General features: G+C 38.9%; 1 protein-coding gene across 1 annotated transcript; it reads right to left on the bottom strand.

Annotated features, from left to right (window-relative positions):
- Positions 1-3,955: 3,955 nt before the first annotated feature.
- On the bottom strand, positions 3,956-57,825 carry LOC139715597 (PCI domain-containing protein 2-like). The gene is made up of 13 exons (XM_071627158.1): positions 57,790-57,825; positions 54,514-54,555; positions 49,034-49,155; positions 47,763-47,828; positions 46,467-46,508; positions 42,235-42,289; positions 40,965-41,068; positions 28,125-28,200; positions 19,182-19,323; positions 10,458-10,558; positions 7,603-7,802; positions 6,059-6,182; positions 3,956-4,045 (listed from the first exon to the last, which is right to left on the bottom strand). Exons 1-13 carry the CDS (start codon positions 57,823-57,825, stop codon positions 3,956-3,958), a joined length of 1,200 nt encoding a protein of 399 aa, XP_071483259.1.
- Positions 57,826-60,948: the final 3,123 nt, after the last annotated feature.

Below are 60,948 nucleotides of genomic sequence, written 5' to 3'. Positions count from 1 at the left end.
TTATCTAGGAATGTATATTTTCATGATCCAGTCCAGTGCAAATGCAATGGTCAATTACAAATTTTGTGAGACATCGCACAATATGGGTAGATATGGCTATGTTCGTGTGATGGGATACTTCCAAAAGATAAATATATTATAACTAATGAACAGGAATCCCAAGGATACTGGTGCTAATGAATGATCCTTTGATGATTGATAAGTTTTGAAAGAACAGTACACTTAGTACGGAAGATGTTCATCATCGTGGTATTTTCTAACAGTACACTTGCTAGCTATCATAATTAAGTATTGCCCATTTGTGGTGGGACTTACTGAGACAAAAACATAACACTGCTTTTCGAGAGAGTAAAAAACCATTATTACACCAACTACATATGTATCTTCAGACCAAAGCCAAAAACATTTATGTGATATTGTTTCCTACAAAATGAAGAAATGTGTAGTGGTTTCTAAAGTTACATCATGTTGTATTTCGGTGTGCAGTGTACATGTACTTGGGTTAGGACTAACCCAAACATCAGCAACGCAAACATCATTGCGACTAGTTGATAGATAGTGCATGTATAGTCTGGAATTTGGAATCGAGTTCTTGTACATAAATGTAAATCCAACTTTCCCCTTTGCACATCCCACTTTAAGGACCATAAACCTTTGTTCATTTGTGACTGTTTGTGTGTGTGTGTTTGTGTGTGTTCATATTCATTCAGAGAGAATCATCATCAGTCCCACATACCCATATTAGTGTGTGTTCATCTTGGTTATCAGTTGCCGAGCCATTCTCCTTCATTGAAGCAGTGAATCCAGTATTCCTCTCCATTTACACCATGAAGCTGATTGTTTTCCATGTGAATTTTCAGCTGAAACTGGTCATATATCCCTTTTGCAAATATCACAAAATTTGCAAGGTTGAAGAACAATGTGTGCCAACACGGTGTGCCATATCTTACGGTAATACGTCTCAGCTTTTTTTTTTTTAAGAAATGAAAAACTAACCCTATGTCACTTAAAAAATATGCTCCTTGTTTGTACCGAGAATAACAATTTTTTTCAGGGTCTGAATGAATTAACTGGAAATCTACATTGTTTTCCCTTCCATCATATAAAGAAGTTTTAAATTTTATCATTCTGAGGAAAGGTCAGAATTACCTACCTCTATAATATACCAGGTTATGAAAGGAATTCAATTTTCAGGGTTGCTAAAGGGACACACAAACTATAATGCTATGAGACAAGTTTGTACAACATTTTTTCAGGGTTATTGTGAACCAGAAGAGCACAGGGAACACCCCCATAACTCTGTCCCGCAATGAGGGGAAAGTTATCTCGACTTCAGGTTAACCAAGGGGTAAATGTCCGAGGAGGGAAAGATATGGTTGAAAATGATAAAGGAACAGTATTAACGTCTTGTGAATACAAGTGACAGTGTGTCAGATGGAAGAGAAATTATATATCTGGAATCAATTTTGTGCTGTACTCGAAGTACATAATTCTGAATAACATTTTTCTTCCCGTCAGTAGGGTTTTCGTTATAGATGTGTATGAGAGAATGGTAGTATCATGGCTACTTATATGGAAAATAGGTGAGAGATAAATCATGATTTTTGAATGTAATGTGAACAAGGTTTTTGCTTGAATGAGTGCATATTTATTTGTAAGTTATGAATCTTTTATCTCTGGCAGGCCAAGGATGAATGGAATACCACACTTTCCTCTAATTTGTTTTAGCAGCTGTGTTCATTAAGGAGTGTTTGATTCAAGAGACTGACACCGGATCCTGGTGAATTTTTGAGAGAATTTTGACCGTAGGTATAGTTTGCTACTAAAATATTGTGATTTCGTTGTCACAATATCTTGTTTTGACTGTACATTCTAACATGGAGATTTGAGTTTCAGCGATGAGCAAGGGAGACTTGCAAGACTTGGGGAAAATGCAGTCTTTACACAAAGTCATGTGATTGTGCTCACAGTGAAAAAAGCAACATTTGTATGTATTCATATCGATTGGTAGATAAAAGAATATGGTTTTTTTTTGGTGGATAGTGACTAAAGGTCACTAGGCTTTTTGCTTCATATTATCTAAAAAACCAAGAATTTCCAAACTTGTTTGCTTCTCTAGATGTTATTTAATTTGTCAGTACATGTATTCAGGTGTCTCAGTGATCCCTTTTTGCACAAAATGTCTCTGTGTTTTAGTCAAATATCAGCTATCTATTGTCAAATTATATTGTACTTGTACAGTGCTCAAAGCATTACTATTTATTGATCTATTGTCACAAACTATAATAAATGAAATATGAAATTATAAAAATGTGTTTGGATGCTTTATTTACAAATCTTAGCAGTCAATGGTACAATCACTGATAAAATACTTTATACATCTTTTGCATACAAGGTTGAACAGGCCCCCTCCAAAAAAAATCTCCCTTTTATTTGCAGGGGGGTGGGGGGGGGGGGGTGGGCTGAGCATTCTGTAGGATTTTCCATTCTAGGAATAATCAGACAATGCATATTTCTATTGGTTCTCAAAGTGCAATTCCATGCCGTGTTGAAGTTAACATTGATGAATAAGTAGAGTAAAATCAGACACAAGAAGTTGTACAAGGTTGAGCGATGCCTGACATAAAATAAGAAGCATTCAAAAGCTTCACACGTGTTCACAAAACACTGCATGTAAAACTTTATAATCCGTAGTATATTTTGTTATTATTATCATGCATCTGAGTAGTGCACAGAACAAAATGACAAAATGATTGTTTGGAGGTTTACAAATGGGCTTTAGTTTGTTACAGTAATTCCCAGCTTTTAGTTTCATGTTGCACAGTACGTCACTCTCTTTAAAAAAAAAAGTGTGACCCTGTAACCTGGGAAAATGAAATGTCAAAAAGACTTGGACCGAAAAAGTCTGTATGGTTTTTTTTTTCAATGAAAGATGACATTTTTATAAAGAAAGGTATTATTCTGTATAACAAATAAGTCCAGGAATGTGAAAGCATTTGATGGCTGGTCTACAACCAAGAAGTTCTAGACAGGCTGCTCGTGAGCATTGCCAAAAAAAAAAAGAAAAAAAAAGTGTCACAAACGTCAATTCAAAGCCTGGCACAAGGCAAATCCAACAAACATAAGGCTAGAATTGGATCTTCACCTTATGTTTTTCTTTTTTCTTTTTTGCCACATGTTACACACTTGCTAACACGGCAAGCATGAAAGTCTTGGCCCAAACCAGGGGTACAGCGTAGTACTTAACCCCTATCATTTCTTTGTAAGAAATGAATCAACAAAATAAAAACAACTACCGGTACCTGTGTATACCTGTACAAAATTCTGTTGTGAAAAGTTGTCCATTTGTGCTACAGAGCAAGAAATTAAAGGACTTCACATAGATTTTCAACCAGGGTAGCTCTCCGACATTCCTCTGTCTGTCTTTGAGACATGCAGATATAATTCAGAATCCAGAGATCTGCCAATACAAAAGTCGAGCAAGAAAGCTACTGCAGTCACTGGCGTCCTCACAGAGAGATACGGTGTATGGCAGACACACTATCATAAATTGCTCTTTGCATTATCAGTATGCCACACTCTAACTCTTGCTGCTCGTTGGGAGGGTACACGAGGATACAGTTCAGCCAACTGTATGGCAGGCCCCGAAAGGGTGGACGATACTACCATGACGCAGTCCCGCACACAACACCAACTTCTTGCAAATTCCCTGCGTTGAAACCACGATGGCCATTCATGTCACTGAACGCTTGACTAGAGCAGACCTCACAATGAAGACATCATGGGGCGGACTAGGGTGCATGGTTCAAATAGGAGGTTGCTGAGCAAGCCCCGCAGTGAAACGGTCATCCCTCCTACAGCTTGCAAGGACAGTCAGTGGAGGGGTCGCCATGGTTACCTGATGTTTGGTTTCCTGCCTCCACATCCACATAGTTGGGGGAAAATGGTGGACTACTCACAGAAAGGTAGAGAGAGGTGGGAACGGGTTTTGCTTGCTGACCACCAGTTTTTGGTGGGCATGGGACAGATAGCCCTTGATGTAGTTCTGATGGAGGGAGAAACAACAGACACATAATCATTACGTTCATCAGTTTAGGAATCCTTACAGACGTGCCAGGAGGCCTGAAAGATACACAATTACTGATAACTGGTAAGCTGATGAATGAATCCGCAAAAAACTTTGGTCACTCCCTACTACAGGCGACTCCCATTGTAACGAAGTTCCCAGGACCAGCAGTTTTCGTTTGTTATAACAAAATTTTGTTACAACCAAACAGTTGAGTATGTAAAGGAGATACAGATGATAATCTGGGGACCTGAATTCTTACTTCATTGTAACAAGAATTTGGTTATAACCATGTTTGTTATAACAGGAGTGCACTGCACAGACTCTGAATCACGTTACAGAATTTTATAAAATGGGTTCAAGAATGTAGCCAATTGGAAGTGCTGAAATGAGTCACGTGTGCGTGCATTAATTTCTTCAGGTATGCACTAAGAAGAGTCTCTCTTCCACCTCCCTGGCCTGACGTACGTCACAATGTTTTACACTAGCAGTGCGCACTCAATCAGTTGTTACAAGTGCGTCACGCGCTACTATACGCGCTGTCAATCCTGTAAACAACTTCTAGTTCGGTCCGCGGGCTGCCACAACAGCCGGCGGCCTTTCTTGTGCATAACAGTACGTGGCGTACGTATACTCTTATACGTACGTACAGTACTTATGTGCGGGATTTCCGAGTGCGACGTGCGTAAATGTTTGGGACGAACATCTTCGGACATCTTGACTTTTGAGCGAGTGCTACATGTAGCTGACTGGTATTGACCCACAAAGGTACGTGAATAATGCTGTTAGTTTTCGACCCATTTTATAAAACAAATGATGCACAGGATTATTTCGTGTTGCGCCTCGTGCATGTCGCACCATTGTCAATACTCTCGAGCGCGCCGCACCTTCACTAACACACTCTATCCTGTGCATCATTAGTATATCAAAGCATACATGTAGATCAAAATAGCAAGTCAACAAGATAGGGTCAAAGTCATTAGATTGTATCCACCACATCATTCTTTTTGGGAGTAATTTCTTGATGTTATCTGAAACTAGCTGCATACAAATTTGTATTTGGCAAAACGGAGAAATATGCTGGACATACCGAAAACAAGGAGAACATTTAAACAGTACATCAATAAAGTTATTAATGACAATTTTGTTAAAACAAGAATGATGTGGTAGTGGGTCCTTTCATTTTGTTTCTCTGGAGTTTACCCACTGGAAGTCAAAGGCCCCAATTGAACAAGCAAGTGACCTGCATCACAAAAACCACAAAAACTTAAATATCACAGTTATGGCTAAGGTCAGATTCTGACCGAGGAAATTCATAGCTTTTTAAAATGTCAAAATTTGGAGGTTTCTAAGCAATCCCATATGACTGAAAATCAAACAAGTCGGAATGCTATGTTTGACAAAAGGAATTTAAAGTTGAAGGGACTATTAAAGCGCACTAGGTCACCCTCTAGTGTACGACGAACAAAAGGGGATTTAAACCTCACGGCAACTGCAGTGAAGGGATTACCACATTGGCCTAAACTACACACATTATCACGAATATTCTAATCATGATTGTGTCAGAGTGTTAAAACTACTGTCGGCTGTTTTTATAGTTCATGTTCATATATTTCATCAGTGGAAAAAGGAGAACACTAGAAAAGTGGAAACAGAAGTAGAAGGGTCTATAGAATAAACTTTCAAAAGCACTATTTATACTACACTTATGTTTCTACTTATGCTTCAAACTTTGAAGGTACAATGTACATAAAAAGACTGAACTTTTTGTCAGAAAACCTTGGAAATCCCATATCAGCCACAGTGACCCAGCAAAAGTGCATGATTGTTTTCGGGCAGGCAGGGCGATCAACTTTCTGTGGGTTTTGCAACGCAAGGTCACATATTGAAATGATACTAAATGGCTTGATAACGAACAAACAAACAGACTATGGCCAGTAAAACTAGGGTGTGGAAAGAAAAAAAAACCTGCTGAGGTCATCGGTCACTTACCTTGTAGATGAGATTGGCCAGGATACATTCCACCTCCTCCTTGTCCACATCTTCCAGACCAGTGAACTTCAGTGCCGTCTCAAAGGCCTCGATCGGTACCTGGTGGACGTTCAGCATGAGTTGGCTGCATAATAAAAAGGTGGGGTGGGAGAAAGATATTACTGGTAGTGTAGTTGCCATGTACTCCAATGCTTGTACAAAGTTGTATATGCCTATAGGGTTCTCGGGCAACTACCCCCTGGACAATTACCCCAGACCCTTCCCCTGACCCTAACCCTAATCCTAATCCTGAACCTAATCCTAACCCTAACCCTAAACTTAACCCCAACCCTAATCTTTACTCTAACCTTGAAACCAGTATTAAGCCGGCGGGTAATTGTCCTCCGGAGGTAAATGTCCTAATACGGCCTGACATTCACAGGCTAGAGTTCACAAAAAGTGGTTAAAATTTAGCCCAAGGACTAGGTATGCAAATTTTGATCCTGCAACTGCCTGCCACACATGGCATTACACCAACAGACATGCAATAATGAATGCATGGCGACACATGCATGAGCAATGTACAGCATGCCTGTTGTGCAATTGCTTTGGTCTAAGGATTGCTAAAGCCCCTGTCACACTTTGCCGGATAGGCCCACTGTACACGAAACATGCGGTATTTTGCTCATCCGTTGTTCATATTGTCAATCCGGTGGACAAAGTGTATTAAAGTTTCCGTTTTAGAGGAGCGTACATGCACGGTGTAGGGGCCGAACAAAACGCACCTGGGGCGATTGTGTACAGGACAGTGGAACGTGCCCAAACGGATGAGAAATGAATATGAACCGCATGCCCACAGGACAAAATGCACGAGAAACAAATGGAAGACACATGAGACGTATATCGAATGTCAGAGAACTGTGCATATGCTTTTGATGTGCTGTGCATAGCCCTTCCATCCATTCCATCTCTTGCAGCAACGGACTTTACAGGAGGCCTAGCGGATCGAAACGCGTGGAAAACGACAAAGTACAGTACAGATACAGGAGAAAACGTACAACCATCAGACACGGGTCAGACTGCCCCATCCGTTTTTGGTGAGAAAAAACTTTGTGCATGCACAAAATTTTCTGGCCGCTCTGACGGAAATCACTGGAAGATACACGTCCATCCAAAGGATAAAAATGACATGAAACGCATTTTAAAGGATATCGACGGATGCCAAAAAACAATAATCGTTTCCCATGTGTTTGCCTTGTCCGGCAAAGTGTGACAGGGGTATTAGACCGTTTCTGTAATGTATTACAACTTATGATGTTTCTTTTCCTACAAACTAGTTACAAAGCATTTCATTCACCTGTTCCCTCCAATTAAGTTCCATAGGTAGGAATTCACTTAGTTGTTGCTAGGTTGGGCAAGACTTTGGCAAGCTTTGTGATTTTCACTTTTGTGAAGAAAGCATGCATAAAATCTGAATACATTAAAGAAATGGTATATTAAAACCACAGATTTGAATTTGGGCTGAGAGGTTGTGAATAAATAGATAAATGATGTGGCACCCTCACACTTTCTTGAAGAGGTTTCGGTACGTGATGGTCTGGAGTTTCTCAATGATGAGGTACACGCCACATTTGATGAAGAACGCCTCATGCGCATTCATGGCCCGAGAAAGGAGGCGTAGGTCTCCGCTTTTCGTTGCCTTGGCAACGTCGGCAAACTGCATCAAGTCGTACTTCTGCAGAAGACTGACCTTTGGCATTTGACCCTGGATGAAAGAAAAAAGAAAGAGATTACAAACAGAAATACAGTTTTAGAAGTCTGTCAGATCCCAATGCAGCTCCAGCAAAAGCTATACAGATACATGAATAGAGATAACTACTGGGGCCTGCTTCATAAAGATTGAGTGTACATTTGCAATTAATCGCAAACTGCGTTTCATAAACAACTTTGTGTGACTGATTGCAAGTAACGCTTGATCTACTGGAAGTTACGCTTGATTTTTCTTGAAATCAAGCGTAAGTGCCTTTATGAAACAAAATTTACGTTCAATATTGTGCATAAGATCAATCGCAACTCTTTATGAAACAGGCCCCTGGAGTTACATACAACTCTCATATAATCATTTTGTTCTTACAATCACTATGTCAGTCAAAGGATTGGTTATCCATAGAGATCTACATCAGACTGTGTCACAGAGCCAGAGAAAGAGACAGGTACTTGGAAAGAAACCCAAACCCTGGACTCTGACACCCTGGATGATGAGCACACTAATCAGCACGTGTGAAGCACGCAGCAATAACGAGCACGAGCATGTGGTGCGTCGTCGTCAGCTGTGTCGTGAATGCGTCCAATCAGAAGAACCTCCTCCTCCAATGATCCATGAAAAACTAACACCTCCGCAGCCTTGTCTGGGCACGTATTGTGATTTTTTTTTTTTTTTTTTTGCATGGAAAGAATTTCTACTCCTTACAGTCTACGCTAATCAATTCCCTTTCCACCCAAAGGTTAAAAAAAAAATGTATACCTCCTTGTAATGTTATTGATAAGTCAACCTAGAGTAGCAATGATATAGCTATGACTGACTGCTTTTACAAGGGGTGGTTATAGCTATTCAGGTATCAACAGATTCATTTTTATAATCATGAACAAATGAGCCAACTAGAAATATGAGAAACTTGTGAGGCCATGTCACAAGCTCATACAACTTTCAAATGTGCTTGTGTCCAATATCATTATACTTGTATATTTCATCATTTACATCAAACTTTCATGTGCCACATCTTCCTCTATTTCTGTCCAATAACAATGAAACCTTCACTGTTCTCTTCGTTAACACTCTACACACCTTCCATCTGGGACAACTTTTTAAATGAAGTTGAGATTCCATTCTTGTTAGCCCTGCAGCATACCACGACAGACCCTCTATCGGCTTTACCAGCACCTGGATGTGCCTGAACATGTGATCGACTGTAACAGAGAAGTTTTACGGCAGGCCTCACCCATTCTGATTGGACAATGGCCAAGATAAAACTTGCTATTTTTTTTTTTCGCCATCTCCCTGCAAGTTTTCTGGCAAGTGTCTTGTTGCAACAACTTCCTAGCTTCATACGTTGAGTATTCCCATCCATGGACAGATTAAAGGGGGCAATCTGTCCCTTCACTTGTATTCTGGCACGTATGTCGGTACCAGGGACAGCTAAAGTACACCACACTATTTCGGCCAGCCCTCCCATTCTTTGACTTTTAATACGACCTCCCCTGTTTACCCTGTCTCAGGTAAAGATAAACCATGTCTGGAAGAAAACAAATGAAGATAAAAACACAAACTATAAAAGAAAACATATAGCAGAGGCTCACAAAGATTAAACACAGACCCTGGGGCTAAATCACACAGATAATCCATTCCCAGAAGGGCTGACCTAGGATATTAGAATATTTAAAGAAAAGGAAGAAAATGAAAAAACAAATCCCTGAACAAGCAGCTTTATCTAGGAAGGAAGACATCAGCAAAATCCTGCTCTGGCCCAACTGAAGGGATTGATGCCTTCTTTGGCAGTTTCCAAGAAAATTTGACCGCTGGAGGCAAACAACATTGACACAGCATGTGTTAAAACATTACATCACAATGCTGTCCAGTTTAGCAAACTAGTAACCAGGAGGCATAAAACTTGTACCTTGACTTTTCTCTTTAAGTCTTCAGGATGCTTGTCGTTACCCGCCATTTAAACAGAGATCAAACAATCTTACACTACCCCCTCTCCCCAATATACACGGTATGTTCTGTAATGGACCACAAATATATCTAATCTATTATTCAATAAGTGCGGAGTATAATTTTCTTAGTACATGTGCAGTAAGCCTTTGTTTGAAGCTAACCTTCTGTGCTTTGCACACGAGAGTTACTTTGACTGGCAATCCAAAAAGTAATCCCATTAATACAAAAATCACCATGGCACATGACAAAAGCATGAACTAAATTAGACAAAAATACATGCAGTTTTGACACAGAAAAAGAACAGATATCGAAAGAAAAAACTCTAATTTTTCTACTAAAGTCATTTTTCTAGTCAGCATAACACAAATAATCATGAATTTAGGCCATGAATGCAGACACTCCTGTCTACATTTTGGGAACCTGTTACACCAGGTTCCTGTAAGGAACAGGTTAATGCAACAACAATAATGAAAATAAAGATGAGAAGAAGAGGAGGAGGAGGGGAGGAGGAGGAGGAGGAGGAGGAGGGGATGAGGGGGAGGAGGAGGAGGAGAAGAAGAAGAAGAAGAAGAAGAAGAAGAAGAAGAAGAAGAAGAAGAAGAAGAAGAAGAAGAAGAAGAAGAAGAAGAAGAAGACAAACATGAAGAACAGCAACAACAACAAAGTGACCTTTAAATGACCTTTGTCCCTGAACTTTGACATTACCAGAAGCATCTTGACTGGGAGGAGGTAGATGAGGATGAGGCGTTTGTTGTGTCTGCTTGACCGATGACATCTCCGGAATGCGAAGGACAGGTGATCTTCGGCTGGGAGGGAGATAACAAGCAAAGAACTGATACAATGGGGCAAGTGGTCATTGCAAGAGGATTTCAAATGCCATTTCCACATAATGTTCAAGTTCCTTGGCTAATTTGCTGCATACTTAATCGACTTGTCCTTCACTAAAATGGCAACTCTAAGGTTTAAGGTATATCCTATAGTGGAGAAATATAAGATGGAACAGGTTAACTCTAATAAATCTGCTCAAATGTGAGGAAAAAAAAAGAAGATTTACGAATTATAATTTTTAAGAACTTTGATTTTCTAAAATATGTTGCCAATTTTAGACCCAGTTAGGCAATTAAGGAACTTTTGAAAATTCTAAATCTGAAACAATTAATTACATGCATGAACACAAACATGAAATATTCTGTGTCATGATACATGTATCCTATCAACGACACATTAACACATCATGATTGAGAGGCAGCACATAGAAGTGCGGCCTTCATCCCTTTCGCTCCTTAAATTGATCACGTCCCAGCGCTAAAAGATGTCTGAATGGCATGACAGCAGTACCCCATGTGACATCTCACACTGTTCCATGGTTAAAGCCATTGACACTCTGTCATGAATCATGCATGCCAGCTAGTTGGATACTTAAAGGCACAATTACCATTTGCAGATGAAACAAAATCCCAGCATTAATGTTTCAAAATAGTTCTAAAATGTGAGTTAGGGATAGAAAGATCCAATGTAATAGTGTTGACCAATATAATCAATGTTAAGTATTGTTAAATATACAAAATGTGAACAATAGTGATAATAAAATTGTTTCTAGACTAAACCATCTATAGTTATGGTTTACTGAGAAAAATAGTGATATCTCCTTTAATATTTTAGGCTTCACTGCGAATTTTTTTATATGGTATAATGTTTTATGATACAGCTGACCTACCATGTGCATCAAATGTGATAACTCAAACATTTTTTAAATTACTGCTCCCAATGGTAAACAATACCTTTAAAGGGAAAACATAGTTCTCAGAAGGGCTCAAAATTCATCCTCCACCATTTGGAATGTGCTCGCAATACATTGAAAGTGTCTAACACAAAATTTGCCTGGCTGACGCAATTTGCCAGGATATTGAGTTGCTTTGCAGTATTTTGAGATTAACGTCGTAAAATAATTTTGATTGCAGTACACAACTTTTATTACCTCTGCCAAGGGGGGAGGTTATGTTTTCGTTACTCTTGGTTTGTTTGTTTGTTAGTTTGTCCGTGTGCAAAATAACTCAAAAAGTAGTTAAGGGATTGGGATGAAACTTGCAGGAAAGGTTGAGAATGACACAAGTACCAAACGATTAACTTTTGGTAGTGATCGAGAATTTTTTGGGAATTTATGAAGGATTTTTGATATTTTGGCAGGCAGGGTCAATGAACTTGGGAGTTCAGGCTGCGCGTATTTGAGGTTTGCATGTGCGCGCTAAAGTGTGTGCTCCAGTTTCTGCTGGGGCGAGGCACGCTGTGCAGCTGAGGGTTTATGACGTAACAAAGGCTTGGGAAATCGGGCGACTTTCAGCACACAATGCTATAAATACGTATGGGAGGAAATCACTGATATCTCTATGGAAGAACAAGATCAGTGGTGGAAATGAGCTGCATGCTTGGCGGAGGTCTGCGCTCTCAGAGTGCTTTTCTAGTTCTTAAAGTGCTCTCCTCATTCACTAGTAGGTAGGTAGAACGTTACACGATGATTGATCGTGCCCTGGCAGTCATATTTGCCAACAAGCTGCATGTGATTCACTCGAGCCCTGAAGATCTGTGGATTCCACTGCGGCCTATTTAGTTGATTATCAATCATCAATGATAAAAATTTACGTAGCAACCATGATCAGGTATGCTCTGAGATTAAAGATTTTCTGGTGAACCTTTTTCGGTAATATTTCTTATTTTCATCATTGCCAAATTGAAATTGAGCTATTTTTTCACTTACTCATCATACATATATGTGCATGTACATTTTAGAGCAAAAAAAACTTCACTTTGAAGGAGCACAGCTTACTACCACTTGACGCGTGAAGAAAATTTGTAGAACACATGACTAATCATGCCATCATGCAAAGAAAATAATTCCTTTTTTCTGACTCTACATACATTGTAGGCCTACAAACTTGAGTCAAGTTCTACTAATTATGTTTCTGAAATCACATTGGGCCTATAGACAAGTTCATAGATTCACTGTAGTGATGATTCTAATGGTACTGAATTTTAAAGCATCAAGACAAAACATTTGTACAGCTAGATATCACCCACTTGCAGTATCCAACTTACTTTCATGTTAACAAGCTCCTATGAATGTTTGGGAAATATTCTTTCACTGCAATGTGAAGACATTGTCTTCTGAAAGACCTACATGTACACTGGCTTCCGATTCGTAAACGAATATTGTTTAAGATTTTGTTGATTGTATATAAGTCACTCCTCGGTCAAGCCCCCAGTTAGATATCTGAATTATTACTGCTTAAATCTCATCGACATACTCATAATTTGCGCAGTTCCAAGGACACTCTTCTCTCACAAATTCCAACACGTAAAATAAAAGTAACATTGGAAGACAAAGCATTTGCCTGTGCAGCTCCCAAGCTCTGGAATGACCTACCATTAGAAGTCAGGAAAGCCTCAACTGTAGCAGTCTTTAAATCACGACTTAAAACACATCTTTTCATTGAACTGTTTATTATCATCAAGCACATTAGAAGCTTTTGCAGCACAGAAGAATATATGTCTATAGGTTTTGCGCTTTATAAATTGATATATTATATTATTATGATTATGTTCAGGTGCCGTCCATGATATTGCTCATTACTACTCTTGGGTCTCATTATGTTATTTTTCTCACATGACCTTTATCTGATAATGCGTAGAATGTAAACTCCGAAATGACTTATTGTGGTTAGTCGGTTTTTTTTCCATGAGAGTGTTGCTCAATCCTGGGTGTGCCTTTCGTAGTCTGAGGAAGTGGAGCCTTACTTAAACGTGTAGTGCATACCACAAGCTGTACACGTTGCAGTGTTTTCATTTTCGCAAATTTTGAGAGTCAACCACTACATCTATATTTAATATTCGGAATTAACAATTCACAGAAATATTGCCTCCCATGACACGAACGCATTGTATACTGTCTCCAGGGTGAGAAATCCATAAATCTTCTCTGAAGGGTGATTATACATCTCTCGCAGTCTGTCAAACGTGGTTCTCGGCTGCGAATTCAACCACTTATTAAATTGTCTATTAAGTCCCAATTTTGGATATATCATACTCCTGAATACATTGCATCTAGCATATCCAGTATTCACTTCCGCTGTAATGCCTGAATGTACCTACATACTCTTGCATTTAAGTGCCATTAAAAAAAAGTTTGTGGCGAGCTTGACTGACGGGCAACGGCGCTTGTAACACAGCGATTGTATGCACCCAATGTTTTGTGGTAGAAAGGAGAATCAGTTCTGTGTATGAACACCTTCAGAACCCTAAACATGTTACAAAATAATGTTTCAGAAATGTGATGATAAAAAACTTCATTGTTCTCTCAATATGAAGTGTAAGGGAAATCCTGTTTCATTTTGACAGCCATGCACTCTCCATGCAAAAACTGAACTGAAACCCCACTGCTCATTAACAGGAAGCACACAGAGGTGGAAGGACTTCTTTCTTTTCTCTGGTTACAAGAATACAAGATGTATGGTTCTTGCTATGTCTGTTAGCAGACTTCAAAATAATGGTTGACAGCTTTACACTAAAGATAGTCATTGCCAAGGTTACATTATAATTTCAGTTCATACCATGACCCTTTAACCCTTGACAATGAAACAGTGTATGATGCCTTTGAAGGCATAGCTGTTTGAGGCTAACTTTACCCCTTTACACACCACTGTAGGAAACTCCTATCCATATTGAGTGTGACTTTAAATATTAAGATGAGTGAAGATCAAACCAACAAAAGTTTCATCAGAATTTCTTAAGGTTCATTGGTCCCTTTTATAACTCTGAAAATTAGATTCTTTTTTAAAAGCTGGTAGGGCCTATATTTTAGACGTACTAGGTAATCTAGGCCTTTCATCATAATAATAAAACTGGAAGCTTCTCTATGATGGAAGGGGAAATAATGCTATGGATTTCCAGTGAATTTATTCGGACCTGGAAAATTCCAACTGTTATTCTTGGTACAAAAGGAGAGCATATTTTCTAGTGACACAGGGTCAGGTTTATAATTTCTTTCTTTTTTAAAATTCTGAGGTGTATTACCGTAACCCCGAAATTGGGAGACAATGTTCTTCAACCACGCAAGATTTTGTGACATTTGCAAAAGGTATATATGACCTTTAAACAAGGGAAACTCATTTGTAATGAGTGTGGCTTTCTCAAAGAGAGTAAACTAAAACAAGCGAAAGCGACATTTCCACAAGTGAAAGTTCCACTTCATAAGAAGTTCTCTAATGACCAATTTACCCCCCCCCCCTTTTTTTCCCCTCATCTCAAGTGTTTCCCAGCGTCTCCTTAGAGACAGGCAGGTATCAGGTGAAGAAATGCCACTTGGCACAATGCTGTACTTGAACTTAGGGAGTGGTTTCCGCTTGTGTCTCTTTAGCGTCGTTGTCTCTATGACCACTCAGCCAAAGCAGCGCCGGGTATCCATGACATTGACCTCTAGCATTCTTCCTCTTCCACATTTTGCCATCCCGTCTACTCTTCCTCGTTAAAGGTAATGTTCAGTCTTTGCTGCATAGAATTCCTACTTGTGACGGTTTCACATTTCGTCGAGTGAGAATGAGAAGGGCGTTACGTTGTTTCAAACACTATGGGTTTAGTGGCAACTTAACGCCCTTATCATTCTCACCCGATGATTTGGAAATATTGATGTGTGACAAGAAACTAAGACATAAAAGTACAGCTCCCGACACCATCTGAGGCAGGGGGCACAGCAAACAACATTTCAGCAAAACAAGAAAATATTGAGAAGCAAAAACAATGTCCTATAAAACTGTTGATGATGATGGCAATTTTCTTTTTGTTTTGTCTTGTCCACAATCACAGCAATGGATAGATTGTACAGTTCCATTATACAGCCACTGTATGAGCTATGGAGTGCAGGCCACGATGTTGTGAGGTTGTCGCTAGGTTGCACTTAGCATGCCGGTGGACTACGTGGTACTTTGTCCGGGACATAAATCCCAAGCTACTGATGAATACCCCTTCATGGTTTCAATTGATAGTCAAAGGCTTTTCATAACCACTTTGGCAAACGCCAGTGAATTTTCTTCCTTCAGTAAGATAAACTTTATCTAATGTATCGGTCATCAGGGCATTCAACGCTCACACACCTACTTCAGGTAGATATAATTGTGTGTCATATGTGTCGATAGGGGAAAATAATTCCCAAACCATGTGGCCTTTCATATCCTCTCACCAGGATATGAAGAGAATAAGGTTTTTTGGCGCCTCCTGCAGAATATAAAGGGAGAAGACAGCTTTGCAAAGTTTCTTACATTTGCATGAACATCTGTGGAAAAATATGTCCCACTCAACCAATGTCTCCATGTGTCCTGTTTAAACGGCAAAATATTTCATGGCTGGGAAATATTCTGTGATAATGTCCCATTCAAAGCACGATTCCACTTTACTAAAATCCTGGTTAAACAGTAGCGACTGTTTAGTGTATGTACTACATTGCAGCATCACAATACACTGACATCCAATCTCTATCACCTCAAGAAAACGGAGCAAAAAAACTGGGGTGCGTTGCCATTCTCCAATGTTACGCCATAGTCAATGTGGGTCAAGCTATAGCATGTGATCACGAGATGCAAACATGTGCCGAGAAGATACACCGATCACTTATCATCAGGCCCCTGCAGGTACTGTATTTGAATTCATGTGACTGTCGGTGCATGCATCTTTTTTTCTTCTTTTGTTTTTGCCTGGATATTCACATGACTAGAATGTCCTCGTAGCTTCATTTTGCACCAAATTGAATTCCGCAATTTGAAAATAATGCCTCGCTTCACCAAAATCCAGGACACACAGTATAAGATGATGTACTAGGTAAACTGGGTGGACAAACTGCATTCCCCTTCCCCTTCCCCTTCCACCCCCTCCCTCCTCCCCTCCCTCCTCCCCTCCCCCCTCCCCCATCCCCATTGGTGGTCATACTTTAATATTAACACTCAGGAAATATGGGCACTTCAATCCCAAGGCAACCATTTACATTTCACACAAAGCATGCAAAGTAAAGTCAAATAAAATAAAAGGAGCAGCTACATTGATTCTTGTAAGACTGTTGAGAACAGGAAATGAACACAGATGGAGTATACCTTCCATTCTCTTCTTCCGCTATTTAATCCTTTCATTTTCTATACATTCCTCAAAAAAGAAAAGGAACACAGAGAACATAGAGAATACTAAAACATTTTTCCAAAGACGGAAAAAAAAAGTCTATGTAGTCATCCAAACCTAACAACCAACCTGCCTGAATTCTTCCAGCAAAATGTCAAGTACAATTTTCAAAATTCCAAGGATTTTATTTCAAACTTCAAGCACACATCCATGACTTTTCAAGGACGAGTAAAAAAAAAAGGGGGGACTTATCATTGTGTGAGATTTGATGTCTACAATAAAGCTAACAAAGAGCAATGGGTATTGAAAAAACAACAACCCTAAAGACCCTGTGGGTCTCTCGCGAGCTCACTTGAGCAGTGCACTTCACCTTCATGGTACTCCACCCGAGGAAAACTATTCCAAAAAACCTTGAGATTCAAGGATTGCTGCAGGCCCCCAGAGCAATGCCCTCTTAACTTTGGGGTATTTGGGCCCCACCCTTGGGGTCCCATTATAGGGTACCACCATCACTTGTACAAACTATGCTCTTTCCCCCCAACGATTCCTCCTAAGTTTGGCCAGCCAACAGTTCTTTAAGAGGAAGCTGACACGTGAAAAGGTTTACGCACAACACACCTGACTGTGGGGGATTGACAACGCTAGACCGTCACCGGATGGTAAGTGATCATGATGGCTCACTTCAGCCATCTGACTGAAGTTAGCGAAAAAAGAAAAGAAAAAAGAAATGCACTGATTGTAAGACACGAATACAGCATTCCAACTGACATAAGGTTTTGTACATGTGGCATTACACCACCATGTCATTATCCCCCTGTCACTTGAAGGGATACAGCGTGCACGCTCAAGTTGCGATAAAAACTAGAAATATCACTTAAGGTGATTAATACCCCCGCCCCGTGACGACAGTCTTACCCAAGGAATGATCTTTCCTTGATCTTCTGCCATTTAAATGCCGTTACCATGGCAATGCAGCTTCCGACACGTCCGAAAAATATGTCTTGCACATCTTCCCACCAAGACTATTGTGTGTGCCACATTTCATAAGCTTTTGTCAAAAACTGAGGAAGTAGTTCAATCCACAAGATCTTTCCTTGATCTTCCACCATTAATATGCCGTTACCATGGCAACGCAGCTTCCGACACGTCCAAAAAATATGTCTTGCACATCTTCCCACCAAGACCAATCTGTGTGCCACATTTCATGAGCTTCAGTCGAATACAGAGGAAGTAGTTCAATCCGCAAGATCTTTCCTTGATCTTCTGCCATTTATATGCCGTTACCATGGCAACGCAGCTTCCGACACGTCCGAAAAATATGTCTTCCACATCTTCCCACCAAGATCAAGGTGTGTGCCACATTTCATAAGCTTTGGTCAAAAAACTGAGGAAGTAGTTAAATCCGCAAGATCTTTCCTTCATCTTCTGCCATTAATATGCCGTTACCATGGTAACGTACTTTCGGGTACTGTCAAAAAATGCGTCTTGCACATCTACAACCAAAGGCACACATCTGTACCAAGTTTCATGGAAATTGGGCATAAACTGAGGAAGTAGTTTGCAACGCAAAATTTTCCATCATTTTGGCTCATAATATGTGAGCTGTTACCATGGCAACATACTTTTTGTCACTGTCAAGAAATGTGTCATGCTGACCTATATCCTAAGACAAACATTCAATATGAATTCCATGAGAATTGGAAGAACACTGATGAAGCAGTTTTGCCATGAAGCATTTTGCCCTATATTTTACCAATAACATGCCGTTACCATGGCAACGCACTTTTTGCCACTGCGGAAATATGTGTCTTGCACATTAACATATTCAGACGAACATCTGTACCTAATTTCATAAAAATTGATCAAAAACTGTGGGAGGAGTTCGCGACGCAAGATTTGTACCCATTTTTGCCCATAATATGCCGTTACCATGGCAACGTACTTTTGGGTACTGTCAAAAAATACGTCTTGCACATCTACAACCCAAGGCACACATCTGTGCCAAGTTTTATGGGAATCGGTTGAAAACTGAGGAAGTAGTTCGCGACGCAAGATTTGCAACGGACCGACCGCCCGACCGCCCGACCGCCCGACCGCCCGACCGACCGCCCGACCGCCCGACCGCCCGACCGTCCGCTGATTCCTATATACCCCCTTCAAACTTCGTTTGGCGGGGGTATAATAAGTGGAAGTGGGGGGGGGGGGGTGGGGAGAAGACAAGCAGCACTCTGGATGGATGGAAACTGGCTCATTTGCATGATCCATCTTTCTTACCTTCCTTGAAGCTGCTCTCAAACATGTCCTTTCTGCCCACGTAGTACTTGTAGGTAACCAGCTGGGATATGCTGAAGCGGTCCTTAAGAGGGGAACTCTCGATGGCACGGATCAGGGGTTTACACAGAGGCAGCTTGTTGATCTGGGGTAAAGCAGTGATAAAATGTAACATCAGCGTGCCAGTAATTTACATTTTTTCTTCCAAGTCCTTCATCCATTCATTCATTCATTCATTCATTCAGTCACTCATTCACTCATTCATTCATTCATCCATTCATTCATTAATTCATTTATTTATGAATTAATTAATTCATTCATTCAGTCACTCATTTATTCATTTATTCATTCATTCACTCATTTACTCATTCACTCATTCATTCATCCATTCATTCATTAATTCATTTATTAATTAATTAATTCATTCATTCATTCAGTCACTCATTTATTCATTTATTCATTTATTCATTTATTCATTCATTCACTCATTTACTCATTCACTAATTCATCCATTCATCCATTCATTCATTAATTCATTTATTCATTAATTCATTACATCCTTCTTTGTTCAGTTCCTCAATGATACAAGTACAACTTAAAGGGGAAGGCCAGTAACTGATCGGTGGGAATCAGTGGGAATGCTGGGGGATGATTGTTCCCATTCTTGTGGGATTCATTTAAGAGTACATCATATATTTATTGTTGTGGGAAAATCATTTGCTTCAGAATGGTCTCATATTCAAGTAATGTGCAGTTTAATGCCCCGTCAGTCACTGTACAGGCATGCTAACCTGGAAACATTAAACTGCACATTGCTTGAATATGAGACCATTCTGAAACAAACAATTTTCACACAACAATAGATATTAATGAACTCTTAAATGAATCCCACAAGGATTGGAACAATCATCCCCCAGCATTCCCACTGATTCCCACTGATCAGTTACTAGCCATCCCCTTTAAGTCATTGATTTACTTAAACATTCATTAACAAAATTGTATCATCCTTTTATTCCATCCAAGCCACTCACATCTCAATTATTCCATTCATTCTTGAATTCCTTCATCCATCAGTCCATTTCTCTGTTCACACTTTCATCCATGCATTCATCCATCCATCCATCCATCAATTTATCTCCTTTTCCATACAATTATGCAATCTACTCATAAACCCATCTTTCTATCCTTATATACTTGCATGTGAGGAGTTAGAAAATACATCAATTGGTCAATCAACTCAGACACAGACACGGACAGACAGACAGACATAAATTGTACACACACACACACACACACACACACACACACACTCACGTGCGCACACACCAAATTTCTGATTCAGATCAGTAACTGTTGGTATAACCTGCATTTCTAAGCATAATTTCATGAAAAATTCTATCCTTCGCAAAAAAATACTGAATAAAATCTGTTGGAACCAAAACAGCATTGAAGAAAGAGACTTCACGCCACGCTTCCGTAAGAATAGGTCAAAAATCGATCATTCTCACGACAACGATGTGGGAAAAGTGAACAAGGGATATCCCCTTGTTCAATGTCCTCTTAAAAAAGCACATAATGATAGTTTACACATGGATCCATCCATCTACCTGGGTATTCATCTTTACAAGTACTAAAGACAACATAAATAATGGCTGCAGAAACAGACAAACAGCTACCACACAGGCTCTCTCGTATTAAACATGTTACCCCAGGGTGGGGGCGTGTATACACGACAGCGAGCTACACCTACGAGAGAAGTACAATCTGTCAGCAAGATGCAATCGATGAGCCAGAAGCCTGTCCAGGCCCATGTTGTCGCAAGATCGGTCTGAGAGAGGAAGGCTGATTTCTTTCCAGGGCACCCGATAAATCCTCAACCCCCATCCCCCTCCCCCTTACTCCCACAGGCCCCCTGGACTGACACAAAAGGACACACCCCTCAACTTAAAGGTGCGATTGCCTACCTCTTCATTTACTAAACCTTCCACCAGAGTGAAGGGTCTTAAATAAGATATGGAAATGTTATCAAACTTGGGACAAAAATAGACAAATGATTAAGTTACGGAATTTTTCAGTTCCATAACTTTAATTATGGAATAACAAAGTTATGGAAGTTTTCACCACATAGAGACACTGGTTACAACTGCATCATCATATCATCTCTGGGTGACAAGACCTCATATCTAAAATGGCATATATAAAAAAAAAACAACAACAACTTCTGAACTTAATACTGAATATCAAATATAATGATTTGAGTTAAAAAAACAATACAATCATTAATATAATTGAAAGCAATGTTTTTATGATATTTGACATCAACACTGATGTATTTTGTGAAAAAGTTGCAAAAATGACAAAGTTTTTTTTTTCAATCTCTTTAAATTAATGAGTTTTGAGATACAATGTACGAGGTCTTGTCACCCTGGGGATGATATGCAAATTAGCTGAGGAAATGGCATCACTTTGTACACCATTGGTTCGTACATAAAAATGTTGTAAGATTAGAAAAAAAATATGTTACTGTTCAGTAGTCCCATTTCCGCCTTAAAGTCATCATTGTTTAGTTCAAATAATGCAACAACATCAAACATTTGATGCCATGGAAGTGCATTTTTTGGTAAATCAATTTAATGACAAACAAGGAAACAATTTTGGTTGAGGTAGGGCTTCAGGTCTCAAACTTCTTTTGATGATTATTTTTTTTTAGATAAAGAGAAACCTCTTATGAACTATGAAGAGGATATAATTCTGAGAGGAGTTCAAAGTTTATTTGATGAAAATTAGTTTTGAAATAGCTGAGATATCCAAAACAAAGCAAACTTAATAAAAGGTGGGACCCACCTTTTAGTAGGATCGCTTTGTTTTACTTTGTTTTTGGATATCTCAGCCATTTTAAAGAATTGTATGCTATAAAGTGGTTTCTAAATATCTTGCAAAAAGTTAAAAGCTCAATCCTCACCTCAACCAATACTATACCATCCCTTTTAAAGGTCAATGGAAGATTTGTGAGGTTGGGACAAAAACTTTTAACTATTCTACCTGTCTGATTTTACTCTACTAATTATAGCAAATGATGTTTTAGAACGGCACTTTAAACTGACCTAAAATCATTTTCATCCCACGTCCCGTATATATTAGCCGACAAGCCTTCGGAATGTGGCTGCTTCCTTGAGGATAACTGATGTTACTAATGCATGCAGGTTGGCGGGTGTGGGTCGGTAGTCATGGGCCATTATGCATGCAGAGCGATCGTATCTGGGTGCAACGACATTTCTAGAGGTGGTTAACTTCACTCTATCGAGCGTGGGGTAATTAAAGATTCAGTGAGATGCATATGGCTCATAAACCATCACTTTTACTGGGTTGCCAACCTCTACCGATCGACAAGGAGTAACGATCACATTTTGAAGGCAAAATCCTAATTTGGTTGAAAATGGGAAACTTGCACATATCAATCATACTTAATAAACTACAGAAGAAACTTTTTTTTTCACTTTACAGATGCGTTTTCTTATATTTGATGATGAAAACATATAAAAACATATACACATATGAGTTGGCAGCTCTGCTATTATGATATATACATGTAATATGCAAACACTTTTTGCAATATCAGCCATTTATAAGTACCGTACATGTATTGTTATGACATCATGGCATACAGGATTTGATACGGAAGACAAGCCTACAATTCAGGGGTGGATCCGGGAATTTCCTAAAAGGGGGGGGGGGGCGCAAACAATATTTCTGGTGCTACTTCCGGGTTTCATCTCATTTTTTCTTTTTATTTCTTTTGTTTTAACAACAAATAAAGAGGGGGCGCACGCACGGTGCACCCCCCTCTGGATATGCCACTGCAATTTATGACATTACAAGGTGAATGTTTGAAAGACAGCATTTATATCCCCTTGTGATGATTAGTTACAAATGCACTGAAAAATCACTACAAAGGCTGTACCATGAATGCATATCTGTACGTTTACTGTTTTAACCTTCGAGGTAAGGTAGTGGTCGAAGGAAAAGTTGAGATAAACAATGTTCAATGTTTTATTAGCAATGAGGTGAATAAGATATATTGATGTATAAACATGGACTTCCTTCCTTATACAAGTCTAACGACAAAGTCAGATTTTTGTTTTGATCCAAAACCAAGAATATATGGCACTAGACATGTTCACACGGAGCTAGCTTTAAACTTCATGTTAACTTGAACTACGCTAGCTTTGATGATAGAGGAACCAAAGGGGAATTTTAACTTCAAGTTAGGAAGGGTGTTAACGCTCTTGCAGTTTGTAAACTTTTGAGTTATCACTGATGCTATCAACCACAAGATAATTTCTTATAGCTAACTTATGGATAGCTTGATGATAAGAACACTTGCTAATGAGAAACACTGTGTGAACAGGCTTGTAAATAGGGAGCAGTTTTACCCCTTACTGATGTAAGTTAACTGTGTGAACGCAGCAATTATTGGCAGATGTTAAGGTACATGTTCATCTGGGTTTGCATAAACTTAGGGACTGGACCAGTGCAATTGTTCTTGGCATCAAGCTAATATTTCCAGTCCCCTGGAGTTGGTAAAGCTTTCTACGAGGGACTACCCCTTAAAGTATTATTTGGTGTTGTTTGCTTTATCGACACTGAGAAAATGGTGACCCACAAAGTTCAGGAGGCACTTGTTATTGCCCCAGAGAACAATAGAAGAAGGCCTACTGTATCATCAGGAAGTTGAATTTTTAGTATCGTATGAATGACCTCATCATCCCCTGTTTACACAGGAGGCCGGTGAGCCGGAAATGGTTGCATTATTCTCTTCATTTTCCTGACCTGAAAAATATATTTTGCTTGAACCCACCAGTGTTTATGCTGAACACCTCTCCCACCAGAATGAAATTAACAGCGATGTCACTGACTGATATATATATTTTTTTTTTTGAAAAAAAAAGGACGAATGTAATCATGGTCTGTAAATTTAAACCCTAACTCTTGAGTTCTTATTCCCATGTTTCTGTGGACACTGTATTTTAAAGCTAAACTGTAGTTCTCAGAAGGGCTCAAGATTCATCATTCGTCATTTAGAATTTACTTGTAATATATTGGAAGGCTCTACCAAGAAACTTGTCTGGCAGATGCAATTTGCCAGGATAATGAGTTGTTTTGGAGTATTTTGAGATCAAAAGTGTAAAATAAAGAAAGTCTGTGTTCGAGACTTTTATTCCTGATGCGCCTCCCTGTTCAGAAGTAGGTATCACACGTAGAATCCAGCAGTATGTGATGATCGAATCAGCCCTAGCAGTAGCAGTAATATTGAATAGCATGCAGCTAATTACATGTAGCTGCATGCAAGTCACTCTCACATGATGGATATTACTGCTATGGCTCAAAATACGGCAATTAATGTAGTTCGAAAGATTACATCACGTAGCAGCTACGATAAGGTATGCTCTGACATTGCATTTATTCTGGTGTATCTTTTTTGGTACCGGTAATTGCCACAACAGGATCACAGCACTATTTCACACATTTCTCACGCATTTGTCTTCATTTTTTAAGAGCAAAAATCAACAGTTTCTGCAGTCAAATGGAAACTATGCTTTAACTTTCAAACACACTCAGCAGTGGTAGGGAAAGAGTTAAGATGCAGGGGCTGTTGAATGGGGAACTCTGTGAGAAGAATCTCAAGAAGTCATGGATTTTTTTGCATGTGTTTCTTTCGTATTCTGTTGATATTCTAATCCCGTTATCTTCTAGGACCCCAAAGTGTGCCCCCCTCCTCCATCCCCCCCCCCCCCCCCCCCCCCACCCTGGACCCCAGTTTTGCAGCCATGAGATGCCATGCTAGAGTAAAGAAGATCACAACCCTCTTCCTAAGCACAGGGTCTGCCTTCGTAGAGCTGCTTCCTTAACCTCACTCAATCAACGGTCTGTCGGATCTACCCTTCTCCACTGACGTCCATTTATTGAAGGCATTCACCTTGTTCACGACCAGCTTAGGTGGACTGACCAGACAGGAGTGTGTGAGAGCTTGTTTCACAATGCAACAGGTTCTAGCGATGGTTCTACAGGCATAAATTGCATATCAAAATTTTTAGAGTGCTGTTGTGTTGCTTTAACCTGTTGAGGACGAGTCCCGGGTATACTCGGGCAGGTGTCTATGGGAAATGCGTGTTGTAGCAAAATCAGTCCGTCCTCAACGGGTTAACAAAATGGCATGCAGACAATGTGAATGTGGTTTGAAGCATCACAATTTGGATAATCTGAAAGACAGACAGACCAAAACCATTTTCCTTTTTCCTTCTTGGGTAATAATTATGGTACACACCATCTAATATTTAAACGGGATCATTGCTGTAATGTGACAATGTCATGGCAACATTTCCAAGGCATGTTATATCGGCTGCTGTATGTGGGGCAAGTCATTGGTTTAAATAGGCATATTTTTATAAGACATTCACAGAATATAGAAACCTTTCACTACAATTTGTTTGACTTTGGATTGAAAATCAAATAAATATTCATCAAAACATAGCGATAGGTTTAACACAAGAAAACGCAAATAATGTTACCAGTCACTGAGACAACGTGCATGGAGGAATATCATCAAGTAGCTTGAGATTCATTGTTAGACAACACATTACATAATCCACTGATATGCCGGACCTTGTTTGAGCATGAGACAAAGTCCAAACTTTCTTTTCCTAACTCAAAACACAATGTCTTTCACATTCATCACCTCTGTAAAAACGTAACTCCGGTGAAGACCCGACTACGGTCAGGTACTACTAAGACAAGAACCTAGATTTGAATACTCTACTAGTAAATGGATAGCAAAAGCGTAAATGCCAGACTTCGCTCCTCTAACATCCCCAGCCCCTCACCCCACCCTGCCTCCACCTCCTCCTTCTACTTTTTATCACTCAAAAATGTTCCTGGATGAAATTTACCAGCGGGAAATCCCCCAATAATTGGCGACAGGAAATTCGATTAGGAAGGCGTTGTGTACCTTTACCCTACACTGACTGAATTTTGGCAGCTCCAGGGGCCGTGGCAGAGAAAACTTTGCACAGATGCTACAAACACAGGGCCTGCATCATACTGAGCAAGAGAATATCAAACTGTCTTGCGCATATACCTGGATATGTAAAATAGGTTGCTGCCAAAACCAAACACACACATATGACACAGATGCACATACTCAAAACCACACAGTCCGCAAAGAGAATGTAACAGAAGAAAATATAAATATATGATATCAGGAGATGAAGAAGAGAAGGGAGAAGAAGAGAAATGAGAAAGTAGGTGAGAAGCGGCATAACCAAAGATAGCAAATGAAAAAGGGAAATCATACAAGAAAGATAAGAAAGAAATAAAGGAAGGCAAATCTTGTGCTAGGGCATTTACCACACTGCATTGTGAAATGACATGGAGATCAAAAGAAAGAGCCCAGGAGAGAGATACAAAATGAACTGCGTTAGTAGTACATGGCTGTTCAGCGTTACGTCTCAAATTTACCATTTACAAGGGAAACCTCACTCCCCAATAAAGTTGATACCAGTCAAGAGTACAGTCATACAAAGAGAATAGTGAATGCTTTACCAAATCAAACAAACAATCACACAGATGTCCAGTTTTAAAGTTTCACTTCCATTTGGTAGATCTGGCATGATTATTATTCTATTCAAATCATAGAAGGTAATAGTACCACGTTGCCTTACAACCTTCCGAAGTCTGTAAAGTACAATGTATGTATTACATCAAAATATCACCATGATATTTTCTGTAAGGATTACAGTAAGTAATCTGGTAGATATTCATCCTTTCCTTATACAGACATCATTGCTTACTCTATTCCATGATACAAAAGATGTTTTTCGTACTAAATGGTTTTCAAAATGTAAGTCTAGTAAAGACTTCTGTATCTGCGCAATGCAGGGAGATTTGTTAAGCTATGGCATCATACATTGTACCTTCCCATAATTTGCATTTTAAATGACTCTGTCCAAGAACCCTGTTGCATGGAAGCATGCAAACATTTTGAAATTCTGTAACTTTCATCTCTTTTCAAAACGAAGGCCACCAGGTTGCCCACTAAGACAACAAAAGGACCAAATTCACATAGACTTGAGAACATCATTACAGAAGGCTGAATGCCAGGCACAAAGATGGAAAGAATGGAGGAGGGTAACAAATAGGAGAGCAAAGGGACACTCTGTCTTATGCACTTAAAGGTGCATAGTCCCCGTGTTTTAGTCAAATGCGTGCGCGGGCGCACGGTGCAAGTTTCCTATAGAGACCTACGCTATCGACTCCTCTTTAGCGCTTACGCTTTGGCCCACTTCCCAGAGTCCGAAGAAGTCTGATTCACGGTAGTCAGTGGTCGGATCACAGTTCGGCTCATGATTTGGCTGAGGGGGATGACAGCTTTAGCAAACTTCTTTTGTGATGTCATAATAACAAGCACATATGCACGCACCCTGGCATTACTACAGACTGCGCGATACGCAGAGAAGACAACGTAGGCAATGTTACTTAGCAACAGCTACGCACTTTACTCTTGATGACAGCTCAACTTCGGTAAACTTCGTATCAATGCTAACGGTGATCGGCAGTATCATCAACAGCGCCCTCTACACTACCGGGACTATGCCCCTTTAAGTTAAGTAAACCAAGTCATCTCTTTCTTTCTTTCTTAAACTACTCTGTGTGTTTAGTCCTTGTGTATTTCCTCGTATTAACTTGGACCCTGGGTGGTGTGTCTCTTTAAGCTCTGTCTTCGCCAAGTTTACAGCCATGGAGGCATGTGGCATGTCAGGTGCAGACATTGGGAGCATCTGATTGGCAGTCCCGGAATTTACGAGGGAAAAACTAGCCTTCGTCGTCTCGGCTGTTCCAAGACAGAAGGAGAACAGCAAGCGAGAGAGAAAGGAGGAGCCAGGCACTCACCTTGAAGTAGACTTTGAAGAGCTGGTTGACGAGATAGAGCATACCCCAGCGCTTCGTGTCTTCCAGGCTAGCTCGTCTGAAAGGACAAATGGATGAGGCATGATGTAAGAGTCATTAAAGGACAAGTTCACCTTCATAGACATGTGGGTTGAGTGAATGCAGCAATATTAGTGGAACACATCAGTGAAAGTTTGAGGAAAATTGGAAAATCGATGCAAAAGTTATGAATTTTCAAAGTTTTGGTGTTGGAACCACTGGATGAGGAGACTACTAGAAGATATGATATATGTGTGGACAACAATATAAAGAAAATATAAAGAAAATTCCAAAAAAAATTCACATTTCGCGCATAATGAAAGAGCACTTGACTAGCAGGGGGAATAATTGCTACCCTTAACATATATGCCAGTATCAAGTTGATGAAATGTGTAATTTTTATGAAAAAAAAAGAATTTTTGTGGAATTCCCTTGGATTACGCTTTAAAAACCCCCATAACTTACTCATCCAGTCTGTTTCTCTCATTTTACATCATGCAATAAAACCACCTTGAACATGGTGTAGAACTACACTTTAAAACCATTAGCACATAATTAGCACCAAAAAAAGAAAAAAGAAAAAAAGAAAAAAACAAAACCCTGGGACACTCAACGAGGAAAAAAGCAGCAAAACAAATCTAGTGTTAACACAAAATTATCGCTGTTTCATTTTTGCTTTCAGTCTACTTTCCCAGTGACCTTCATACTGATAAAATGATCTCTGACAGCAAATTGGCAACTGATCAAAAGTTCAGTGAACCCAGGCACACACTCTGCTTCTTTATTCACTTTCTTGGATGGCGTTCAGCTTGATCTAATGCAAATTAGCAACTCTGGGGAAGTCAACCTCTGCAGATCTAAAACATAAATGCAAAGTTAAAAAAAAAAACAGAGAAAAAATAGTACCATATTTTGAAGGGAAAACAAAATTTTCCTTTTAAATACTATACATCCTAAATCAAATTCCAGATTTTTTTTTTCTTTATGAAGAAAAAAAAAAAAACCTACAGTAAACACTGTAAAAACATACAAGTTGGGAGCTCTGTAACATTCTCATGAGGGCAAATTTCTAGGGGACTAGAATTCGACCTACGGAAGGCTCGACAGATATCAGAAGTCAAAATGACATAACTTGGCATGGGATTGCCCCCGTAGAGTTTAAAACTAACTCCAGGAATCCCCCAGCGATCTGCAGCAGCTGTCAAGACAAGATCGTTATCGCAACCGAAATCTCTCCCCCCCAAAGAAGGACCGTGAAGCAGGCACTGCGGGAGGTCTCGTTGAGGAGGGAGCTCAATGTGTATTGTATAGGGAGGAGGCAACAGTTGCAGACGTGTCCAAAAACACATACACAAAAATATGATTCCTCATCAAAATTTACCATCATGAATGACACCCCCTTGGTCTGAGGCAATCAGAAGATGCTTTCAGCACTTTTATGGGGAAAAAAAACCTTTGCCCCTTCCCCCTCCCCCCCCCAAAAAAAAAAACAAAAAAACAAAAACAAAACACACAAACAAACAAACAAAAAACAATGGGGAAATCATTAGCAGGGCTCAACATTAACTTTTTTCCATGGTGGACTGTTCGGGCCATTACAATCTTTGAATTTGAAATGCTAGTGGCCCAAAACAGAAAGAAATACACAAATTTATTTCGACTTTTAGCTACCTAATCGGGCCACCAAAAGATAACCTTTTTGGAAATTTGGTGGTCTGACATAAATCTTTAGTGGCCCCGGACCACCACTAATGTCAAGCTCTGATAACCAGTAAATACTTCAATATTACAATGGTAAACTGAGATTTGTTTTCTTTTTCACAAACTGCAATCTTATCATAAAAGATTCTTCTTCACAAAATACTTGAGAACTCATCAAAGGTAATAACCTAGTCTTACACACAGAATACATGTACATGTACTGTAAGTAAAGTAAGTAAAGCTGTGTAAAGTAATTGTTGCGACAAAGTAAGACTTCAAAGTTAGGCTTTCATCCTAACCTTAATATCAAACGGTCATCCAAAAATCTTGAAGACCAGGGCCAATACAAAAGCTAAATTTGTTAAGGGAATGACTTTGCGTACCGGTACTTGCTTCTGGAATTGAGTGAAAAACAACTAGTGAGCAACATATATCAGACACACAAAAACCTACTTACACATGCCTCCATACATTTTATATCTGCATACACTTGGGAAATCCCCATGAAATTAATCAAAATTCAACGCCCATGCTAATATACAAGTTGTATATCAGATTTAGACAGAAAGACAGACAAGAGCACGCAAGCACGTACTCACAGACACAATTTGCAAAGCCACTCTGAAAAACACGCTCAATTCCCTGCCCAGACAAGTAACCTTCATGAATATTCTGCTACATTCATAAGCTAAATCAACATCATTAAAAACAAGAGAAAAACAAACAAAACAAAACAGAAACCTCACACAAGCCACACATATCAATCACCATGTATCAACTCTGCTAAATTACCTCCATAAAAATCATAAAACTGTGAGCCCTGAATACAGGAAATGTATGCATTTCCCATCAAATTACCACAAGCAGCTATCACTCGCAACCCTGAAGTTGCTACGTGCCCCATAATCGTCCCTGGTCTGTACGCCGGGCAAAAAAAAAAAAAAAGAGGCAACGTGACTTTGCTTGATGAAAACGAGATGGCAAGGATTGCGTTTGGCAACTAATCACATTTACTGGCCACTACAAGTGATTCAACGTGCCTGTTTCAAGTTTGCTTGTTTGTTTTTTACTTTGTAGTTTTTGCCTTATTTGTTGTTGTTGGGATTTTCTACTATCTGGCATTACTACAGGGTGTGGCAGCATAGAATTTGTCTTTTTCTGTGTTGTTTGTTGTATTGCAAGTAATACCTGTGGAACTTAATTATACACAATTATACAGAGCATATATGTAGCACGTATATATATACATACATACATATATATGTATATATATACATATATATACATATATATATATATATATATATATATATATGGGCAAGTCCAAGATAAGGTCCCCTCAGAAGGCAAAATTTCATCTTCGATCAATATTGACATGTTTGGTATCATTTTGAAGCTTATGAGTTGAAGTTTTGATTTCCATGGAGGAAAAAATGATATTATGTAAATTTATGCAAATTTCAAGGGCTTCATTTGCATAAATGTGAAACACAGCGTTACGTATGGGACATTTATAAAAATTCATATTAATTCAAAGGAAAGCAAATGATATTTGATTTATATGTGGACATAAGAAGTTCATCACATAGTTTAACTTGGTATGAAAATTTAGGGATTATGCAAATGATTATGCAAATTAGCTCGTGTCCTATCATGAGGTGTCCCATACGTAACAAAATGAGGTCATTTTTTTAGGTTTTTTCTGAAATTGCTAAGGTTATTTTAATGCCCTTTTGGAAAGTTCTAATTTATTGTTTAGAGAAATTAAATACCAGAGAAAAAAGAAAAAAAAGTAAAAGAAACATTTTTTATTAGGCATTGAAATAATGTTGCGTATGGGACAAATGCGTTACGTATGGGACATCCTCATACATATTGCATGTGAATGCATGTAGCTAGCTGGGAAGGTCTCTCAGTACACATATGGTCAATCATCCTGAAGAAAGCATCCCAACATTGTAGCTACTTTTTGAGTTATAGACACTTGAAACAATACATGAACTTGACTGAACAATTTTCAGAAAGGGGGAGGGGAAAATGGCAAAATACACAATGAAAAATCAGCATTAAAGGGATGGTATAGTTTTTTGTAGAAATGAGGATTCAGTTTTCAACATTTAATGAGATGATTGGAAACCAATTATATGAATTACTTAAGAGCATACAATCGTAAGACTAGAGGAATTCAAAGTTTATGTATGGAGTTCGAATTTGAAATGGTCGTAAAAAAAATAAAGTAAAATGATTTTTTTATTTATTGCAAGTGATACACAAATTGTCCTTATTCAGTTTTCAATAGTAGCCACAACAAAATTCATGGGTATACATACTGAGGTGTGACTCGAATCAATGACCTGACTGCTAGACAGACATCATAATCTACTCGATCACTGGGGTTCCATGCAGCAGGTATTGCTTATTTATTAAACTTGATATTTCTTGTGTCAAGTTGATTTTTATTGAAACTGAATGGCAAACTGCCCTTCATCATAGGAAGTAAACACTTTAAACTATTCAATTTTTCAGTTGTAACTATCCTGATAAAAATAGGGCATACATACTAAAGGTTGGTCATAAAAATATAGAATATGATTAAATGTGATTATGATGGTAAATATCTGGGGAATATTGTTCCCTTGTCAATCTGGATCAGTATTTGAGTAATTTCAACTGATTCCACCTCAATAATTATGCAAAAATTTGTTTATGGGTATTTTGCAAAATTATTTTGCAAAATACCCATAAACATGGTTCTCCACACACTAAACGAATGGGGGACAAAGGGCATGCATACCCAGGTTGGTCATAAATATATAAAAATATGATTGAATATGATTATGATGGTGAATATTTGGGGAATATTGTTTCCTTGACAATCTGGATCAGTATTTGAGTAGTTTCAACTGATTTTACTTCAATAATTATGCAAAATACCCATAAACATGGTTCTTCACACACTAAATGAATGGGGGACAAACTGTCCCATACGTAACTGTCCCATACGTAACGCGTCATGTCTGTCTGTAATTAGAACCTGTAATTAGAGCTTTTTGCCTAATGACATGAAACTTACCTGTGATAATCTTGAGTGTTGTGACTTTCATCACAGTGAGTTACAAGTTGTAGAATGATATACTTTCAGAGAGTTTTGAGGTTGAAAAAAATGTTCAAAAAAACAAAATTTTTCTGGTCCCATACGTAACAGCACATATTTTCTCTTCTAGAATATAATTGTCAAGGTAATTTTTCTCAATTTTTTACATGATTATACTTCTCCTAGATATCAATCACCATGATGAAGTTCAATATGATCAAAGGCCATTAACACTATTTTTCAGGTCATAAAAGTCTCTGAATGTCCCATACGTAACGTGCGCGTTATCTTGGACTTGCCCATATATATATATATATATATATATATATTGTAGTTGCTCCGCGTATTGGCAGTACTAGAAATAGCAATAATAATGTCACAATAGAGGAATGCATTAAATGCCAATTGCCTTGATTTCAATTCAAAATCCGAATTTTGAATTAAAATCAAGGCAACTGGCATTTAATGTATTCCTCTATTATGACATTATTATACATATAACATACACACAGTGTATATGGTGAGAAAAAGAGAGAGAAAAAGAGAAATAGGAAAAAAGGAGCGAAGATTTTTAAATTTCAATTGCAAAACAGCTGTGCAAATCACTGTGCATCTCATGGGGACAAAATTATTCAGTAACTAGTGTAAACGGACTTCAAGATAATATGAAAAATCTTGAGTTTTGACAGCAGGGACCCTCCAAAAATGCATGTGCCATTACATCTCGACAGTCTTGCAGCACTGATAAGAGCCAGGAATCTTATCGTGAGCAAAGGTTTGTCTCTGTTGGATGAACCTACATTGCCTGGAAATTTGAAGTTATCTGCTGCCCGCATTGAATTAGAGCTGGATCGCGGTTATCAATCTGAGAATCTCGGACATGGCTCCAGGAGCGCATATGTTTTGGACTCTTGGGGCACTCGAGAGTTGTCACCACCGAAGAAGAAGTGCTTATTGATGATATGAAGAGAAATGCACAACATTCCATTCAATTTGCATTTAGTCATTTCACCTTTCTCTCTGTCCATCTATCTGTCTGTTTGTCTGTTTGCTTGTCTGTCTGTCTGTTTGTGTGCAACCCATCTCCTCATTCTCCCTGAAGGTAAAGTCCTTTCTGCAGTCACGCGGGGAAATGTACGACATTCCATTCACTTTGGCCTTTCAAAATTGACTTATTTGTCTGTCCATTTGTGTGTCTGTCTGTCTGTTTGTATGTCTGTTTGTCTGTCTGACTGTTTGTCTATCTGTCTGTGTCTCTCTCTTTTTGTCTCTCCTCAATATCCTCTCTGAAGGAAGAGTCTTTTGTAATGCTACAGGAAAATGACAAACGTTCCATTTAATTTGGCTTTTGCCATCCAACTTTTTATCTCTATCCACTCGTCCATCTATCTGTAGATTTGTCCACCAATTAACAGAATATTGTACATTTTGTATACATTGTATTTCACAGTGTTTTTTTTGTGTGTGTGTGTGTGTGTGTATATGTGCAAATTTAACAGGCAGACTGATGTTAACGAAATTGACTACTGGCAAAATATATTGCCTCTCATAACCCAAATGTGTTGCACATGGTCTCTTCCATCAGAAATTGATGACTTCTTTTTTGAAAAGCGATAAAAACGTTCTCTCAATTCATTAATGAGGCTCTCCATCGTGAATTCAACCTCTCACAAAATTGTCTTCCAAGTTCCTTGGGATATCCTGTAAGATGTATGCAGCATTTGGTCTGACCCATTTCTGAGTTTTTCATCACTGCTGGCGCCCTCTATTGTTTCTCTCTGTGATTCTCTCCTTTGTTCATAGTTTCCATTATACCAACATGTCTCCTCTATCATCAAGCTAACTAAATTTTTCTACTTTGGTTTTGTGTTTGCTCTCATGCTCTTTGGGTTGTTGTTTTTTCTTTTCCATTCTTGATTTTTCTTCTTTTTTTTTCAGCTTTAAATCTTTGTGCCAATGTTTCAAGATAGTCGGCAAGATTAAGGCTGTTTGAGGATTAACTTTTTGATTGATTCAGTTGGTCACACAGTTGAGAAAAAAAATCATTTATCCATGTAGTTTTTTTTCCTCTAGAAAACATACAAAGTACTTGAATACGATGGCTTAACTCTGTACAATGCAAATGTAAAGATTAATTGATTTAAGATGAAACATATAATCTTCTTGGGTCCTAACACGGCAATAATTGGAGTTGAGAAGACCAACATGACGCAGAGTCAAACACGTTTTGACTCACACGATGCTCAACCAACAGCTCCAGCAGCCCTTGCTAGAGACACTTTCCAGGCAAAAACATGAGTAGGCTAACGCGATTATGGACTCGCAAACGCGCCTGGACTTTGGGGAGGAAATGGACGTAACGAGAGGGAATTGCTTTGCCTATCACCAAGTGGTGTGCACACGGGGTACGTCGTCCGTGACACTCCCTACAACTTTCTTGCCAGTTATTCCCGAATATTGGCTATCTGGGTGATGCCTATCAGGCAAGTTAGGACGTTTTTTTTTTATCTCTCCTTTTTTCGGATTTAAAACCAGTCTCAACCAGTTGAACTGGTGCAGCCTGGCCTGGCATGGTCGGCAGAAAGGCTTATATATTCCCCGTCTGACTCATTCTAAAAGAGAAAGAGGTCACGGAATCAAAATCAGATGCGAGGTAACCGAGGGCAACCAGGATTAATGACTATTTACACAAACAGAGCATGTTTCACAGCTTTCCTAGATTACCCTGCATGATAGTGCTCTTCAGATGTAGGCAAATCGTGACCACGATTCTGCTCGCGAAAGCTTATCGTCGAGGAAAAGCACAAAACTGCAGCAACAAATCATGGAGCTGACATTGCAAGGAAGGAGTCTCAGAAAAAAATCCTCACATCTTATTGGTTGGTTGTGACAGAATCCTAACACATGTACAAAGTTTAAACTTGAAACATGAATATGACTCAAAGTAATCAGATAAAAATATGATCCCGATTGGTTAATTGGAACCTAGTTAAACTAAACTGTGGGCTGTTTTCTAAACTGTAGTCAAACACTTCCTTCACTTTGCTCACCCCCCCCCCCCTGCTTAAATACAAATAATTACACTAATTGGTGACCCACTTTGTGGAAATGGTGATTAAAGTCATTCACAGTCTAAATAAGGAAGGCCTATATGATGCATACCTCCACACGCTAGCTGACTTCATGACCGCAAATTTCCACTGAGCAACGGTTTCATCATCTGGCAATCTGACACTGAAAAATTGTTACACCTAATGCACTAATCACTACCTTTGAATTTGGCACACCAAGGCAAGTTCATTCCTAGCTTTCCAAGATGCTACCTAAATAGCAGAGGTAAGACTACGACATTAAATTTACATGTGCTCATCATTATTATCATGCTCTTAACCAAACCCTGACATACATACATCTTCAAGTCAACTTGGGTATTACACATTGATAAGATATATAGTCTTCTGCCAACATCTTGTGAAAATCATGAGGGCAAGTTAATGAGGGCTATAGCTCTATTAAAAAAGGAAAAACACACAATTTTCATTGAAATATGGAAATAAAACTGATTGGGCTAGAAAAAAGAAAAGTTGCTCTTTAGTGAAGATGTGTATGAACACTGACAAATTTTGAGCACAACAGTTATATAAGGTAGGAACTAGTAAAAACGATTCAACAAATACACAAATAGAATTTGACAACATATAAATTAGGCCTGTCATGTAAATGGAAAAAATAAAAATTTCAAATTGAGGTCTATTTGGTGAAGACTAGCAGCTAAAGCTCAGTCATTGACCTCAGTAGGGGGAAATGAGAATGATTGAAAATGTGGATTACATGTGGTCGCTTCAGGTGTTGTAGGTTTCACCTTCCAAAGAAGCATTCAACCTTGGTGAGAGGGGGGAGGGGGGAACATATTAAGAAAAAGGAAAGGGGTTAGAAGAAGAACATAAATTAACATATACGCAGCATAACACCTGACTTCAAGGCATCTCCTTATTTCTAGTCCATACAGCTTGGAAGGACGGCATGTGTGTTAAGGTACTCTGCATGCTTTATCCCCCCTTTGCATTATCATCACTTCAGGTTTCGGATCCCCCCCCCCCTCAATTTCTTTTCTGTTTTGTTATGAGTCGGTATGTGCAGCCTCTCTTCGCCGAGGAAACAACCCGCCTGCCAATCGATTTCTGGGTTAACAAAATGACAGCAAAAGTGCACAGGGATTCTCGCGGAACTGGCAAATTGCTTTAGACTGAAGTCTGCTAACGGCATTTTCGTCCTCTCCTCTTCATCAGGCATGGGTGCATGCACATGGAGTATCCCCACTTTACCACGCTCTACCTCCAACACACTTTTTATCTATGTAGGTAGCAGACGTCATCCTCTTAGTAGAAAAAAAGGTGAGATTTTCATGCTGTAACATGGGCTCTGTGAAATACGTCATTCATTAAAGGATCATCCAGTATATTCACGATGGAATTACCCTGCACGTTCCAAGCCAATTTTGACAAATCTGCAAAATCTGTAAAATTCAGAATGGCATTAATTGAAATCTAACTTGAAAGGAGAAAATCATTTGATTTAAAAGTTTCACATATATATCTTATATGTAAATTGGAAGTGATGACATCATCATCTCATAATTCCCCAATCAACTTAAGCAGAAATCTTCACAAAATTTCATCTATTTTTTAAAAAGAAAATTCCATTGAATAAAGTTGAATTCTATGTAATCAAATGATTGACTTGTATTCTTATAACAACCAAGCAGCAGTGACTTGCTAGGGAAGAGGTGTGGTATTTGCTACAAAGAATGAATTATATCTTTTGTATCTATTGTAATCTACTAACAATCTATGTAGCGACAATGCCTTGTTACCGTTTTTTTATGCATTTGCCTGATTACTGACCGAAAACATCATTTTCTTTTACATAATTTCTCTGTATGGGAAAAATGTGAGGTAATGACGTCTCTGCTGTTTCCAATTTTTATGTGGTTTCGACCAAACAGCACCATTGTGTGGAATATATTTTAAACTTAGAATACCATAATTTTCTCATTTCACATGCAAAGTGGGTGATACTCCTACCATTCTGTTGGCTCAATCTGACTTCATTCCCTCACAAAAATTGAATAAATGCAATTTTGTTTCCCCTAGAAGCAAAAGATGATTAATTCCTTTATGAGCTAGCTCAAGGATTTCTCCACTTTCAGAACCAATTAGTTTGGGAGGACCATGCCCTAAAACAATGGGCTCATTTGTGCACACAATTCAAGTTTGATGTGTCACATGAATTAAAACAATGGGAAGATAACCTGGACTGGAACCTTTGCAGGTCAACATTATACCAAGATAACGGACAGAAAGATGACAGCTGGGATTAAAGTAAAACCCTGCTATCTCCATGTTCAAAGTCAAAATCCAGTACACAGAGTAAAAGCAATCATTTGAAGAATACATTACAGGTAAAAGAAAGAAAATTGGAAGAGAATCTAATATATCACACGTTTTCATAAAAATAGAAATCTCCACCACTTGCAAATGTCATCCCCTTATCAGTGTTCCAAAAGCATACCGACAAATCTAAAAATTCTAAAATGAAATCTAGAGCAAGAAATGACACAATTTTTATCATCCTAATTTAGATTTGTAATGATTTAGCAATTATCTTATCTAAAGGCCTATGTATTACCTACATCTTTGACCAAAAATAAAAATGTAAGGCATAAAAACCAATTATATGGGGAAAAATGAGGCAATGACATAATTACTAGAAAATCCATGTAATCTGCATATTACATGACTTGGACTGGTTTTGGTAAAATGCGTGCAGTTGTAACAGTATACAACTTTCTTGTTTTTTACTTGATCATCATGATCCTATTCTGTCTGCTTAACATTTACACCATCTATCCATTCAGCTTGGAAGTTCCAGGTGGAGTTTCCCTTTAGCAGTCACTGGTGTATGAACTCCCTTTAAGGGTAGCAACTGGACAATCAGTGGAGTGTAAATTTCCCCTATAAGGGTATCGACACAACAATTAATGGAGTGTGAACTCCCCCTTTAAGGTTAACGACATTACAATCTCTGGAGTGTGAGCTTCCCCTATAAGGGTATCAACGTTACAATTAATGGAGTGCGAACTCTCCCTTTAAGGGTATCAATGTGGCAATCATTAAAGTGTGAACTTCTCCTTTAAGGGTATCAACATGACAATTAATGGAGTGTAAACTCCCCCTTTAAGGATAACGACATGACATTCCATGGAGTGTGAACTCCCCTTTAAAGGTAACAACGTGACAATCACTGGATTGTGAACTCTCCCTTTAAGGGTAACAACGTGACAATCACTGGAGTGTGAACTCTCCCTTTAAGGGTAACAACGTGACAATCACTGGAGTGTGAACTCCCAACAATGAACGCAAGAACCTTGAATGTCCAGAGATGCTGTACATTGACTTCCTACCAATGACATGTGATAGAAGGGAATGACCTACAGTGTATATTGAACCATCCAAATGTGTTACTAGGACAGCACTTCACATGTACTTGCTTGCCATCCACTGTGTCAGCAAATAAGCTATTTCTACCTGGAATATATACGTTTTTTTAATGTAAAATATCAAAACAGTCACCCCCTAAAAACTTGAATAACATAATATACAGGGACTGAGGGGGAAAACAACATAGAGTATTACAAATTTAATTGCCCTGCGCGATGAAAATTCACAGTAGGGCAAGTAGAACTGAAGAGCACTTGCCCATTAAATGTCTGAGACCTGTGTTTGAATGTTCATCCAGGTAAATGGGGGATTTTTTTCTCTTGTATCTCTACCTGAAGACCAAGACAGTCATCTTAGAGCATAGTGAACACCATCAAAGAATATGCATATTTATGATGTGGGACACTTCATATCAGTATCACTTTGATCAGAGAAAAAATAACAACCCACGGTCAGTTACTTGATGAGGAAATTAATTCATGCAGAATTCAACCATGAGAGATGTATGATATTGATAAATTGAGGGTTGACACCAAGGGAAAATATTCAGAGTACAATACACGCATGACATTACCAACAGTCACAGCAAGGAGAACACACAATTGTTTCATCAAAGCCAAAGGAATGACAATGGATGGATCATGTGTATGTTGAGAATGAAAAAATGAATGAATGAAGAATGAATTAATATATGAATGGATGAAAGAATGAATGAATGTATGGATGAATGAATGAATGAATGAATGAATGAATGAATGAATGTATGGATGAATGAATGAATGTATGGATGAATGAATACATGTATGAATGCATGGATGAAATGAATGAATGAATGTATAAATGTATGGATGAATGAATGTATGACTGGATGCATATTGTACTGGATAAAATGTATCTTTTAGAGAACATAATAAATAAAGAGAAAGAACTGATAATGTAGGTTGGTATTTAGATCAAGTCATCAAAACTGACAGTTAGGTAGACAGATAGATAGATGGATGGATAGATAGATAAATAAACGAATTTGTACATGGATAGATGGATTAATGGATAGATAGAAGAAGGTTAATACCAATGACTAAAAGTACCTTAGAAATAGAGGGATGGTAAGAGAGAAAGAGAGAAAGAGAGAAAAAAACAACAAAAAACAAAAACAAAAGGAAAGGTTAGCAGAAACAGGAGAATATGAGAAAGAAAATACGGCAGAAATACATTAGATTGTCAGTGAAATGTCCAACAACATAGAGCAATATAGAACAAAACAGTAAACGGTACTCAGCTCACACATAGCTCCAATACATTTGAACATGAACAATATATTTGAACTCAACAAAAATCTATATCACAAATGAAAAAGTGGATGCTGGAGTAGATAAATATGTAATTGCCCTTGTTTTCTCTCCCCCCCCCCCAATTCTATAAAACCCCCACAGGTGAAAGGCACAAATTAGACTCTAATTTCCCACGTCTTGCTGAAACGTGAGGAGAGGAGCGAAAACGGGGGCTCACCCGTCGGCCGCACAGGTTCTGAAACAAGCCATCATGGTATCGGCAGCTTTCTCCAGGAGCTCCCCTGGCTTACCCTTCCCTTTCTTAGTCAGCTGCGATTCGGCCTGCACAATGGGGGAGAAAAAAAAGAAGAAGTAATGCACCATGATGACACGAGATGCGAGGGGGCCGGAGGGTCTTTTATTATTTTTCTTTCCACAACACTCACATCGCACCATGAAATAATTTTGATGAACTATTCAGTCACGTGTGATGAAGCATGGGGCATCAAAAAGGAAAAAGAAAAGAGTCACCTATAGATGATTGATTCTAAACTTGATTAGAAAGTGTGGGGCGAGAGAGGTTGATGTACGGAAAGGGTGAGGGGTGTAGGATGAGGGATGGTGGTAAGATAGGGATGGGGGTAAGGGAGGGGTATGGGAGGGGTTGGAAAGCAGGGAGAGTGGTAGAAGGGGGGAAGAGAATGAGGATACGGGACAGGGGTAGGCAGAGGTACAGGGCAAGAATGGGAGAGAGTGGTAGGGGAGAGTAAAATAGGAATGGTATGGGAAGAGGGGTAATAGAGAGGGGTGGGGTAAGTAGAAAACTGGAAGGAGAGAGCAGTAGAGGGGTGTAGGGAATGAACAGGGATAGAGCAAGGACAGGCCAGAAGCGTAGGACAGAGGGGTACCAAAGAATAAAAGAAGAGAGGTTTTGAAAGAGTGTTTAATGGACAGGGGTGGGGAGGGGGTATAAAGCAGAAGGAGAGAGCAGTAGATGAGAGGTAATGAATGGACAGGGGTGGGGGAATGGACATGGATAGCAGGAGGATAGGCATGAAGGGTTGGTGTGAGGGGTAAGGGAAGAGTAGCAAAGGGGAGGAGGGTGAAGGAAAGGGGTAAGGGAAGGAAAGGGGTATGGGAAGGAAAGGGGTAAGGGAAGGAATGGGATAAGGGATGGAATTGGGTAAGGGATGAGTAGGGTGGAAGGGTTCAGGAAGAGAACCAGGGTGAAAGATGATTTTGCATTGCACACAAATATAATCAGAATGATGCACAATGATATGTTTAGTAAAAGGTCAAAACAAAGCAAAAATCACACACACACAAACACACACAAACACACACACATATACACAAGGCCACAGAGAGAAAAAAAAAACAAGAAAGAGAGAGAGAGAGAAAAAAAAAGGAGGGAGAGTGATACAGGAAGGAAGAAAGAAAAAATTATCCCTGCTTGGGAGAACAGCTTCCTGAAAAACATGACTTCATCACTATTCTTTGGTACTCACTCGATTCGCAAAGATCCGAAGGTCCACGATGACAACATACAGAACAGGTAAAGCCCTTTGGCAAAGAAGAAAAATATAAAACATGATATTCAAACTATCCGATACATTTCTTGCTCTAACACGTTTGGAATGAATGTCAATAAACAGGGCAGCCATGTCCATGAGAATCACACATTTCACATATATATTCTAACATTAATCTAAAAAAAAATTCATACTGGAGAGAACAAAAAATACAATAATTCAAACACCTCACCTACGCCTAACCTTTCATGTTGTTGTTGGTTTTTTTTTTCATCCTAGATGGAATATACAACAAGCTTACTTTTCAACAATTCTTAATCCAAAAAAACTTGAACATTCAACTTGAAAAACAGGAATGCATTTCTGAGTGCATACCCACCTACTCGCTCATGTAATGTTTGACAATTTCATGATGCATTATGCAAAATCTCCTTACATCGCCCCCACACAAACCCAACAAGCAGGCACAGTTTGTTCCATCAGTCACGCTCTTCATGTCGTGTTTAATTTGGCATTGCAGCAATAAACCAATGGTACATTATCTCATTTATGCATTGTTCACGCATAAAGGCAGTAAATAGTACCTGGCACAGGGGAACATTTCATGCAAATGTGAAAAAAAGAAGAAGAAAACCACACACAAATTACCCAGACAATGAAATAAATTGTCTAATGGCAAATTGATTATCCGTCCCAGCAATTTGTGTTTGCTGTATCTGATATGACGGAATTAAATTTTCAAATGAATCGGATTGTGATTTGTTAAGGGCAGGTACACTCTCCTTCCTCAATTTCAAATGCAGCAGTAGAAAATGAATGCAATATAGTGATGCCATACGCCAGTGTCATTTATGATTGGTCAATGATAGCTGCAAATGGGCTATGAACATTGGATACTGTACAATGTATATATACTGTAATATAACCGGATTTCTCCAGTTATTGTGTGGGATCTTTTTTGGGTAAGTTCGCGGACACCTCACGCAGACTCACAAGGATCACATCATATCGCATCATCACGTAGAGAAAGCATCAATAAGTCACCGAGATGACAATCGAAGTGCGTGCGAAGAAGAACTTTATTACCGTACTCGCCAATCCGGCTACCCGTCAGGACCAGTCGCCTGACACGATGCACCACTGTATCGCCGCACGAATGGCCGATACACACAGCGTTACAAGACTTTAGTGTACAATACACTACAAAACCACGGGGGGACTCCGCGGACACGTCCGCCCCCGACGAGCGTCAGCTCACCACTCCTCGCTCCTTCTACCCGAGCGAGAGTATAACCACGTGCGACCCGTGACCCCCATCGAAACTCATACGGTCATGGGGTCACCGCACGCCCCCTACGTCCTACCCAGACGTACCAGAGACACCAACTTCAGTGCTCTAACCTCATTTCATTACACAGCCCCTCCCTAAGACTAGTCAGTCCCTTGACTAGGGCAACTCGGGCTTTACATAAATAATGAAATGACCGAAACCGGATACTACAATCCCGTATCCCACACAAACAGAAACATAAACAATAAACGCTAGAACATTTTTAAAAAAAACTTCACAGATTAGCGTAAGCACATTTACCTATTCTTACACGCTAAAACAACCAAGTGTATGACATACATACGCGAAACACTGGTTCGCAACTTTGCATTTACATGTATTTACATAACTTAATAAACACAAAAAAAATGTGAAAACCGCATCATTACTGAACAAGCGAGGTATTTATCACTAGGCCTATGCATCATTGTCTCCCACCTAGCTTAAACAACGAACGCAGAAGTTACCTTCCAAAAGTATAGCTTTTCCGATAGTTTACATTGTATTTACACGTATTTACACACACACACACACACACACACAAAATAAACAAAGCTCTCTTAATAGCAGTCCACATTTTAAAGACAAATAGAACACTGTAGCGTCATAAGTCGTTGCGCCTTCCGCTAGGGGTTCCCGTCCTGCACTCCAACCATAGCGTCTCCGGAGAATTCCTTGCGCCGTCCCACTTGGTGCAGCAGATACCCTTATCGTAAGTCTTCTCGCAGACCACATGACAGATATGACAATACGTCACTGCTGGTTCAACCTGTCGAAGTAGCACATGGCGTTGCAGGTATGGTGCACCTATTACAGGGATCCCGCAGTTTCCTACATTATATACATTAAGTTGCGGCTGTACACGAGTCACTACAATCACCTGGCGCTCTACCCAGCATCCCTGATACGAGTCATCGCATCGCTGAGGAGAGTTTCGCTTCCTTGGTTGATTGCGCCGGAGATCAGTATGGAAAACGTCGGAGAAATGGATTCATCTTTGCCGGTGTGCAAATCGATAGGGTCAGACTCTAGTCGAACGTCTGCAGCTTCGTTGAGGAACTTCCGAGGTGCATGGTGCCACGAGGACATGACGATCCGGCTCCTGTAAAGGAGCATCAATACCTCCACCAACCTCGATCCAAAACTGCAACAACGGCTCACCAAAGCACTGTTTCATTCGAGCCAGGTGCATAAAGCTTTTCTTTCCGATGTTTTCTCTTGTGTTCGGCAGGTCACGTCCGACAACCTTCCTACAACCAGGAACGGACCTTGTCATTTCCGTTGTCAGGATGTGTAGCAACGCAGAATTGCATTAAAATGCACCAGGAATAGGGTTTCGGTCTGATCGTGAAAACATGCATGTGCACGCATAGCAGGCATTCGATTTGAAGGCACTACTAACGACACTGCAGGCATAGCAGGCATTCAATGTGAAGGCACCGCTGGCACTACAGGCGCTACTATTTCTTTTTGACGAGTAGGGTCCTACTGTATTTTCTTCCGGCGTAGACTTCTGCCTCTCAAACGACTTCAACTTCATGATGTCGGTATTGACAGATGAACTTGCAGGCATACGGGGCATTCAATTTGAAGGCACCGCTGACACTGCATGCGCTATAGGGTCCTCTTGACAGGCGCTGTTCTCTCTTTATCTTCTCCAGGCTGCGTAAAGTCTAAAACAATACAGGCGCCTTCGCCGGCAAGCGCCTTTCCCCTGCAGGCGCCTTCGCTCGCAGGCGCCTTTCCCCTGCAGGCGCCTCCGCCTGCAGGCGTCCTTCACTGCAGGCGCCTTCCCCTGCAGGCGCCTTTCACCTGCAGGAGCCTTTCAACTTCAACTGCAGGCGCCTTTCACCTGCAAGCGTCTTTCACCTGCAGGACGAAATATACGCAAGATGAATTTACTGATCCAGACTCACCCTGCAGGTAACGAAAAATATAGTAGGCATTCGTAACGAGGGCACTACTATAGCACTGCAGGATTAATCATCTCTCCTCTAATGCAAAATATGTCACAATAACATGAAAATGATCGTTATAGCAGTCTCCTGGTCCACGCAACCCATCCCACCGCTGCCACCAATGTAATATAACCGGATTTCTCCAGTTATTGTGTGGGATCTTTTTTGGGTAAGTTCGCGGACACCTCACGCAGACTCACAAGGATCACATCATATCGCATCATCACGTAGAGAAAGCATCAATAAGTCACCGAGATGACAATCGAAGTGCGTGCGAAGAAGAACTTTATTACCGTACTCGCCAATCCGGCTACCCGTCAGGACCAGTCGCCTGACACGATGCACCACTGTATCGCCGCACGAATGGCCGATACACACAGCGTTACAAGACTTTAGTGTACAATACACTACAAAACCACGGGGGGACTCCGCGGACACGTCCGCCCCCGACGAGCGTCAGCTCACCACTCCTCGCTCCTTCTACCCGAGCGAGAGTATAACCACGTGCGACCCGTGACCCCCATCGAAACTCATACGGTCATGGGGTCACCGCACGCCCCCTACGTCCTACCCAGACGTACCAGAGACACCAACTTCAGTGCTCTAACCTCATTTCATTACAATACCATATATCTAGTGCGTCTACTTTTTCGTGAATCTTTTTTAGCGAGCAGTTAGATATGCGATCATGAAGCATGGGAGTGGATGAAGAATGTACACTTGCACATCGCCTTCAAGTCAGGATAAGAGTTTTTATTTTTTTTTGTGTGTTAGTTATTTAGTTCGCAAATTATAGCACCAATCTTGCACATTTGCGAAAATAAAAGCCCTGTGAAATCTATGCCGTATACTGTATCTATGACCAACCGCAACACTGCCAAACTGACATAAAAAAGGTTGAAACGAGATCTCTGACTTACCAATTTTCATCTTTCTGACTCTGGAAGACCTTGTTGAAGGCTCTGATTACAAACTTGATGAAGGGAAGTTAATCCATGGTAGCATTTTTTTTCTTTCTCTCATCTTTCACATCTCAATGTCAATGTCTCCTGTGTTGTTGTTGTTGTTTTTTTTTTTGAATACTGTCAACATGTTTCAAGTAAGAGTGCTCTGAACAGAAGTTTAACTCTAAGTGAACAAGCAATATAAAAAAAATAAAATTAATTTGCTTAGTAAAGCATGGTACAGTTCCCCCCCCCATAAAAAAGAAAAAAAAAATATATCCTTTGCATATTGTAAAATCTTTTTTTTTTCTATATCTCAAAAGTCTGAAAAAAAAAATAACATGATACCACTGTAGAGGAGTTTGAATAGTGTAATGCTTGAGGGCCAATAAAACATATTCATACATGTGTGCACAGTCCACACATACATTTGCGTGTATGTGTCATTTGGTTTGTCTGACAAAAAAATAAAAACAAAACAAAACAAAACAAAACAAAATCCCTGATCTGTGTGTGCACATGCCTGCCCATGACAGTGCCCATGCATATGGGTTGTGCATACACAAATATACAAGCATAAATAACATTGTACATGTTACTGCGTGCATCATAGCATGAGGCACAAATTGGGATGCTCTGTACGCATGGGAGCACAAGAAGAGCCGCAATGAAAAGTAGGTGGGTGCAAACCATGGAACACATTATGCATGCATGCTCTGATGCATGCATGTTCTGATGCACATAAATGTGCTCTCCTAAAAAACCTGCCATTTGCGCAAATCAGGTAAAGCATACATGTGATGCACAATGTACGTGACACACGGCGTGCGGATCCCCTCCAGTAATCGTGCGAACATTTTATGCATGTGCGAGGAACAGGGAAAGGGTTTCCTACCAGCGAACACTTAGTCTGGGTTGCAGACAGCTCTAACTCCATTAGCATCTCATCCTCATCACCAATCGGTGCAGAGACAACCCCCCCCCCACCCCCCCCCCTCCCGCCCCCACAAACACACAAAGTGATATGTCATGCATGCCTATTTTTTTTTTCCAGGTTCAAGTTTCAAATATAATGTTACTTATTTCATAATGATATCAAAACTACACTTTGCATTCTCATTAAAAAAAAAGAAAAAAAGTATCATAACAATAATAGATGGCAAATTAACGTCTGGAAGCTAGACTAGTAGACATGTAATAATACAGACACTTGTAGTATGTTCTACTGCATGTACACATAATATTTATATAATTTGCACAGGCAAAGGATACTGGACCACAACTTTCTGCAGTGAGTATGCCTCAATGAAATCGTGGTTGGCTACACACCAGCAGCACCTGTGGATGACATGACATCAATCATGATTAGGAAGAAGGAAAGATGGAACCTTGATAAGGGTTGCCAATTTGATGACTGATTAGAACATACTATAGCAGATTTACATTATATTACATTTCTGCAAGAAGGCATACCAGAGGCCTTGTTTCATACAGTTAAAATTAATTGTCTTAATGTTATCAGTCTTCAGTCATCCCAGTGTACTGAACAGAATTTTGATAAATTGTAATTCTTTATAATGCAGCTCCCCCCCCCCACCACACCAGAAAAGAAGAAAGAAACAAAGAGAGTGTTTTAGAATCTAGTTGACTTAGGGCAACAGATAATAAAAACTGCCACAGAAAGAGTCAAGTTTGAAGCACTGATGAAAATGGCAGTAGACCACAGTCATTAGGCCGACTTTACCCTTTAACCACACAGCCCTACCTGGTTCACGTACATCCAATATCAAACTCCACTTGTGCGCGCCCTGATCATTGTTACTGTCTTTGTTTATTCTGCATAAATTACTTGATAAAGATGAAGATGATGATGATGATGATGATGATGATAATAATGATAACAATAATAATAATAATAATAATAATAATAATAATAATAATAATAACAATAATAATAATAATAATAATAACAATAATAATAATAATAATAATAATAACATAATAATAATACCAGAAATGTTCAAGTGCATTCTAATTTTGCAAATTTCTTGAGCCAAGATTCATGAAATTAGAATGTATGCAAAAGTTCTTCTACACTACATGCATTGAATGCAAGTGGTCATTTGCATAAATTTCATGCCATGAAAATGACTGTTGGCTTTTTTTTGCAAAAATTTCTTGCCACAAAAATATCTTGCTTTATAGTAATGATTATGACAATAATGATAATGATAATGATAATGATAATGATAATAATAATAATAATAATACAACAATACTGCTTATGATACAATGACACAGCATTTACCACTAAATTGCATAGGGTTGGTGAGAGCAGACTTTTACCAAAGTATTAAAACATTACCAATCATGAGATACCTTAGGCATAGATAAAATTCAACCCATTTTTGCAACACCAGAATTCCATTGACTGGTATCCCACGATCTGAAGACTATTGTGATAATGTCAGTGGCAATGATAATGATTAATAGTTGAAACATTCATTATCAAGATCATTATCAGCATTCTCATCCTGGCTTACCTGAGATGGGCAGCCACCATTTCGTCGTAGGGGGGAATGAACCACTGCTCACACTCCCCCTCCGGACTCTCCAGGTGTAGTCTGGGATTGGCGATGTGCGGATGCTTAAAGCTCAGGTTATCCTACACCGACGTAAGCAAGGTCGTAATCATAAACTCATGTAAGCCACTCCAAAAGAAAAAAACAACAACAGAGAAAAAATCCCCCTCCCTCCCCGAAATGTCATGGGGCTGATAGGATATCTTGCATAATCAGAATTAGTTCACTTTTCAGTGGCTATTAAAGCCAGATATACCTTGTGATGAGTGAAGTGAATTGCTGCTCTGTAATCAGCTTTAAAGGGACTGTACAGTACTGGTTGAGGTAGGGATTCATGTTTTGAACATTCCTAAGTGAGATAATGAAAAGCCTCTTATGAAATATGAAAGTCGGACAAAGAGCATGTAATTTTAAGAAGGATTCAACGTTTATTTGATGAAAATTGGGTTTCAAATGGCTGAGATATCCAAAAAAGTGCTAATAATAAAAGGGGACATGCCCCAACTTTATTAGTATGTCTTTGTTTCACCTTGTTTTTGGATATGGGCAAGTCCAAGATAACACGCACGTTACGTATGGGACATTCAGAGACTTTTATGACCTGAAAAATAGTGTTAATGGCCTTTGATCATATTGAACTTCATCATGGTGATTGATATCTAGGAGAAGTATAATCTTGTAAAAAATTGAGAAAAATGACCTTGACAATTATATTCTAAAAGAGAAAATATGTGCCGTTACGTATGGGACCAGAAAAAATTTGTTTTTTTGAACATTTTTTTCAACCTCAAAACTCTCTGAAAGTATTTCATTCTACAACTTGTAACTCACTGTGATGAAAGTCACAACACTCAAGATCATCACAGGTAAGTTTCATGTCATTAGGCAAAAAGCTCTAATTACAGGTTCTAATTAAAGACAGACATGACGTGTTACGTATGGGACAGTTACGTATGGGACAGTTTGTCCCCCATTCATTTAGTGTGTGAAGAACCATGTTTATGGGTATTTTGCATAATCATTGAAGTAGAATCAGTTGAAACTACTCAAATACTGATCCAGATTGTCAAGGAAACAATATTCCCCAAATATTCACCATCATAATCATATTCAATCATATTTTTATATTTTTATGACCAACCTGGGTATCCATGCCCTTTGTCCCCCATTCGTTAAGTGTGTGGAGAAGCATGTTTATGGGTATTTTGCAAAATAATTTTGCAAAATACCCATAAACAAATTTTTGCATAATTATTGAGGCGGAATCAGTTGAAATTACTGAAATACTGATCCAGATTGACAAGGGAACAATATTCCCCAGATATTTACCATCATAATCACATTCAATCATATTCTATATTTTTTATGACCAACCTGAGTATGTATGCCCTATTTTTATCAGGATAGTTACTACTGAAAAATTGAATACCTGGTAGTTTAAAGTGTTTACTTCCATTGATGAAGGGCAGTTTGCCATTTAGTTTCAATAAAAAACAACTTGACACAAGAAATATTAAGTTTAATAAATAAGCAATACCTGCTGTGTGGAACCCCAGTGATCGAGTAGATACATTGTATATGATGTCTGTCTAGCAGTCAGGTCATTGATTCGAGTCACACCTCAGTATGTATACCAATGAATTTTGTTGTGGCTACTACTGAAAACTGAATAAGGACAATTTGTGTATCACTTGCAATTAAAAAAAAATCATTTTACCTTTTATATTTATATATATATATATATCACAACCATTTCAAATTGAATCTCCATCACATAAACTTTGAATTCCTCTAGTCTTAGGATTTTATGCTCCTAAGTAATTCATATAATTGGTTTCCAATCATCTCTTTAAATGTTGAAAACTGAATCCCCATTTCTACAAAAAACTACAATGTATACCATCCCTTTAATGCTGATTTTTCATTGTGTATTTTGCCATTTTCCCCTCCCCCTTTCTGAAAATTGTTCAGTCAAGTTCATGTATTGTTTCAAGTGTCTATAACTCAAAAAGTAGCTACAATGTTGGGATGCTTTCTTCAGGATGATTGACCATTTGTGTACTGAGAGACCTTCCCAGCTAGCTACATGCATTCACATGCAATATGTATGAGGATGTCCCATACGTAACGCATTTGTCCCATACGTAACATTATTTCAATGCCTAATAAAAAATATTTCTTTTACTTTTTTTTTCTCTTTTCTCTGGTATCTAATTTCTCTAAACAATAAATTAGAACTTTCCAAAAGGGCATTAAAATAACCTTAGCAATTTCAGAATAAACCTAAAAAAATGACCTCATTTTGTTACGTATGGGACATCTCATGATAGGACACGAGCTAATTTGCATAATCATTTACATAATCCCTAAATTTTCATACCAAGTTAAACTATGTGATGAACTTCTTATGTCCACATATTAATCAAATATCATTTGCTTTCCTTTGAATTAATATGAATTTTTATAAATGTCCCATACGTAACGCTGTGTTTCACATATATGCAAATGAAGCCCTTGAAATTTGCATAAATTTACATAATATCATTTTTTCCTCCACGGAAATCAAAACTTCAACTCATAAGCTTCAAAATGATACCAAACATGTCAATATTGAGCAAAGATGAAATTTTGCCTTCTGAGGGGACCTTATCTTGGACTTGCCCATATCTCAGCCATTTCAAAACCGATTTTCATCGAATACACTTTTGATACCCCATAGAACTGCATGCTCTTTGACATCTCATAGAGTGGTTTCTGAATATCTCACAAAATGTTAAAAGCTAAATCTTCACCTCGACCAGAACTGTACACACCCTTTAACTCTATAAGCCTGGAGGGGGCACTCAAACATTGAGTTAATTTCTTGTTTCATTGAAAGTTGCACACATGTATTCTTCCTGTCCCTTTTCTTTCTCGCTTTCTCTTTCTCTCCCTCTCTCTCCCTTTATCTATCTACAGAGGCTCTCCACTTTTATGAAATGTATCATTGTATGTGTTTATATATGCTTGTTATATATATTTTTTTGTATCATATATGTGATTTGTTACGGCAGAGCTCCCTTGGAAAGCAGGCCATGCGGCTTGAAAGGAACTACCCTGCTATCATAAAGAAGACATTAAATAAATAACGAAATAAATAAAACAAATGTGTAAAAGTTTCATTAACATCAGACACACACACACACACACACACACACACAGACAGACAGACAGACAGACACACACACACACACACACACAGACACACACACACACACACACACAGACACACACACACAGACACACACAGACACACACACACAGACACACACACACACACACAGACACACACACACAGACACACACAGACACACACACACACAGACACACACACACAGACACACACAAACACAGACACACACACACACACACACACACAGACACACAGACACACACACACACACACACACACACAAAGTCAGTGTCAGATGAGGTGGTGACAACATTACTCCATCAAGTCTCCCATTGACCTACACACACAAGTTTCCAAAGTTTATTTTTTCCCTTAACAAGAGTTCAATGCAGACAAAATCACGTCCTTCACAGCAAATTATTCTACAGTTACTATAGATAAGCAATGACGACTCTTTAAAAGAAAGGGGTTAGTGTTGACAAATCACGGACCAATCAAAATAATTATGAAACATCTACAAATTTTAAGCCAATTGGAGCATTGCATGGTGATGACATCATCACCTCATCCAATTTGAATCCACACAAATTGTGACTGATTCCTGATATCACTGTTTTCCTACGATGTGAAACCTTTAAAGGCCTACGCCATGACTATTCTATTTCCGTATAAAAAGAGGGGCTGCAGCCCCTCACCTTTTTGGCTCATCCAAAAAAACCCAAAAAACCCAGCAACAACAACAAACAAATGAAACAAAAACAAAAAATCACAACACTGATGGATTTCCAAAGGTTCTGTCCTTAGATTCTTTTTGTCTAAGTGGGAGTACCATTGATCTTGACACTCTCCGGTCCACAGCCCCCTCCCCCACCCCCACCTTTTAAAACATTCTGAGCCCCTAAAAATGCATCTGACTTTCAATCATAAGCGAAATCAAACATCAACATCATTTCCAGAAACGTCATTAAAACAATTCAAAATGATAGTTGACCTTTAACAAAAAAAAAAAAAACAGATTTCTTATACCATCCTTTGTTTTGCAGTTTGTGTTTGTGTGTTTACGCATGTCTCTCTGCATGTCAGCCATGGTTTTTTTTCTCTCTCTCTTCCTCTTACAATGCTAATATAAATCATGCATTACCTTGACTCTACATTCATCTACAATATCAACAGCAAACAGAGGCAGCAACTACTGTAAAACAAGGAATGTTCGCGTGCATTTTAATTTCGCGAATTTCGTGAGCGGCAACATTCACGTAATTAAAATGCATGCGAAAGTTCTTGCCTACACAATATGCATTGGATGCCAGTGGCAAGTTGCGAAAATTTCATGCTGCGAGAAAGGCCGTCGGCTCCAATTCGCGAAATTTTCATGCCGCGAATACATCATGTTTTACAGTATATCAAAAACACTGAGAATGATATGAATTTGAAGCATGAAGAAAAAGTAAAGAAACAAGAGAGCACATGAAATCATTCAATGGAAGCAATAGTGCATTGAAAGCTGAAAGTACACTGAGCAAACAAACGCACAGATTACATCTGTTTTTAATGTCTGAAGTCATTTAGCTGTAAATCCTTCAGATCATGTGGTCATATCATGTGATAGTTGTGAAGTGACAACTCATGAAGTTGATGACTTTGGGAAGAAAAACATTTTCCCCATGACTGGTTCCATCATTGTAATCAAGGACACTATCTAGACAAAGTTTCTACACCATTCAAACACAGAGGCTATTTCCTATCACAAACTTCTGAAATGCTATGACAACATCTTGTCTTTCTCGCCAACTGGTACAATATAAATGCAACTCCTTCTGGGGAAAATTCTAATATAGTCATGTGACATGGAAGCTTTTTTTGAGTGCTCGGTAGAAAACCGATTTTCATGATTGCCGACTTGCAGCATCTTAATAATGCCTCCATTGTCCAGTATCATTCAATTTTGGCATTACCCCTATCTGCTCCTATTCATTTACCTAATTTCAATTATTCTTTTTTTTTCTTCTTCTTCTTCTTTTTGGAGATCATCTCACAACAGCTTTGTCAGCTACCAAAGAAATGACATCATGTTTTGCAATGTGGAAAGTTTTGTGCACATCTCTTTCTTTAGTATCCCTGCCATACCTAAATTTTACATGATATTAAACATTAAGTGATCTAAAAAGTAGTACACGGAGTGCTAAAATTTCCACTTTTTCTCTACTCTGTTGAACACACACATTTAAATATAATTTTCCTGATGATTCTAGGGAACCGAGGTACTCACCGCCAAGAGATAGCCATCTCCCCCTTTGATGCCATTTTCCACCTGTAATGAAGCAGAGATGAACAGAGCTAATTGAACACCTGTTGTACCATATCATATAACTTCCACAGCAGAATTGGGAAGGGGGGGGGGGGGGATGAAGGCCGGGTCAGGTGGAACTACCTTGTTCTAACAAGCTCTAAAATCATTCGATATAGTTGTGACACAAAGCTTCAACATCGTAGACACGCCTAAAGCTAACACATAGTTCTCAAAAGGGCTGAAAATTCTTCTTCGCTGGGATAATGACTTGTTTTTGGAGTATTTCGAGATCAAAAGTGTAAAATAATTTCAATCGTAGTACACAACTTTTATTCCTTAAGCGCCCTTCCCGTTCAGTAGTGGGTCAGTAGAATGCTATTAGTACATGATGATCAAACCACGCCCTAGCAGCAGTATTGAATCGCATGCAGCTAATAAGCTGACATAAGCTGACATACATTGTACGGCATGCGATCACTCTCGTGTGATGGATAATGATGCTATGGCCTGATATATTGTTATCAATGAAATCAAACAGAAAGCATCAAGTAGCAACCATGATCGGGCTATGCTCAAAGACTATTGTAATACTTCCGGTGTACCTTTTGGGTGATATTTCACATTTTCAGAGACTCCAACCCCAAGTACCTTCTGATCTGGAGATTCTCCCGCCTGAAACCCCTAGCAAACGGGAGACTCTAACTTGATGTGCGTGAAGTTCCTTGCTGCCAGGGTCCAACCCTAGGGTCCTAGATGTTATCTCGTGCTATCTAAGGCTTATTTTACAACATATGATGACACAGAGTAAGAAATCATTTCAAGCGGGAGAAATTAAATCTCAAGCGGGAGACAGGAGATTTTGCAAAAATGGGCTTTTGGCGGGAGATCTCCCATTGACAGCGGGAGAGTTGGAGTCTCTGCATTTTGTCATTTCCCTGGTGAAATTGTATTATTGCAGCATAACATTTTCCTGATTAATAGATTGTCTGTTAAGACTGTGCCCTGCTAAGTCCTGTATACATCAAATTGATGAAGAACCACAACTACCGCGGTAACGTACTATATCTTGAGTTATCAATAGCCATTTACTGCATGTGTACCTGTATCTCATATTCAAACTTACGTCTGTGATTTTTTTTCCCTCAATCTATTATTGACGTAAATGTGTTGATTAAATTGCAATATCATATTCTATAAACAGTCAGATGGAATTCCATCATCAATCAAACTTCCTTGAATTATGCTGAAAAACGAATAAAAGATAAAGGACAGGATTGACCTATGACCTTTACATTCTCATTTTGCAGCACAACGGATGAGTGGATCCCTAATTATATAAATGTACAATATAAGGTGTATAAAGACCAATGAGGCTGAGCCATCGCTTTCAGAGATATGGTGCTAGTATACTTTCACACCTGTTGGTCAAATGATCTCCAAACATGCAAAAACTCACTCTATAGATATCCAACAGCCTTGAATATTTGCATCTGAGTGAGATTCAAGGCCAGTAGAAAAGGAATTTTCACAGTTTTGACACTTTTACACTTGTCGGAACATGTCGATCGCAGCTAGTTTGCTCTGCGATAACTGTGTTGCACATAAGGAGCAGACGGTAGACAGCGCAGCATTCCAACTTTTCCACCTCACCCTTGCCAACTCTCATCTTGCGAACTTCCCTCATTTTCTTGACATTACCCAGACGATTTGAACCCATATTTATCTGTCCTCAGTTTGGTATTAACTTCAACTTTACACGTTTGAGTCAGTCAGTCCGTTATCATGAGTAAATGTAAATTCTACGGGTAATGCATTTTTGTGAAATATTGTCAATGTTCCAACAACTGCCCTGTATTGCATTCTTCCTTTTTTTTTGTGGCTAACATCAATACAGTATGGATTGAATATCTTGTAGAATATTTGAACATTGATTATTTACAATTAATAAATCACAGTTGTTCCTGTAAAAAAAAAGAAAAAAGAAAAAAAGAGTTACCAGTAACTTGAGAGATTACACATATCTTCCATTGAGGAAGGCTATGCCATGTCCTTGTGGTTTGAGGGAAGAAAGAATTCCTGTAGTACTGGTACTGTACATATCTGTGTTGCTAATAAATTGGTACCTCGAACTGATTTGAATGCCCCGCCTACTTCTATCCGGTTTAGGGCAAATATGGTCTGTGTGATGTATTTCTCTTTACTCTAGAATCAGAATATAGATCTAAAGTAAAGAACCTGTAAAGTTACACCTAATCTGTAATCGTTTACATTACATTATGGGGGGGGGGGGGATCAAAACATTACAATCAGCTCTAATTATACAACACCTATTTAGAATGTAGCTATGCGATTGGTTGATTGCCCATCACGTGACATTTAGTGAAAAGTTCCATCACACGCTCTGGCTGTCAGCCGTGCAATTTTGTTTGAGCAAAATGTCCCATGCATTGCATGGCTCTGATGTCACAATAAACAAACATGTGCTGCGCGCGTGCACTCAACAATTACAAGCGCGCTTACAAGCATGTACTTTTGTCACTCATTTTTGTAAACAACTTTGTTTCGCACATGTACATTTGTACATACACAGTGACTGCGACTGTGAGGCTACTCATTTGTCTTTCACAGAAAATGGTTGCCATTTCTGTGCTAAATTCAAGAATCTGTGAGAACCAAATCTGTTGACGTTCGAGGTGTTGTATAAAATAAATAGTGTATGGTCTTTACTCGTGCAATGGAACCAGATTTTGCACTCAGTGAAAGATGAGGCGCACTGGCGCACTATTCAACTCGGCGAGCGCCTCTCTCTTTCACCTCGTGCGAAATCTTGTACCATCGCACTCGTGACCATTCACTATTTGTATACTAATTTGGTAGCACACAAAATGTACAATTTGCACTGACAGGCAGTGACAGCTAGCTAGCATATAGCATACACTAACTGTCGAGCTGTGTGTGCGCAGCATGCGTGCAGTGCACCGTGTATCTGGTGCACAGCTGCACGCACATCACAAAGATCCTGCAGCTGCACACGCTCGTAAAAAAAGATTTTCCTCAACTTTATACAGTACGTGGGACTACATACTTGCAAACAGATTAACAGGCCACATTCAAGAACACTATTCACAGCCAAACTCTAAATGTTATGACCATAAAAGTAATACAGTTACTCCTGACTAATATATTTCTACGGAATTCACCTCACACTCATGTAAAGCAGTGCTCGGCATTAAAATTAAAGGAAATCTTATTTACCTGTTGCAGGTAGTGAGTTAAGCTTGTGTGCGCCATGCTGACTCTGTTGCCAATCTATAAAAGTCCTTAGAATGTTAAGGTAAAACAGTAATATAGTTGTCAGTAAACTGGCCACAAAATTGACTTAGTTTAAATAATAACATTCTAATATGTATTTTATAATTATCATTTGGATAATTATTTATTTTTTTGTTAAGTAAAATGTGAAGAAATCGAAGATATTTAAAGGGAAACGCTTTCACGCTGACGTGGGAGATCAACATACGCGTAGGAAGCGACTCTTGAGTGCGACTGGTCCCGACATTTTGTCGTATTTTTTTCAAACAGTAGTACAAGAACTATATTCAAAATGCCGAGCAAACAGAGAATGAGGTTACAAAACGACAAAGCCAGTAAGAATGTTGAAAAGAGAGGAAACGTGCCTAAAACGCTGGTAAGTAGACAATATGTTGCGCATGTTCTCGGCTGATCACGCTCGCTCCTCGGGTTCTGTCAGAGAGTTAGCTACTACTACTACTGGCTGTATTGTGTCCAACTGTCCATATGCGCCACGCACGCATCTTCCATTCATTTTATGTGAAAAAAGAGAGACACCCACTGTTCTGTAGTTTCCACAATTCACTTGATAACTATATTTGTAATCCTCCAAATATCCTGCTAAAAGCTATTGCTCTCATGACTTAGTACGTACGTGCTGGTGAATGGAAAGAATAGATTCAGATGCTAAAATTTTATATGTTGTGCGTGATTTCTTTTTCTTTTTAAATTTAATTGCTAATTGCTAACTACACTGACACTGCACTGGTGACAGGTGTTAATGTTATGTCAAATGTCATTTCATCTTCAATTACCATATTTGTGGTTAAACTCGCCCCCTTGTAATGGGGTCGTATTGGGGCCGAGTTTACGGGTTAGGCCGAGTTTACCCACAAATGCGGTACATTTTATATTTATGTGTCGTTAAAATGGAAGATAGAACCTAAATTACTGTAAAACTAAAAAAGTGGAGATTTTTTGCGGTGTGGAATTTTAGCGCATTTTGCGCATTTTGCGCAGACGCTAGTACGAAAATAAAAGCACACAAATATTTTGCATGCCATGTTCCAGTAGTTAATGTTAAAACACACGAAGTCCATCTTACCCAGCCAAGCGTGAAAAAATACAGTAATCTGTAGAGTGTTTCAGTGGAATAGGAGCTAGAGACAGCAACATGTGTACTGCACCCCCCCCCCCTTTTCAGCTGGGGGGGGGGGGGGGGGGTGGCGAGGGGATGACAGAGACGACATCGAGCGTGGATACTGCCATTCATATTACAGCTGACATGTTGATTGAATCGAGCAAAATGTTTTGAGGAGAAAATATGTTTTTGTGCCATAAAGAAGAAGGAATGTATACAGCATGCAGCAGAATGCCTAAAAAATACCAATAAAAAATACCAAAGTTATTCTCTGTTATTTGATTATACATGTATGTTATATTTTCTTTGTGTGTCAATAGCGGGTTCCATCCATTGGCTGTTTGGGGGTTAACAGGTTTGGGTTAAAATGTCTCCGATGTGTCTTTATATTTGGATATTCATCTATCCTAGCCATCCAAAGGCAAGCTGAGAATGGTAGATAAACTGTACACATTAGTGGCATTGTCTGCAAATTATATGCAGGCATGCAGTAGGTATTTATATTGGCTCTAATGGTGTATAAAACGTACCCTGAGTTATTTTACCCATTTCAGTGGGGGAAAAAAATGTGGTAGATACATTTTTATTTATGGTAGGGACACGGTGTGTGAGTTACTTAAGTCTTATACTGAACCCCTATTTTTGTTATGAACGTGTCATACAGTAATTCATGTTCATTGCCATATGCTATCTAACATACTAATATATCTACAGTAAAAATATCTTGGATTCTGATATTCTGTGGATAACTAAATTCTTCATTTTGTATACATGATATCTGGCTGCATTTCAGATGATGTGTGTAGATACATTTTGAAAGTTGAGTGAATATAGAGCCTGCTACCCATGATTAGACCAAGTTTATCAAGCCTTTTTGCTGCAGTATTTTTCCCATTCCATTTGAAGATAATGCATAGAGATACAGTGTATATATACAATAAAGCATACTATATAAACATCTACATGTACCCAGTATTATACGAGCTCAAGTTTTCATGGTGGTTTTATTTTTCACAAATTTCACAAATTGCCTTTGAACAGTGACAATAACAATGTGCACATTTTTAAAATGCAAAAATGTAATTTCTTTTAAAAAACAAAAGTTAAGCCATGCCAGCTCTGGATCAGGTCCAGCTTGTAACTACATTGTAGGTCTAGCATGCTGCTTGGACTATGACTTCAAAGCAATCTAATATCGCTGATACAGTACTTGGCAAGCAGAACACACTACTTTTTTATGTACTGGGGGAATCACGGAGTAAAAACAATTAGTACCAGGTACCAGTATTGTAGATTGTCACTCATTCTTTGTATATTTATTTCATGAAAGGTGAAGTAAAGATTAACCAAACCCTCACAACCATGAAATAAACAACACGCAAAATTGTGTGACAAGTAGCAACTTGTGAAAAATATCTGTGCACAAATTTCAGCTCATGCAGTACCAATCTAGGGATAGATTTGTAAAATTTAGATCAAAGTATTAAAAGAGCCTCATGTGGTAGCCATTTTTGGCATCCATGATTCGACTCCCTCTACCCTTGAATCAATTGCGTGGATGCAAAGATTCAGCTGTGCGTGTGCCAAGTTTTGACCACACAAAAATCAAGAGATATAATTGTCATGTTTGGCCATGATATCTGGCCATATTTTGCAGCATTTTTTTTTTCATCATGTGCAATAATCATATGAATATTAGATATTCAGACTTGTAACAAATATCAATTTAAATGCATTCAAAAGTTATGTGGACATATATTGAGGTCTAAAACGTGATAGTGAGCTATGCAGATTGATTGCCACACCAAATGTTGTGCCATGATGATTTTACCATTTGATTTGGGTTTTCTATACATGTATATTACTGCATTGTTTAGCCATGTTCAGGTTTTAATGATGATGTATGAATAATTAGACGAGTAGCTTTACATGTATGTCTAAATCCAAGTAGAGTCACTATAGTTACCCTGTACTCATTTATA

Source organism: Diadema antillarum, unplaced genomic scaffold (assembly GCF_040938485.1).
Source record: "Diadema antillarum isolate AM-2024a unplaced genomic scaffold, OU_Dant_1.0 scf00000052, whole genome shotgun sequence".
In the NCBI taxonomy this organism is placed as follows: Eukaryota; Metazoa; Echinodermata; class Echinoidea; order Diadematoida; family Diadematidae; genus Diadema; species Diadema antillarum.
Note: the sequence above shows the minus strand (reverse complement) of the source record. Positions and strands in the feature narration are given on the sequence as shown.

Excerpts from the sequence above, each read along its gene's own strand:
- LOC139715597 (XM_071627158.1), bottom strand. The coding sequence starts at position 57,825 with ATGGCGCACACAAGCTTAACTCACTACCTGCAACAG. Across the intron at positions 28,201-40,964 it reads AGAACCTGTGCGGCCGACGG|ACGAGCTAGCCTGGAAGACA; the intron begins GTGAGCCCCCGT and ends TTGTCCTTTCAG. Across the intron at positions 10,559-19,181 it reads TGAGAGCAGCTTCAAGGAAG|CCGAAGATCACCTGTCCTTC; the intron begins GTAAGAAAGATG and ends TCTCCCTCCCAG.